At 32.6% G+C, this 72,089-nt stretch overlaps 2 protein-coding genes across 6 annotated transcripts; both read right to left on the bottom strand.

Annotated features, from left to right (window-relative positions):
* Positions 1–29,796: 29,796 nt before the first annotated feature.
* LOC137829381 (protein ZINC INDUCED FACILITATOR-LIKE 1) lies at positions 29,797–40,621 on the bottom strand. Of its 3 annotated transcripts, XM_068636188.1 has the most exons (18): positions 40,533–40,621; positions 40,225–40,411; positions 39,374–39,414; positions 38,849–38,909; positions 38,655–38,757; positions 38,465–38,567; positions 38,258–38,311; positions 38,116–38,178; positions 35,071–35,120; positions 34,893–34,968; positions 34,601–34,786; positions 34,391–34,478; positions 33,456–33,541; positions 33,259–33,366; positions 33,088–33,132; positions 32,900–32,988; positions 30,465–30,508; positions 29,797–30,208 (listed from the first exon to the last, which is right to left on the bottom strand). In XM_068636188.1, exons 2-18 carry the CDS (start codon positions 40,379–40,381, stop codon positions 30,096–30,098), a joined length of 1,467 nt encoding a protein of 488 aa, XP_068492289.1. In that variant the 5' UTR covers positions 40,382–40,411; positions 40,533–40,621; the 3' UTR covers positions 29,797–30,095. The 3 variants fall into 3 exon arrangements, 2 of the variants coding, with proteins under 2 accessions (XP_068492289.1, XP_090153750.1); XM_090297624.1 differs by lacking the exon at positions 40,533–40,621 and having other exon boundaries at positions 40,225–40,419; XR_016517677.1 differs by lacking the exons at positions 33,259–33,366; positions 33,456–33,541 and having other exon boundaries at positions 40,533–40,612.
* Positions 40,622–42,454: 1,833 nt separating this feature from the next.
* On the bottom strand, positions 42,455–45,979 carry LOC137829390 (protein ZINC INDUCED FACILITATOR 1-like). Of its 3 annotated transcripts, none has more exons than XM_090297350.1 (15): positions 45,919–45,979; positions 45,725–45,827; positions 45,536–45,638; positions 45,329–45,382; positions 45,159–45,249; positions 45,001–45,046; positions 44,847–44,922; positions 44,479–44,664; positions 44,274–44,361; positions 43,850–43,953; positions 43,673–43,780; positions 43,508–43,553; positions 43,343–43,406; positions 42,844–42,891; positions 42,455–42,724 (listed from the first exon to the last, which is right to left on the bottom strand). In XM_090297350.1, exons 2-15 carry the CDS (start codon positions 45,814–45,816, stop codon positions 42,616–42,618), a joined length of 1,215 nt encoding a protein of 404 aa, XP_090153476.1. In that variant the 5' UTR covers positions 45,817–45,827; positions 45,919–45,979; the 3' UTR covers positions 42,455–42,615. The 3 variants fall into 3 exon arrangements, with proteins under 3 accessions (XP_090153476.1, XP_090153477.1, XP_090153475.1); XM_090297351.1 differs by having other exon boundaries at positions 44,274–44,363; positions 44,463–44,664; positions 45,001–45,059; positions 45,187–45,249; XM_090297349.1 differs by having other exon boundaries at positions 45,001–45,059; positions 45,187–45,249.
* Positions 45,980–72,089: the final 26,110 nt, after the last annotated feature.

The following is a 72,089-nucleotide window of genomic DNA, read 5'->3' as shown; positions in this document are numbered from 1 at the left end:
CCTATACTCCTTCCATCTACTAGCAACTTTTAATGCACAATATAGGGTTTAAAAGCCAATCAGAGAAAGAATAATTAAAGGACTTCATTCTATACCTCAACCATAACCAAGTCTTAAGTTGAGCCATATGGAATATTTCCTCCGTATCAACACAATCTTGTTTGAAGATAGTTCTGTTCCTTTGATCCCAAATGCTCCATACTATAGCTGTCCATACTCCTTTCCACACAAGATTTTGTTTATAATTCATCTGCATCAAATAGAAGCTCTCAAAGTGGTCTTTGAGGATTTTTTGTTGTACATATATAATTCCAATCCATCTAAAACACCAGTTCCATACCTGTATTGCAAATTCACACTCTAGGAACAGGTGTTGAGCCGATTCAGGCCACTTCTGACACAGAGCACAAGATGTATTTACCCCTACACCTCTCCTGGAAAGGTTTATCCTTATTGGTAACCTATCCAATAAGACCCTCCATGCTGTAATTTGAACATTTGGAAATGCTCTGGACATCCAGAGATGTTCGAAAATTATACTCTTATTACATGAACCACTTTTTGTAACACATTCATATGCAGATTTAACAGAGAAGTCTTCGCCTTTCCATGTCATACAATCCTTCATCCCTCTATCTAGTTTAAGTCCAGCCAAAGTTCTTGATAATTCTTCCTGTAATTCAACTTCCCATTCAAATCCAGGACGTCTCCATCTTAGATTCCAGATCCATACCGATTCCACCCAACTACCAACTTCTTTTACTTTTAACCCCTGATCAGCTGATAAAGTATATAGTCTAGGATAAATTGACTTTAAACTATTGTTATTGACCCAAGAGTCCTCCCAAAATCTTATTTTATCCCCAACACCAATCTTCCACTTGATTTCTTTATGGAACCACCCCATCGAATTCTCCTCTCCACACACCTTAATGAGGTCTCTCCACCACCACGATTGGTATTTAATAGGGATAGGTGACTGATCTACTCCACTTCCATACTTCGACTCAATTATCTCCTTCCATTTCCCTCTTTCTTCTCCTTGAATTCTCCATTTCCACTTGGCCAACAACGCATAGTTAAAACAACGAATATCTTTAATACCAAGCCCACCTTCTTCTCTTGTTTTGCAGATATTTTCCCAGCTAATCCATGGAATTGTTCGCTTGTCCCTTCCCCATCCCCAGAGGAATCTTCTTTGAATACTAATCAATTTTTTATATACCGATTCAGGGGCTTTGAATACAGAGAAATAAAACAAAGGGATAGCGGATAAAACCGACTTTATAAGACATACTCTTCCTGCCAAAGATAACAGTTTCCCTTTCCAGGAACTTAATTTGATCCTTATCTTGTTCACTACATGTTCCCAGAACTGGCCTTTCCTTGGGTTACCACCAATAACCATACCCAAGTATTTAAAAGGTAAAGACATTTGAGAGCAGTTCAAAATCCTTGCATAACAATCAAAAGATGTTTTTTCAATGTTTATAACTGCTAGATTAGATTTGTGAAAATTGATTTTTAATCCAGATGCAAGTTCATAACATCTAAGAATAGCTTTGATTGTAAGCACGTTTTGAACATTATCTTCACACATAAGAAGAGTGTCATCTGCAAACTGCAGAATACCCAGCTCAACCTCAAGTCTACCGACTTTTACACCTTTAAGCATATTCCTCTTCATAGCTTGCTTCACAAGTCCTGTGAGGCCCTCAGCTACAATAATAAACAGGAACGGTGCAAGTGGGTCACCTTGTCTCAGTCCTCTAGTCGGTTTAAATTCCGTTGTGGGACTCCCATTTACCAACACTGACACCGAAGCAGATTCTAAGCACCCTCTTATCCAGTTCACCCATTTGTCATGAAAACCTAGTGCTCTTAGCATATCATATAGGAAGTCCCACCTGACTGAGTCATAAGCCTTTTCATAATCCACTTTCAAGCATACACCTCTCTTTCCCCTTCTCTTAAGGTCTTCTAGTACTTCATTTGCTAAAAGTACACTATCTAACATTCCTCTATCCTTCAAGAAAGCAGACTGACTTTCATCAATCACCGATGGAAGAACCTTCTTTATTCTACACGCTAGCAGCTTCGCAATAATCTTGTATAATACCCCAACTAAGGCTATAGGTCTATACTGTTCAATCTTTAGTGGATCCTTAACTTTAGGTACAAGAGTAATGAAAGATGCATTACAACCTTTAGGTATCCTCCCAGAAACTTGGAATAGTCTAACAGCCTTAAAGATATCATCTTCCATCACTTCCCAATTATGTTGTATAAATTTAAAATTGAATCCATTTGGTCCCGGGCTTTTTGAGCCATCACATTGCCACACTGCTTCTTTTACTTCCTCTTTTGTAAAATCCGAGATTAAGTTTACTTTGTCCTGTGGGGAAATTGAGCGAAATTCCACTCCCCCCAGTTTGACCCCAAAATCCTTTGTAGCCGATAACCTATCCTCGAATAATTTTTTTGCTTCCATTTGTACCACTTTCGGCTCCTCCGTCCATATACCCCCCACTTCTACACCTTTAATTCCATTTCTAAGTCTCCTCCATCTAATAATCGAATGGTAATACTTTGAGTTAGAATCGCTATTCTTCATCCAATTTACTCTAGCCTTTTGGCGATACAGAGATTCTAACTTATTGTCAATCACCCTCAATTGTCTAATAAGATTCAATCTTTCTAATCTAGTCATATCTTCCAGCATATTGTCATCATCTTTATTATCAAGATCCTCTATGTCCTGCAAAATTTTATTCTTTGATGTTTCCAGATGCCCAAATACTTCCTTATTCCAGATTTTAAGATCAGCCTTTAGGAGTTTCAGCTTCTCTTTAAATTTTCTTATATCATCACTTTGCACATTATAGGAGTTCCATTTTTCTTTCACCAGATTCTTAAAATCACCATCCAGTAGCCACGCATCAATAGACCGAAATGGTTTAGGACCCCAATCCTTGACCACAAATTTCACCACAATAGCACAGTGATATGATATTTCCCTTGGTTGGGTGTACTGTTTACTCAATGGCCATTCTTGGAGCCACTCTTCAGATACAAGAACCCTGTTTAATCTGCTCTTAGCTGAACCATTCGCTCTATACCATGTGTACTTCCTTCCAACTGATGGTAATTCCAACAAGAGATTATTTTCAATGAAAAGATTGAAGTTTTTAATTTCATTCTCTTGGGAGTTCCTAATATTAATCCCTTTCCTTTCATTCACATTCCTGACCGCATTGAAATCTCCCAGAATACACTAAGCAGAGTTCTGTTTTGAAATCTTAATGTTACTTATTTCCTCCCAGAGAGACTTCTTTTCATTCAAAATGCAGGGAGAGTATACATTGATCACCGAGACATTCTTTTTAGACTTCAAATGATGACCAAAAAAGGCTATATACCCTTTACCTATTTGATGATTTATATAAGTAAAAGCTTCCTTATGCCACATAGTTAACATACTCCCAGCACCATCATCCCCTTCGTTAAAAATCCAGCCAATATTATTATCTCCCCACAAATCAAAACATTTCGCTTCTGTTAAGGATGTAGATTTTATTTCTTGCATACATACTAATACTGCACCTTCATTAGCAATTAATTTTCTCATGTATCTAAGCTTCGTGCCCCCTCCTAATCCTCTAATATTTAAGCTTATAATAATCATAATCAAATATATTTACGTCCCTTCCCACCCTTTTTCTTACCCTTAAGGTCCTTCTTCTCCATAAGAACCATCTCATTAATTGCTTCTACCTCATTTGCTTCACAGGATATACCTATTTGTTTGCCTAACTCCCATAATTTAACTGGTCTATCAATATCAATAGAGTTCCAAAACCTTTTATTACAATTATTAATACCATCCTCAGAGAAAGAGTTGCTAATAGAGTTAAGCACTAACCTAGATTCACAGATGGTTTCGTTCTGTATATCCCCTTTTTTTGTAAGATACTTCCATCGGGGTTTTCTGCTTGTTTCCCCAATCTCGCATAGTCCTCGTTGCCTCCATCCATATGGCGGGGTTAAGTAATTACCTCCACATTCCAATTCATCCTCTCCCGAGAATCTAGCCAGCAGTATCGTTTTCGGAGCTCCTTTCCCACCTTCCATTCCAACTTCACCATGGTTAATGACACTTGTCTGCGGTCCTTCAATTGCTTCAACTGCATTCTGATTTACCGCACCACACACTTTATTGCTAGACGTTGATGATACCGATCCCCGATTTTTTACCGGAGAAGTATCTTCCTCGCCTACATCCTTCGAGACCTGCTTCTTGGGTGTTTCTTCATTTCCCGATTCGCACTCCCCCAATCCAGTTTTTCCGCTTATCCTAACAAAGTTATTTCCCTTGATGGAGTGAGATTGGGTTGTGTTGATAACTGAGTGGGCCGAGCCCAACATGGGTTGAATACTTTTTACAGCCTCTACAGCTACCAAAAGATTGTTTATTACATCTTGGACTGATTTAGGCTTAGATTGTATAGGGCTAGACATTAGGTCTGGTGCTATCTCACTTTCCCCCTGCCCACACGATGCCTTTCCCATGATTGTATTTTCAACGGTAACCTGCATCTTCCCACCTTCTGTGTCAGACCCCCCAGACGGTGATCCAGGGTGTTCTTGCTCGTTCCGTTCTTGTCCTCCGGTCATCTCCTCCTCCGCAATTATACCATGAAATTCTTCATTGAAATTGTTTTCAGAAAATATGGTTTCCTCCACAAATGATTCCGACGAAGTAATACTATCAGATGAGTAACATTGGTTGTACCTACAATCACATTTCCCTTCCCTACCGTATGGCACCTCTTCTTCAATATTAATGTTATAGATCTGCCCATTGATCTTGAAGGCTTTACTCAATCTTACATTACAGCTCCTAAGAAGTCTAACTTGCAGTCTGGCGTACTCCAGATTTTCCCAATTCATAGTGTCTTCATCAATGGACATCAAAGAGGCCACCTCTCCTACCACTTTTGCAAAGCAATCTCTATTCCATAGAGATAAAGGGAGACCAGTGCATCTTACCCATACTATTTTGTGTCCAGATAGATATTCATCAGACCAAGGATTAATGACTTCAAAAAAACTCTCCATCCAGTCTCTGTTTTCCTTTATCAAATTCTCCATGCATTCACCATCCACAGGCGTTAGCATCACCATATTATCCCCCATATACCTTGTTTTAATCTTACTTATCCCACCCTTCACAAGTTCCTCACACAGTTGAGAGAAGTCTAAATCTGCTATCATATGCCCAACCACACTGTTTCCCATCCATGGCAGAATTTGCTTTTGAGTTTCGATGATAGGCCCCTTCCATATCTCCTGCGAAGATGAACCTCTAACAGCCTCTACATATAGTTTCTTCCCTTTCTTTTCCTTCCATACTTCCTTATATTTTACTTCCTCCTTATCCTTCCTCCCCTGCTTATAACTCATTCCTTTTGTATCATAGATTCTGTGTTTTGGTGCCTCCTTATGTGAATCATATTCATCCTTCCTGTACCTTGGTAGATTGACATGTAATTTCATATGCCCTATATAAATCTGATCCAGTTCTTTCTCAAGGCGGAAAACATCTGTAACCTCAAAAAATCTCACAAATCCAAACCTTCTTCCCCATCTATTTAATCTGCGGGATATAAATACTTCTTTAACTTTAGCCCATCTCTGAAAAGTTTTTAACATTTCGTATTCTCCCCAACCATTCGGGAAATTAGAGAAGAAGAACGTTGTGTGATTGCGGGATTCTTGTTGCGGTTGTCGTGCTCTATGATGAAAGTCTTTAGCCATCTGAAGATTGTGCAGAAAGAATGCGAGGAAGACGAAGAGAAAAAAGAAGAGAGAGAACGGAGAAAACTGTCTATCTTGAATTCGTTTGATAATCAAAAACTCAAATAATATTATATTTTTGACACAGTTTCTCTTTGATATAATAGACATAAGAAGTGTGCACCTACGAAAATCGCACACTCCACAACGTAGAGGAAATGTTGCACTAACTTCTTCTCCTCAATAATATTGCCTCAACCGTCACCTTTTTACACTTCTCTAAACACCACCTTCAAACCATGCATAAAGAGATCTGAAGATTTTATGGTAAAGGGATCTATAAAAAATATTGCGTTGATGTTCATTTATGGTAATTTCAAAGTGATGTTCATTTATGGTTTACTATGGGAAACTGAATATTAGAAGTATAGTACTACCAAACTGAATCTCCAGGTTTAAAATTGAAACACCACCTTCAAACATTTGAATCACAAATGAGAGAAAATATAGAAAGATGGTTTGGGTAGATGTAATAGAAAGAGATTAATTTCAAAAATTTGCATTGGAAATCTGGATTTTTTAAGTTTTAAGATCCTTATAAACAAAATGGAGATCTGCTATGAAAATATAATAAAATTTGGATCAAACTAAAATCTAGATTTAAATAAATGGATTTTTAATTTTTTAGAGCAGTGCAGAAATAGAGCAATTTGACAAAAGAGGATTTTTTGCTCAGCCCTACTCTTAACTCTCATCGTAATTAATTTTTTCTGTATTACTCCCTTCTTCTTTTTTTATTTCTTTTTTACGTCTCTATGATATTTTTTTTTCTTTTATTACGATTAATTGACCTTTCTTTGGTCTTAAGTTCATCTGCGCATCCACACACACTTTACTGCTTTCAAATTGTTTTGAAGTTTCTTAAGGAGACTTTTGTTAGACATATTTAAGGAAATATCTGACTAGGAAAGCCTTGCTATTTAAGTAGTCAAGTGTGACTTACCTCGCTTTCCTGGAGTGTACTTGAAGACTTCACACTTTAGATTCCTTGATTAACTTCACCAAAAATTATCTAAACGCGTTAAAACAATTTTATTCGCCCTAGTTCAAATTTTAAATCTTTTTGAGAAAATTTTCCAATTTCCAAATTTAACTATAGGTGATCATAAGATACTTTCGTCTTTGGACAAAAGCGATAGAAGCCTCCCTGAGATAAAATAAATGCTTATAAAATATGCTTAATCTCAGGAAAGTAAAACACATAGGTCTAAAATTAAACATGAAGAAACCTTACATAGACCTAGGAGCAGATAGGGGGAATCGTATTATCCAAACAACGAACTGTATAAGAAACCTTATACTCCAAGAGAAGAGGTATTCCCAAACGCCCATTTTATGGATCAAAATCCTAGCTCATCCTACCCTAGAAAGGACTTCAAGAGGGAGGGTTACTCATCCAAACCACATTCTAGGAAGAAGCCTTATCACAACATATCTTTTGCTAAACCTATTGTTTCTAAACCTAGTCTTCAAGATCTAAAGAAATTTATTACAATAGGTCAAAAATTTATAAATGGACAAAAAGATAATACCTGTAAAGAGAAAAAGAATTTAGAGAAAAATTAGAATATCTTCAAAAGAAACAAGAACCTCCATCCCTAGAAACTCAACAAGAGGTACCTCACATTTTAGACACACTGACAAGTGTCTAGTACTAGTATTGTTTATATTATTCCCAATGACTTTTTCCTAGATACAAATATTTTGTTTAAGAATGTTAATCAACTTATATTCTCCATTGGAGAAAAATGATTTTCAAAATACTTGTTAAATTTTTAAAAGGTTTTCTCTTATGGCTAGTTATCAATTTATTCCTTTGTTTATTCAAATGTTGAAATACAACATACATGCCCATTTTCAATCTTATAAACCTTTTTTGGCTTCCAAATGATAGGAATTTAGTTGAGTCAACAAGGGAAAGTCCAACCTTCTTCAGGACACTATGCTAAAAATGTTTTAACTCACATTGTGCCTATAGAAACTTGTGGCTAGTTTTGTAATACCTTCACAAGTAGTGGAAAACCAACTACAAACATATTTAATTTTTTACAAATCTTTGTGTAGGACTGAATCAGACAAGAACATAAATTCTTCTAAAAAACCTCGGGAAAGATTGTTTGACATAAAACAATTAAATCAAAATATTAAGCAACTTCATAAGATTGAAAAACAAGAGAGTATTTCTTGGGTATATCTTGCCTGTATTTTTCTTTTTCTCACTTTTCTTGTATCATTCTCAACCTAACCTCTTTTCATGTTACAATCTTATTGTAAGAAATGTATTTTTTTCTTCTACATTGTTTATTTTATTCCCTGCGGTATCTCATTTACATGCCTTAGGAAATAAGAACCACGATAAAGGTACACAAACTAATTTTGCATTTTGTTTACATACCCAAACACTTTTATTCTTTTGCATTCTCCTTATGTTTGCTATCTTTTTAAGGTGGATCCACAAATCGGGTGGATATTGAACCCAATGTTTAAAAATAAGGTATCAATTTAGGCGGATCTGAGGGATATCCTTTTGAAGGGAGTGAGCCTAATGGGGGACCATCCAAGGCAAGCTACCTTCATCTCAAATGAAGACCATGTATTCAAGTTTGCATTAAATGAATGAAGTATTTATAATTGAGCTTGATTCTCTACCCAATCTCTCTTTGCTACTTCTAAGACTAATGAAAACCTTAGAAAGTTGGTCTCACCTCTTTCTACCTTATAGCACCTAAATCACTATCAAACCCCACCAATTCACTCTCAAACTTGGTGCAAAACCTTCAATCATTCTGTTGCGACTCCATGAATTCTCCAATCCATCTTCTTGGATTGCATCAAAATTTGTCTTAAAACACTTAATTTTTCAATATTTTAAATTAAATATTTTATTTTAAATTACATGCAATAATGAATTAAGTGTAAAAGTCTGAAGAGGTGAAGTTCATTTTTGCAACAAAAATTATGTTCTTAAATCAGGTAAGGCAATAACTTTCCACATTTCTTTCTATGGAAGATACATGCTCCTTGGTGAGAATTAAGTAACAGGAAAAAATCCATGCAAACAATACTAATAGCAAGGAACACACACATGACTTTTCACTACAAAAAAAATCAGTATTATCTACGGATTTTTACCCACGGATCTGAGTCCGTAGGTAAATTCAGCATTACCTACGGATATTACCTACGAACAACATTACCTACGGACATTACCTACAGATTCTGAATCCGTAGGTAAATTCAGCATTACCTACGAACTATTACCCACGAATTTTGAATCCGTAGGTAAATTCAACATTACCTACCAACTATTACCTACGGATCTTATTACCTACCAACTTTTACCTACGGATCTCTATTACCTACCAACTATTACTCACAAATCTCTATTACCTACGAACTATCACCCACTGATCTCTATTACCTACCAACTATTATCATAATAATTATATACATAATATTAAAAACATTAATATAATATGAAAAATTATAAAAACATAATTCATATTCATAAATAATAATAACCATAGCTAATTTATACCTATTATTAATATTAATATAATAATTTAAATAATATAAATAGTATTATATTAATAATATAAATAATATTAATATTAATAATATTTTATAATATTTAATAATATTAATAATATTTAATAATATTAATAATATTTAATAATATTAATAATATTAATAATATTTAATAATATTAATAATATTTAATAATATTAATAATATTTAATAATATTAATAATATTTAATAATATTAATAATTATTAATAATATTTAATAATATTAATAATCATTAATAATATTAATAATATTTAATAATATTAATAATTATTAATAATATTAATAATAATTAATAATATTTAATAATATTTAATAATATTAATAATAATTAATAATATTTAATAATAATTAATAATATTAGTAATATTTAATAATATTAATAATATTAATAATATTTAATAATATTATTAATATTATTAATATTAAATATTAATAATATTAATAATATTAGTAATATTTAATAATATTAATAATATTAATAATATTAGTAATATTTAATAATATTAATAATATTAATAATATTAATAATATTTAAAAACAATATTAATAATATTAATAATAATGATGATATTTAATATATGAAGAATTTTATTAATTTTTATTTTATTAATTATATTAATATTGATAATCATACTTATAAATATAATAATAATCACAACATGACAGCAAAACTTGACTGGTGTAGTGGTTAAAACTTCTATGGACATATATCAAGGGACTTGGCTTCGAGTCCCACCTGCTGCAAATGTTTAATTCTAACATTAATTATAATTGGCAAAAAATAATATTTGTAAATAATAATTGAAAATAAAAAAAAGATTCAAATAATAATTAAAATTTTAAAAATAAAGTATATTAACATTACCTACGGACTGCAGTTGGTGGGTAATGCTGTTTTCGTTACCAGATAATGAAATTATTAACTGTATATAAAATAATGATAAACAACCGTAATTGTCGAGCTTGGTAACTTTAGGTTGTAACCCAAGTGGAGATATTAAGATGATGTAAGAAGCAATATTGGACCTAGTACTAGGTGGAGCCTTAATTAGTGTTTGTGAAAATACTGCCCTACTTAGTTGTCCTCTATTAAATGTTGCTTCAACCATAATTTTTTTTATTTATAAATAACTTATTTTATCATATTTTGAAACTCAGGATTAATCTTTTGTTTTTAAGTTAATCCAAAACGTAAGTTTCATTATTTTAAATTGAATTAAATTTAGATGGAGGATTAAATTCATTGTTAAATGGTTTGAAAAAAAACCGGAGGTTTGAAATTGAAAATTGATGGGTTGAAATTTAAATTTTGATGGTTTGAATGTTATTATATGATCACGTGTCCACTCATTTGCTCCAAATTACAATTTTTTTTTCTATAACTTTATATAGCATTGCTTATGTGTGATCTAAACTTAATTTAAAATACTTTTATTTTACATTTTTGTCGGCCAAATACACAATTTTTTTTTAAATAATATTGTTTTCTAGGATGCTATCAATTTTTTTTTTCTTCCTTTAGCGTCGATGAAACTCACGATAAATTTAAAATATTATAATATTTTATTTCTACTTAGAGTGGGATTGATTAAAGGTGAAAATATAGACTGACCTGTCCAGCATAAGTCCGCCCTGCAGAAGGAGTATGAATTTATTTTATTGATTCGTCCAGTATAAAAAATTGTGTGTAGGTCCGCAAGCATAAAGAAAATATATGTATTTTAAAATTATTAATTATAAAAAAACGTATCCGTATTTCAATTTAAGTATGGAAGAAGAAGAATATAATGCATTCGAAGTCGCTTACAATGTGAAATTTAAATAATCCCTGTAGTCAAAAAAACACACATGACTTTGAAAATTAGGCCCACATCTTACAAATAATTGAACTATTAAGTGTATATAAAGCAATGATAAACATAACTATTTGTTGAACTAAGTAAATATGTCTTGTAACCCACCAGGTGACATTAAGGTGATGCAAGAAGCAATTGAGGAAGGTCAAAATTTAGTGGAATCTAAAGTTCCTTTATTTGAAGAAATATTTTTTAAGTTCAATTTCCATGAATTTATTAGTGTAAAATATAGTGGTGAAACAATAGGAACACTAGTTGAAAGAATTTTTAAAATACTTATTATAAAAGTACACCAATGTTTTGTGATGTAATATAATAATACTGTAAAAACTATTTATTATGTGAATGCATACAATTATTACTGTACTTTCTTTTTGTTTCCCTTAAATTACTCCATCCTATGTTTCATTTTATTTTCAATGTTTAAATTTAAGAAAAATATCAATAACCTTTTAATCTTTATTTTTGCAATAGTAAAACGACAACGGTTTAGTAATCTAAGGAAGATCTTAAAATTTATGTTAATTAATTTTTAAGAAATAAATTGAGGGTGTAACTTTTAAAAAATGGGCAAAGATTGAAGGTATCAAGGGGTGTCATGCATCCTTCTAATGAATGTGGACTCCGCAATTTCCACTTCAAAAGATTAGCGGTCCTAGTGCTGCATTTCATCGAACACCTAGAATGCTTCATCATGGAGGCCAAACTAGAGAGAGCGTAATTTTCAAAGTTATTGTCAAAAAGTCTTCGGAAGTGTACCGGTTGATACCGAGCGAGTGGTCTTAGCTATGGTGACCGATCGACCAAGTCCAAGAACACCTCAAGACATGCAATCAATGATGGAAACGACAATTATAGTAGCACTAAATGAGTCGCATTCATATCTCGAAATATGTGGGAAACATCTTCAACAAATAAGCTAAATACTGATTAATTGAAAGAAGGTACAAATATATATTCTTCAGATATTCCAACATAATTCTATACTAATATATCTCCGTACTAATCAAGGACCTCCATACACATCAGTGAATGATTGATATCCGACCCATCACAACAAGGACCCATAACCAATACTATAAATAAACCTTTTGCAGAGGTATAAGGTACGCTTTTATAAATTACAAATATACACTCCATACACAGAGTACTTACTTGATCGTTGGAGTACCTTTTTAAAGTCACCTCTGACCGAGCATCAGCATTTGCGGTGGGAGACTCAAAGGAAAGAATAAGAAGATCACTGACACGTCATCAATTGTACAACAATTCCAGGTACTCACACCAAAAGGACGACAATTGCCTGAACACAGACTCATCAAAGATCTAGGTGAACTGATCTGTTCCATTTGGTCGATGATGATGAGGATTCGAAAGGACATCCTTTTATGGATGAAATAATGGAAGCACAACTCCCCTCCAAATGGAAGAGACTGAGTATCAGGCTTTATGACGATTCCACAGACCCGAACGAGCACATGAACATTTTCAAGACACAGATAAACCTCTACACGATGAACAAGGTCGTATCGTGTAAGGTTTTCCCCACCTCTCTCCAAGAAGGGGCGCTCAACTGGTTCACCCGGCTCCCACCTAATTTGTGGATAGTTTCAAAGCCTTGGCGGCTAAATTTACTATGCAATAGGCAACGAGCCGATCGCATCATATGTCGTTAATGGCCCTTCTTAACATAAAGCAGGGAAAGGGAGAATCCTTGCGGGCATTAATGGAAAGGTTCAATAAATTTTGTATGAGTATCAAATATCTCATGCCAGAAATAACCATGCATCACCTGGTCTCGACAATTCGACCAGGCTGATTCACCAAAATTTTGATAAAGAGACCAACCAAATATCTTGACGAATTGAGGAACTGGGCAACAAAGTTCATGTACATAGAGGAATTAAGCGACTTCGACATAAGTGTTCAATTCGAGAATGGAGGAGATAAAGGAAAGGAGAAAGAAAAGGGAAATCGACCTACATCTGGTCGGTCAGACAGATTTAGAAAAGATCGAGGACCTCGGTTTCTTAATTACACCCCATTGAATGTTGCAAGGGGTAAAATGCTGGACGAGGCACTACAGATCGAACTGATCAGGGCCTTAAAAAAACTACAAACTCCAAGAAACGCAAATATGTCCAAGCATTGTCAGTACCATCGTAACTTCGGCCATATGACGAAAGGGTGTCAAGCGCTAAAGGACATAATAGAAGAACTTATCCAAGCGGGTCATCTACACAAGTTTTTTTAGACAAGCACCAACTCATACTAATATCCGCAAAGGGAGAGGTATCCTCCTACCGGAAAGAGCAGTACACATGGCGTGGACCCACCATTAAAAAAATCGCACCCCCGCACTTTCCATTCCACTCCACACCAGCACACCTCTGTCACTGTTCTCTACAAGATTAAATGCACGACCTTGATTATCTTCTTGAACACTTTGAGACGCTCGTCGCATCTCTACAACGTGCCGAGCAGTTTATGCCTCTTCTCCGCCACCGAATTTTGCGGCGTTGGAACCGATCTGTGGTCGCGACGTGACGGTTCTGTGACATGGTGCGGATCTGGTGCATGGGCGACGATGGCTATTGCGACGCAGAGGGCGTGCAACGTCTCTGCTCGCGAACCCTAACCAGACGACAACGATTCAACGAGTGTCTCTACTCTGGGTGTGCGACACGGCGACGGTGGTGGTGCTTTGGTAGCAGCGGCTCTCTGTCTGGCTCCAGCTGCTGCGCACAGTTCTTCTCCAAGAACTCAGGTGAATTTTGTTCTTGTTAGTTTCTGCTGATCGAATCTCTGGTGTGTAAACAAACCAAGCTCTGATACCAGTTGATGGGAAACAACGCAGCGAAAGCAACACACAATCACGAATCAACCGGAGAAAATAAACAACACAGGATTTAACGTGGTTTGGTCGCCAATCTGCAACCTACGTCCATGGGCAACTAATTAGGTTTTCATTCTGTTTGTTACACTTTTATTACAAGCACAAAGATATCTTAAATAGAGATTATAGAGGGGACACAATAATTAAGCCCACTCACTAAAACATGGTGTCTAGTCAGCCCAACCCTATTGGTCCTGGCTTCACACTCAACAAGGTTATCTTGTACTTTCTCTTGCTTTACTTAGTTTAGGTAAAAACACTCTAACCTAAGATTAATAAGCCATGCTATTTTTAGGGATATTGCTTAAAGAGGAGATTAACATTTTATATTACATGGATCACATTTAATGCATATATATATATATATATATTTTTGTGTGGTTAGATGCAATCTTGAAGATGAAAAATTTAGTTGAATCTTCTCAATGGATAAAAATGATTTGCAGCGACTATTTTCTTCAAACCTTTATATATAAAGAAATCTCTCAAGAAGACTAGTTGGAAAACTAGATTCATTGAAATGTGTTCAATCTTAACACTCAAACCTTAAATTTTTGTGTGTTGTAACCTTTGTAAGAACAATGATTGTGCTCCATAGTTATAGAAGAGTTTATAACCTTTATATATATGATTTTTATCATTCCTCAACCCAATTAAAAGAATTTCAGTGTAGACAATCTAACACAATGCTAGACTATCTAACACCAAAAAGATGATATATAGATAAGATCAATTGACCCCAAGTCATGTCCCTACAAATCCAATGGAGAATGCAGTCAAATAGTGTTTGGAACTTGTCTGCAAGCAATAAAAGCTAACAATAACAATAAAGTAAAGAGGCCTTGAGATTGTTTAGTAGAAAACATAATAAACAATAGAAAAATGATAAAGATAATGGTTGATTCTCAAGATCATTCACCACTGAATTTCTCATTCACCCTTAAATCAAACACAACACACACTTGACACAAGTGTCTTTCTTTGCTATACTTGAAATCTTTTCAGAAATAGCTTCCTCTCAGCCTCCAAAATGGAAGAAAACATAGCCTCAAAAGGCACAACAAGGGTTTGCCACCTGGAGACTTGGTTTTCTGTTGATAATGAACAAATTGAAGCTTTTCTTCATGAGATAAGTAGGAAAATTTATTAAACACTCTCAAATTCGTATCTTTCAACTGGTTGAATTTTTTTTTTTGAAGGAAGTGAGGAAAGCACTGAAGCAACAAAAGTTGCAAATGTTTCTTGAAATGAATGGACATATCAATCCTGATCTTGTCAAACTCCTGTACACCAACATATCCTTTGAAGGAGAAAACATCTCCTCTCATGTGTCAAAGGTGTGGACATGGAAATCACTCTTGTTGTATGGACTACGGTCATTGGATTGAAATATTCAGGAGCAAAAGTGGGAAAGGGCAACAATGGTGCCATAGAAGATTTCAACAAGATGCAGTATTATGTAAGTTGTCTCAGAAATCCAAATACTCCAGTCAAAGTTTTTCACGTGGGTGCACTGAAACTAGAAAAAAGGCTTCTAGCCTTCATCACTATATGGATGCTTACACGTAGGGGGAGTAATCATGTAGTTCTAATCGAAGAAGATCTTGTGTTGGTGGGTAAGCAAAGAAGATGACAACCCTATGGCTAGATCAAGTCACGAAGCTAGACCCATTGGAACAAGTGGATATGCTGAAGATTACACGTTACAAGCGTTGATACCATATGTTCCTCCTGTTGAAAGAGGTGAACCTCTTTCCAATTTCAAAAGAATGATGGTGAACAAGCTTGATTTTATCTCTACAACATAGAAGGACCATTTTTCTATGTTGTTTTTAGTATCTCCACATTTGATCTATTTGTTGAAGACAAATGGGGGAGAAAAATACTATTGTTGTTAAACACTCTTGCTGGATTATGTTTTATATTTTGAATGTTCTGTGTTATCTGCATATACTGTTTGGATTGCCTGGTTATTTCCTTGTTTTGTAGGACTTCATCTTTAGCAAAATCTACAAAACACCAGTGTTTTTTCTTCATCAAATAGGGCGAGATTGTTGACTAAAGTGGATGGATTTGATTTTCTCAAAGCTCAACACTAAAGTCTACAAAGTTGTAGATGCACTACAAGAAAAAATTTAATTAATAGAGATTTTTTTAACCTTCCTTAAGTTCCAAAAGGTTATTCTAAAACCTCCGCAAAATAACAGAGATTTTTTTTAACCTTTATTAAATTTTAAAGGATTATTTTAAAACCTAAGCAAAATAACAAAGGTTTTTTTAACCTTCGCTAAATTACAAAGATTTATTTTAAAACCTTAGCAAAATAACGTAGGTTTGTTTAACCTTCGTTAAATTCCAAAGGTTTATTCTAAAACCTCAGCAAAATAATGGAGGTTTTTTAACCTTTGCTAAATTCCAAAGGTTTATTTTAAAACCTCGACAAAATAATTGAGTTTTTTAACCTTCGTTAAATTCCAAAGGTTTATTCTAAAACATTGCCAAAATAACAGAGGGTTTTTAACCTTTGTTAAATTTCAAAGGTTTATTCTAAAACCTCATGAAAATAACAGATTTTTTTTTTAACTTTCAGTAAGTTCCAAAGGTTTATTCTACAACTGTTCACCCTGGTTGACTCAGCCGCCGTTGACTTCAAAGGCAGATGGTTTCTCCTCCTATCTTCTGGTGGTTTCCGCTCTCTCCTTGGGTAGCTGAGAGTGGCTCCGTTGAAACAGAGGGGCCCTACCTGTTGATTGCACTCCGACGATCAAGTCAGTACTAGGCCAAGAAACAGTAAAGTATGTAAAGCAGTTTTAGTCTTAGAAACGACGTACCTTTTCCAGGGTTCTTACCACCCTTTATATAGGTTGTATCTAGGTCAACTCACTATCCCACGTGGATCTTTCCTTTAGTGGAATTAGGGTTACTGGTGAGACATCCTGTTACGCGTTGCACAAGCTTAGCGCAGCCGCGACACAAGACTTGCCTCTTCTATAGTTCAAAATGTGTAACAGTATGACCGTCAGGGCACCAACTCATGTACCAGCGCTGCGGGACCATATGTTCTATTGGTGCCCTAAGTATTCACGTGCCATGCATGCAGTCTACCCTTGGAAACCCTAACCCTAACGGCCTTAGCACCTCCGAGGGTTGTTTACTTGTGCTAGACCTGAACGTACTATACACACCACATGCATGAACCCTCTCGTGACTTAGGTCCTTCTTTCATATGGATAATAACTCATTATCATTTATGGGGCCCACCTACGTGACCCATTAATGTGACCAGACCACCGAGGTCCGATGTCGACGTCTGATGTCGACCTCTCTGAAGCCGATGTTCGAGGTCTGGTCAGTACAACAACCTCAGCAAATTAACGAAAGTCCTTTTAACTTTTGTTAAGTTTCAAAGATTTATTCTAAAATCTCAAGAAAATAATGGAGGTTATTTTAACATTCGTTAAATTCCAAAGATTTATTGTACAACTTCAATAAAACACTCTAGAATTTTTAAACTTCAACAAATGAATATAATTCAATCTATTTATAAATTAATAACAAAAAACTACATAGTTTTAATATATTTTATAAATAAATTCTCTAAAATTTTGAAAGTATAACTTTAAGGTTTAGAGTTTAGGATTTAAAATATGTAACTTTACATTACAAATTAATTTCCTAAAATTTATTTTAAAAATTTAACAAAATAACCTTGAATAATAAGTATTTCAACAATAACATATTATAGATAATTGAATTATTGAATGTATATAAACTAATGATAAACACAACCAATATTAAGGAAGATTATGGTGGTGACTATTGTTAGTCTTGCCTTGACGAAGGTGCACTACCTGCTTATCCTCATTAATAATATTGCTTCAACCATATTTTTTATCAACAAGTTTTTTTAAAATTTTTAGTAGGATAATTATCTAAAACTATTGGATTGCATATTATATTACTGTTGCATTTTATAATATTTTATTAGTTAATGTTCTCATTAAGAATATTGCTTTAACCATATTTTACATAAATATGGTAATCATTGTCCAATCTTATAAATGGTTAATTGATCTAATAACAGAGAACATTTATTATATTACAAGCGGATTAAAACAACTAATTGAATTACATCATAACATTATAATGATTGTGGGTAAACAATTAATTTCTTTGAATTGTTCCTAGTTTTCACTTTGTGGGAAAACAATTTATTTTTCATATATTATTTTAGAAATATTTAAAAATAGCGAAGGAAATAAAAATAAGAATATTAAATAACATATTCTTAATTCGAATTAACTTTTTTTTCTCTTTTTCAAGGTGTTTAGCCAAATTATATCCTTTTATGGTTCTACATCCATTAACATTATCAGCAAGTATTTTTTACAATTGTTTTTGGATTTAGATTTAGAATTTTTTTGAATTTACATAAAGTTTAAATATAAATTAAAATATTTAAATTATAAGAGAAGTCAAAATAGTAAGTTGATATAATTTAAAAGTATTAATCTATAATTTGACTAGACAGTTAAAGTTAATTAATTCACTGCGGAAGTCTGAAGTTAACTTCTCAACGAAAATTATCTTCTTCTCCTCGCAATAACTTTCACATTTCTGGAATACATTCAAGTTTGTATGCTTTCTTTCTATGGAAGATCCATGCTTCTTAATTATATCCCTGTGACAGCTTTGATCCCTGTGACATTCTTTGAGATGATGTAATGCAGTATCTGATTCCTTGGTAGGTTGGTGAGAATCACAGCACATGAGAAAAGCCATGCAAACAATCCCAAGAACAACCCCAAGAACACACATGGCTAGCTTTGAAGATTAGCCCACACCTTACAAATAATGTAATTATTTAGTATATATAAAGTAATGATAAACACCAGTTGTTGCCGAGCTAGGTAACGATAGCTTGTGACCCGAGTGGGGGCAATAAGGTGAAGGAAGAAGCAATGTTGGAGTAAGAAGAAGATGGGGCCTTATTAATGTTTCTTCTCTTTGATATAATAGACATAAGAAGTGTGCACCTGTAATACGAAAATCGCACATTCCACAACGTAGAGGAAATGTTGCACTAGCTTCTTCTCCTCAATAGTAATACTGCTTCAACCGTCACCTTTTTACACTTCTCTAAACACCACCTTCAAACCATGCATAGTCTACTTCAAGTTAGCAGATGTATAATAAAGTTATAAATTTAATGAATAATAATTAACAGAAATTTATATTACGTTTCTCCAATTCTTGAGTCCTCTCATACTTAATTGTTCAATCATTGTTTTGAAGTTTTGCTTAATTGGTTTTTGCTTCTTTCGGTTTCTGCTCACTTTTCATAATTGTATGATTTTCACCTTGAAAATATTATTTTGATCTCATTAAGCATCCAAAGATTGTGAATATTTTTTTATGTACCTTAACGTGTTCACAAAACTCATTAAAAAAGGCATGTCCTAAACTCAACTAAAAAAAGTTAAAATTCAGAAAGCCATGACATTTTTACTGTATAACTCATAATTTTAGTGCAAGTTTTGCTCTCGGATTTATATTTTCAGCACCTAATTTCCCTGGTGTTTTAGCATGAAATATTTAACATATTATGATTCAAATGTTACCTATCATTGATTAAAATTTCAACTCCCAATTCGCAATAGAAAAATTACCATAAATCTTACGCTCCACTCCGTTAGTTTTGAAACTAGTTTCTTCTTTGTTGTCAAATTATTTATAATTTTACAAGTTCGTTTAATTTGTTTCTTAGCGTATACATATCCAATTTCCTTCAAATTTGTGGCATTTTGTTTCTTATTGAGTTGAGAAAATACCATAAAATTTGATAATAAAAGATATTGTGAAAAAATTTACATAATTTTTGGAACAGTCACTACTAGTCAATTCTAGAATATTTGTTTTTTTCTAACCCATTAATGAGCATTTGATAGGCTCCTTATGTTTGCTATCTTTTTGAGGTGGATCCACAAATCAGGTGGATATTGAATCCAGTGTTTACAAATAAGGTGTCATTTTAACCGGATCTCAGGACAGATTCTTTTGAAGGGAGGAAGCCTAATGGGGGACCATCCAAACCATCATATAAAAGAATAAAGATAGAAGAATTGTCTGTACAAAAAATACAAATAGTATAATAGTGATGCTAAAGACTTGTATTTTAAACTAGTTCCAAAAGTACTTTGTAAATAAAGACACTCTAGAAACCCTTGGCATATAAGCAAGGGTCTCTAGAGCATCTTAAAAGGACTTACACGATGCCTCCTTAAGTCATTAAACCTCACCATAGTTAAGCTTGCTTAACTAGGGTTATAGTAGCTTAAGGAGCAAGCTACCTTCATCTCGAATGAACAACATGTCTTCAAGTTTGCATTAATTGAATGAAGTATTCATAATTGAGGTTGATTCTCTCCCTAATTTCCCTCTACTACTTCTAAGCCTAATGAAAACCCTAGAAACTTGGTCTCACCTCTTTCTACCTCCTAGCACCTAAATCACTATCAAACCTCACCAATTCACTCTCAAACTCGGTGCAAAACCTTCGATCATTTCGTTGCCACTCCAGAATTCTCCGATTCATCTCCTTGGATTGCATCAAAATTTGTCCTAAAACACTTAATTCTAGACAAGGCATTGTAGGCCGAACTGATCCCAACCTTTTAGCAACTACAAATCCAAGAAACGTAGATATGTCCAAGCACTGTTAGTACCATCGTAACTTCGGCCATACGATCGAAGGGTGTCAAACGCTAAAGGACATTATAGAAGAACTTATCCAAGTTGGTCATTTGTGTAAGTTTGTAAAGACAAGCACCAACTCATACCAATTTCCGTAAAGGGAGAGGTATCCTCCTATCGGAAAGAACAATGCACATGGCGTGGACGAGAAGGATCACGTCGTTTTGACGAAGACCAACGTCCGGCCAAACAGAGAAGAAAGAGTGAAAGTCCTGTACGTAGAACTCAGCCCCGGAGCGAGGGTCCTCAGAGGAACGAGCGATCAAGACGCGACGTTCGAGAAGTCATCAATACTATAGCCAGTCCGATTCCACTCTAAAAACATCGGTCGGAGAGAGAGACGAATTTGTAGAAGTCCTTCCCTATAGAACTGAGACCCCAAATACACCACGGGGCAGGTGAATACGATCGCTAGAAGATTCGTTGGAGGTGGATGTCCAAGTTCCGCCCATAAGAAGCACCATCGGGCAATTCAGTCGGTCCATTCGATAACCAACAAGGGTCGACCGAGGATTTCGCTAATCACCTTAACAAATGATGACTTCACTGCCATCGACCGTGCCCAGGACGACCCCATGGTCATAACCGTGGATATAGATAAATTTTCCATCACCAAGGTTTTTGTGGATTAAGGCAGCTTGGTCGATATTCTGAACTGGAAGACTTTTAAGAAAATAAGGATTCCCGAATAAAAAATTCATCCATACGGCTAACAAATTGTTGGATTTTTCGGAGAATGGGTGGAAACATCGCGCATACTAAATACTAAAGTGTACAAAAAGGTTTTTGTAGTTGTGTCTTACAATTATCATAAATTTCATATATACTTATTGATATCAACCTGTGAGATTGAGTTCTGAGTGAAATCATTGTAAATCCTTCACTCATTGTGAAGAATGCCCTGTGAGATTTCATTGTTACTCTTTGTAGAAAGTGTTTTCTCATTGTATTAATATTTTTGATCTTAGGGGAAGATTATGACTGATTGCCTGAAGAGGTAAAGAATAATTGGTGACCTACAGAGGTGTAAGAATAATTGTGTACCTGAAGAGGTGTAAGAATACTTGTGTACCTGAAGAGGTGTAAGAATACTTTTGTACCAAGAGAGGTGTAAGAATACTTGTGTTAGTGAAAACTCTTAAAGGGGTTACTTAAGGGGACTGAACATAGCCCTGATTATAGGATGAACCAGTATAAATTTGTGTCTACTACTCTCTACTCTTACTATATTAAATGCTAACCTTGGTTTGATTATAATTCTATATGAGTTTAGGCTCCATTCAACCTTTCCTTTTGCAACCAACTGCACCTTTAATATATTATATGTTCAGAAGGATGTAGATCCTTCTCAACTCAAAGCTTGGTCAGAGCTTTATAAAGGCTTAAATAAAAAGTTGAAGGACAACATGCCATAGATATGAAATCCTCTAAAAGGCCATTTAGAGGCTCGTGACCTAAAAAAGCTCACTTATTATGAGAAAATAAAAATGTTAGGAGTGCATGAGGTACATCTCCAAGATTGTCACTTGAAGAAAGGCTCTGCCACATGTGAAAAAGGGCATCAAGCAAGGTCTACCTCAAAACAAACCCAACTCAGAGAAAAGGTATATAGAGCTTAGCAAGTTCTAGAAAAAAGATGTGTTTAGTCGATGAAAAAAAAGTGTTTTAAAGTGGGTTTAACTCACACTTAAGTTGATGCTACATAAAATTATAGAAAAAAACATTGAAATTTGAAGCAAATGAGAGTACACATGACGGTGTAAAAACATTCAAACCATCCAAATTTTTCATTTCAAACCATTTAAAAATGAATTTAGTCCTCCATTTAAATGTAATAAAATATAAAATATTAATTATAATACAAAATCCAACAAGAACTTGCAAATCAAAATTCAAATTTAACTATAAAACCAAGTAATTACATTATTGGAATCCATATCATTATAATTGTAACTCGAAAAGCTGTATGAAGCGATCGACATTAAACTAAAATGTACAATTATGTAAACAATTCTGAAAATACAATTATATATAAAATTTAATTAAAAGTAAAAATATAACATGCATGAAAAGTAATAAAAAACCATTAGAAGATACAAAAGAAATCTTATGTACAATAATAAAAAGTGATATCATCCATAAAAATAGTTTATAAAAACAATGCAAACCATTTTAATAAATAGAATATTTATGTGAAGTGTGAAATAATGAAATTTAAGTTTAGAAAAGGATCATCATGGTCATCAACCTATAATATTTTATGTGAAGTTGCATTATAATATTTTATTACTTAATGTTCTCTTAATAATATTGCTTCAACCATCGTTTTTTTTTTCAAGAACATTTTTTTGTCATCTTCTTCTCCTCGCAATAACTTTCCACATTTCTTGAATATTCAACTTTCTATGCTTTCTTTGTATGAAAGATCCATGCTTCTTAACTATATCCCTGTGACAGCTTTGAACTTCTTAAGATTAATACATGTTTTACAAACATTGACCCATAAAAACAATAAGAATCCAATATCATAAAAATATTTTTATATGTTAAGTATTGCATGAAATAATTTATTGAGTGAAAGTCTGAAGTGAAGAAGTTAGTTTCTCAACGAAAATTATGTTCTTCTCCTCGCAGTAACTTTCCACATTTCTGGAATACACACAACTTTGTATGCTTTCTTTTTATGGAAGATCCATGCTTCTTAATTATATTCCTGTGACAGCTTTGATCCCTGTGACATTCTTGAGCTCTTGTAATGCAGTATCTAATTCCTTAGAAGGTTGGTGAGAATTAGAGCAGATGAAAAAAGCCATGCAAACAGCCCTAGTAGTCAAGAACACAAGGCTGGCTTTGAAGATTAGCCCACACCTGAAAGATAATGTAATTATTTAAGATATATAAAACAGTGATAAACAAGAGCTGTTGCCGAGCTAGGTAACGGTAGCTTGTGACCCGAGTGGGGGTAGTAAGGTGATGGAAGAAGCAATATTGGAGGAAGATGAAAATAGAGCCTTATTTAGTGTTTCTTCTCCTTTGGTATAATATACGTAAGAGGTGTGCTGTAATACTAAAAATCGCACACACCACAATGTATTCCACAATGTACTTGTAATACTGAAAATCGCACACTTCACAATGTAGAAGAAATGCTGCACTAGCTTCTTCTCCTCAACAGTAATACTGCTTCAACCGTCACCTTTTTACACTTCTCTAAACACCACCTTCTAACCATGCATAAAGAGATTTGAAGATTTTATGGTAATTTATGGTAAAGGGATTCTATAAAAAAAAATATTGCGTTCATGTTCATTTATTGTAATTTCAAAGTGATGTTCATTTATGGTTTACTATGGGAAACTCAATATTAGGAGTATAGTACTACCAAACTCAATCTCCACATTTAATTTTCTTCTTTCAGTTAATTATTTTTAATTCCAAAATACCAATTTATTTCTTAAAATTCAAAATGATGGCGTCAAACTTCTTCCTTCAGTTAATAAAATCATAAAATCCTAAAATATATAAGTTAGCAGAGGGTATAATAAAGTTATAAATTTAATGAATAATAAGTAACAGAAAATTTATATTTATTATGTACAAAATATTGGAACAAATAAAATTATAAAGAAAATGTATAAAACTTGATTGTATAATAATGTGTGTGAGAGTAACTAAAATTCAAAAAAGTGAATAAGAGGTGGAGGAGAGAGAGAGAAAGAGAGAGAGAAAACCACAAATGAGAGAAAATATAGAAAGATGGTTTGGGTACAGGTATTAGAGAGAGATTAATTTCAAAAATTTGGATTGGAAATCTGGATTTTCTATTATTGAGATCCTTATAAACAAAATGGAGATCTGCTATGAAAATATAATAAAATTTGGATCAAACTAAAAACTGGATTTAAATAAATGGATTTTTAATGGATTAGAGCAATGTAAAAATGGAGCAATTTGACAAAAGTGGATTTTTTGTCCAACCCTACTCTTAACTTTCATCATAATTAATTTTTTCTGTATTACTCTATTCTTCTTTTTTTATTTCTTTTTTAGGTCTCTAGGATATTTTTTTTCTTTTATTACGATTAGTTGACCTTTCTTTGGTCTTAAGTTCATTTGCGCATCCACACACACACTTTACTGCTTTCAAATTGTTTTGAAGTTTCTTAAGGAGACTTTTGTTAAACATATTTGAGGAAATATCTGACTAGGAAAGCCTTGCTATTTAAGTAGTCAATTGTGACTTACCTCGCTTTCCTGGAGTGTACTTGAAGACTTCACACTTTAGATTCCTTGATTAACTTCACTAAAAAATATCTAAACACGCGAAAACAATTTTATTCACCCTAGTTCAAATTTTAAGTCTTTTGAGAAAATCTTCCAATTTCCAAATTTAACTATAGGTAATCATAAGATACTTTCGTCTTTGGACAAAAGTGATAGAAGCCTCTCTGAGATAAAATAAATGCTTATAAAATATGCCTAATCTCAGAAAAGTAAAACACATAGGTCTAAAATTAAACATGAAGAAACCTTACATAGACCTAGGAGTAGATAGGGGGAATCGTATTATCCAAACAACGAACTGTATAAGAAACCCTATTCTCCAAGAGAAGAGGTATTCCCAAATGTCCATTTTATGGATAAAAATCATAGCTCATCCTACCCTAGAAAGGACTTCAAGAGGGAGGGTTACTCATCCAAACCACATTCTAGGAAGAAGCCTTATCACAACATATCTTTTGCTAAACCTATTGTTTCTAAACCTAGTCTTCAATATCTAAATAAATTTATTACAATAGGTAAAAAATTTATAGATGGACACAAATATAATATCTGTAAAGAGAAAAAGAATTTAGAGAAAAATTAGAATATCTTCAAAAGAAACAAGAATCTCCATCCCTAGAAACTCAACAAGAGGTACCTCACATTTTAGACACATTGACAAGTGTCTAGTACTAGTATTGTCTATATATTATTCCCAATGACTTTTTCCTAGATACAAATATTTTGTTGAAGAATGTTAATCAACTTATATTCTCCATGGAGAAAATGATTTTCATAATACTTGTTAAATTTTTAAAAGGTTTTCTCTTATGCTAGTTATCAATTTATTCCTTTGTTTATTCAAATGTTGAAATACAACATACATGCCATTTTCAATCTTATAAACCTTTTTGGATTCCAAATGATAGGAATTTAGTTGTGAGTCAACAAGTGAAAGTCCAAGAAGGAGGCTTGGTAAGGTATCCCGTCGTGATAATGAACCTTAATACAAGCTGTCATAACCTATGCGGTTTGAGAGTTCTGTTGACAAGGAACAAATCAAATCTGAACTAAAGGTCACAATTCTCTCAGCAGTGTGTTCGTGGTGGTAGGATGACTGTAGGTGCTGGTTTTATGATTTTTATGCAGGTGCAGGAACTATGATTAAGCAGGCGCAGGTTTAGGTGCTATGATTCAACTTAGATTGAAAATTCTGTGGGCTGATTTAAACTCCTATGGTTCTCTGGAGATCTGATGCAAAACTGAATCATAAATGTAGTGTATATCATGCCTAAATGAGAATATAATTCAGATGCCTAAATGTGAAGATTGGATGTTCAAAGTATGGGTTGGTATGTTGCTGCCATAATATCAACACATTCTGCTTTTGGAATTTTGGAACTGCCTGTGGTGACCTGCGGTACCTACATCCATTTGTGGTCACTTGTTTAGTTAAATAGCATTGTGCTGGAAAGTGTTCTTTTAGTAGCTCTATAGATTATGGTTATGCATTTTTCAGTAGTTTTTTGGGTGCTCTGAATGTGATGGTTGATACATATATTTTATCTAAATCAGGAGCACCTATTTGATGTATACGGGTTGGGACATCCCTGAAATGTCCCATTTTAATTATTTTTATTCTTTGCTGATAAAAAAAAAGAGTGAAAGTCCAACCTTCTTCAGGACACTATGCTAAAATTGTTTTAACTCACATTGTGCCTATAGAAATTTGTGGCTAGTTTTTTAATACCTTCACAAGTAGTGGAAAACCAACTACAAACACATTTAATATTTTACAAATCTTTGTGTAGGACTGAATCAGAAAAGAACATAAATTCTTCTAAAAATCCTCGGGAAAGATTGTTTGACATAAAACAATGAAATCAAAATATTAAGCAACTTCATAAGATTGAAAAACAAGAGAGTATTTCTTGGGTATATCTTGCCTGTATTTTTCTTTTTCTCACTTTTCCTGTATCATTCTCAACCCAACCTCTTTTCATGTTACAATCTTATTGTAAGAAAGCTATTTTTTTTCTTCTACATTGTTTTCTCTATTCCTTGCGGTATCTCATTTACATGCCTTAGGAAATAAGAACCACAATAAAGGTACACTAACTAATTTTGTTTTTTGTTTACATACCCAAACACTTTTATTCTTTTGCATTCTCCTTATGTTTGTTATCTTTTTGAGGTGGATCCACAAATCGGGTGGATATTGAATCCAATGTTTAAAAATAAGGTATCAATTTAGGCGGATCTGAGGGCATATCCTTTTGAAGGGAGGGAGCCTAATGGGGGACCATCCAAGGCAAGCTACCTTCATCTTAAATGAACACCATGTATTCAAGGTTGCATTAAATGAATGAAGTATTCATAATTGAGGTTGATTCTCTCCCCAATCTCCCTTTGCTATTTCTAAGACTAATGAAAACCTTAGAAAGTTTATCTCATCTCTTTCTACCTTCTAGCACCTAAATCACTATCAAACCTCACCAATTCACTCTCAAACTCGGTGCAAAACCTTCAATCATTTTGTTGCCACTCCATGAATTCTCCAATCCATCTTCTTGGATTGCTTCAAAATTTGTCTAGAACTTGTTTTAAACTAGAGAAAGATATGTCCCTTATGGTAACTAAATTAATAAATAAGAGTCTAGCTTAAAATATTAGTAGCTAAAACTTTGATAGCCAATTTATAAATTTGTATAATAATAGCAATTACTTTAAATGCCAATAATTTTTTAGTTTCTAAAATATTATTTAATTTAATCAATATAGTGACAATAAGTAAGGATGTCTCAATTCCAAACTAACTCTGACAACCCCAAGCTAACCATTGTTGATTCAAGACTGCATTTGCAAAAGCTTTGCTTAAGGGCAAGTAAAGAGCTAAGGTAGGGGGAGTTGATAAGGGTCAAATTGTAGTAAAAATCATAGACCAATAAACATGCAATTTTATGTAGAAATTGTGCAAAAACATGTCAAAAGCTCTCCAACTCCAGCTGCACTTAGAGACAAAGAAGAAAATAGGATACATGCATAAATCTTAAAGGAAAAGGCCAAAAGCCAAGCAAACAAAGATGGAGAAAAAAGATTAAATCTTCCTAATGCATGAAGAATGACTTAGCGGATTAAGTCCAAAGAAAAAATTCATGAAAAACACTCAAAACACTGAGCGCATTTGCATACGCTAAGGGGTTCAAGGGCAAAATAGTCAAAGAGATACAAAGATAAAAAAGTTGAGTGAATTACAAAGGGTAGAGCGAAATAATATCTTTAATAATGAAGAATGCTCAAATTCGCTCAGAAAGAGCTTAAACCAACCTTTACCAAGTTTCAGAACAAAGGAATTTCGCTTGAAGCCTAAGCCAAACCATTTTTGCTTCATGGTTAAGAAAGGTCGGAGTTGGGTTGAGCTTGAAGTGAATCCTTGGCAAATATTTAACTTTGGGAATCCCAAAAAGTCCAAAAAATGGGCTTAAATCCCAAATATTGCTTAATGATGACGCATGTCAATCCATTGAACGGATTAGTCTATGCTGAGCGAATGATGAATAATTTTGAATCTCATTAAAAAATCCTATGAATAGAAATCTTAAGAAAACGTTCAAAAACATCAAAAACTTTGAAAAACAAAAATTAATTAAGTATTATATTGATTAAGTTATATACTATTTTACAAACTAAAAAAATTATTAATATTAAAAGTTAATTTCTATTTAATGATTTTTTTATAATAATAAAATTAAAAAAACGAGATCTTCCTATCCATAAGAAGAGGTTGGTAGAGGTGGGTTCTTCTATCATGCATACGTTTTGGTGTTATCTTTATGCCCTTTTTGTATGCAAGTGGGGCCCACGGTTATTTGCTTGAATTTGGCTCATTAGATTCCATGCAACTGGAATTGGAGTGTCCATGCTTTTTATATTTTATTTTATTCCTTCATCTATCACTTGCATTAAGAGTGTGGGCCACTTTTTATTTTTATACAAAATGTAAAAATATATTTTTATTCTTTTTGTGTCACTTTTATAAAGTAATTTTTTTTATTATGTACTCCGGACGCATTCGAAAAAAGACTTCCAGATTATATCGTCTAAAAACTAAAAAAGACTTATGGATTATGTAATCTCGAAACTAATAATGCATATGAGAAAATGTTTATGGATTATGTAATCCAGAAGTTAATAAGAGACTTCTGGATTACGTAATCTAGAATATTACACAGAGATATTATTGAAAATACAAAATTTATAAAGGTGGGAGAAGAACATATGGAAGTGAGGAAGAAACAGTTTTTTCATGTTATTTTTACTTTTGCACCATGAGTTTGTTCTAAAATTTGGGCCATGGTTTCTAGGCCCCTTTTTGTGTTTTATATTTTTGTTATTCGCACCCCCAATTTTGTAAAAGAATCAATGTGCTCTAAATATCATGATTAAAAACATTGATTTTGTTATGTAAAGATAAAAGATACAAACAAGGATAATGAAATTTACAAAAAGTTGTATATGAAGAACTCAGTTACATAGACAAGTTAGTTATATTGGCCTAAGTAAATTAGTTAGACTAATTGCATAGAAAACAAACTATGGTAATAAGCATACAAACAATTACTTTAAACCAGAAATAATTGTTACAACATAATCAACCAATAACATTGGGTAACATAATATACACTCACAAGTTTGATAAAGCTCATCCTAAAGATTATTCATAATTTTTACACACATATATATATATTTATATATTCCTTTTTCTATTGAATAGGTGTCATCAAATTATATTTGATAATCACTAGTCTCAATTATGACAAACTTGATGCTCTTAGTTACCATCACTTTCTTCAAGAGAGAACAATAGCTAAAAGAAATTCCTTCTACAAATTTGATTGGTATCAGTGTAACTGATCTGTGTTCATTTTCTTTTTTACAACAAGGAATGGTTTGAACATCATGAGTAACCCAAGTGCTTGAACTAAGTTCAGGACAAAGAACACCATATGTGTGCCTGCAATTAAATGTACATCAGTAAGCAGAGCTAAAGCTTAGATTTCACATTTGATTTGGTCAATTAATTGAATTTTGATTTATTCTTCAAAACCATTAAATTAATGGAAATGTAATATCTAACTTGTGAGCACACGGATTAAAATTAACATATTTTATGCTTTTTGAATGTGAAAAGAAAAGCTTTTGACATTTAAAGTTACACAAAGAGTGTTCTCATCTGTCGTATATTAAACAAAAACCAGAATAAACTATACCTGGGAGGAATGAAGCATCCATCCTCTTTTGTGACCAAGTTAATCTGCATTCACCATCATCATATAAGAAAAAAGAGGATAGAAAGTATGTGAATAAAAACCTCTACTAATGAAATAATATTCAACCATCATCATATAAGAAAATTGGAGATAAAAAATATGTGAATAAAAATCATTACTAATGAAATAATATTCGACTATTAAAGTGTCTAAGTGGATTAAGTGGATTGGGGGTATTCTTGGATAAATTTCTCTATAAATTTTTTTGAAAGAGAAACAAGAAGAAAAAATGAAATGAGTTTCTTTTTAAGTTAATCCAGTACGAATGAAAACGTTCTTCTGCCTTTTGACTAAGTTAATCTGCATGAAGTATACACTCATATAAGAAAATTGGAGATAATTTATGGTTGTAGTTGTTAAAGTTAAGTTCAAGAGCACGGATGAATTGAGACTTAAAAGGTTTTTGCAAATTTTAGTTTTTGATTTTTTTTTTTAATTTTAACTTATTGATTACAAAAAACTACAAGCTAAAAAATACAATGAGAAAAGTTGTTTAAACCATAAATAGATTATTTGGGTATGTCTCGATGCAGTTGAGTTTAAAGCGCTTACCCTAGAAGATAACATGAACCTTATATCTGTTTTTAAAGAGGAGGAAGTCAAGGAAGTGGTGTGACAATGCGAAGGATCATAGAGTCCTGGACCCGATGAGTTCAATTTCAACTTTATTAGGAAAAGTTGGGAGTTTATAAAAGACGAGTTTGTAAAGGCCATGGCCTTGTTTCATGAAACAGATTCTATTCCAACGAGGTATGAGGAGTCAACAAATCATTTGTTTTGTGAATGCAGAGTTGCTTGGTTAATTTGGAATCTTTGTTATGATTGGTTAAGAGTAAGATCAGTCGATTTTATGGATCTTAGGTCTCATTTTGAACATTTCAAGATTCTGGATGCACCCACTTCAGTTAATCTTATTATGGGCAACGTGTGGATTGCGTTGATTAGTGAAATTTGGAGGCATAGGAACAACTGTTTATTTAAAGGTGGAGTGGTTGACAACATTGAGGTGTTCTCTCTGGCACATATTAAGGTTTGGTCCTGGATCTCTTCAAAGATACCGTCAGCTAATTTCTCATTCTCTGATTGGTGTCTTGAACCTTTGGTTTGTATGCATTCAATTTAGTTTTGTTATGAGGATTGATCCTTGTTATTCTTTGTTATTTTGATACAAATGAGTTTGACTGTAGGAGGTTTTGTTGGCTGATTTGTAGTTGGAAAGGTAATCTGTGAACATCATTTTACTGTATAAGGGTTGGATCACCCTGAAGTGGTCCCATTTAATTTCATTGCTATTTGCTGATAAAAAAAAAATCCAAAGGGGTGCAATGCATCATTCATAGCATTGGTACCAAAAGTGAAGGACCCCTCTAAGCTGGAGCAATATTGACCCATCTCTCTAGTGGGGGCTATTTACAAAGTCATTACAAAGGTGTTGGTCGAAAGAATAAAGAAAGTGCTAAACTCTATTGTTGATGAAAGCCAATCTGCATTCCTAAAGGGGAGAGAGATGTTGGATAGCGTGCTCATTGCCAATGAGGTGATAGAGGATGTTAGAAGGTGTGGGAGGAGAGGTCTATGCTTGAAGGTGGACTTTGAAAAAGCCTATGACTCGGTTAGGTGGGAGTTTCTGTATAATATGCTCCATAAGATGGGTTTTCATAGCAAGTGGGTTATATGCATGCGAGGATGTATGGAATCGGCCACAATATATGTGTTAGTTAATGAAAGCTCAACGGAGGAATTCAAACCAACAAAAGGTTTGAGGCAAGGTGATTCGCTTGCCCCTTTTCTTTATATTGTGATAGCTGAAGGTCTAGCTGAGTTAGTAAGACAAGCTAATAAGACCAACCTGCTATCAGGAGTTAAGTTTGGTAGAGAGGAGGTGGAGCTTAGTATTCTGCAATTCGCAGATGATATCCTTTTTTTTGTGAAGCGTCCCATAGCAATGTGGTAACTTATGTGGCTAAAAGAGAATACTAATGAATAATTTGTCAACTGCTAACAGGTCAAAGTTAACTAAGTAATTTCTATTAAATATCCTACTATACAATACACTAACACAGGAAATGAGCTACCTATGCATATTGTTAGAAACCAATTGCAAAGTAAATGAGTTTCACAATGGCATACATAGTGAGGGATTTAGAATTCAACAACTATAATCGCCATATCTTAAAGGAACTTATCATGAAGTTTCTGGGACAAATAAATTAAATTAATCTGTTATTATAAATTGTACAAAAAAAAACTCTATATATGCAGGTCTTATGGCAAGTATCATTTAAGATATTAATCCCAAGTAGAGTTCTACAATAATATCTTTTTAACTATGAGGTAAGTCGAACAAAAGTGGAAGAAATAATAGGAAAGCTTACACTGCACCACCTGTAGCAGGGCCAATAGCATTTAATAGAGACATGCCTGTCATAGAAATTCCATTAGCAGCACCCCTTTGGTGTTGTTCCTGTTTTCCAAATCAACATCAGATATGCTACAATTTCATCAACAACTACTCTCCACAATTTTATAGAATCAGAGGACAAAGAATTGTCCAAAAGTTTACCACTGCTCGGTTTTGTAGAAGGAGCAAACCAGTTACAATGGTGATCTAAATCCAATAAAAATAGAAGAATCAGTCAAATTTATAGCATACAGAAACTTTTCTGAATCAAGTAAAGTTATAGCATATCAAGTCCTCAAAATTAGCAATAAATGATTATAGAGGTGCACTTACAGAAAAAATATTCTTTAGAATTGAACAAATACTTAACACTATGTATAGTGCTACGCCTGACAACAATGGTATGAAGGGGTAGCTTTGCAAAATAGGTATGGATAAAATCTGCATATATGGAACAAAAGGGCATATTGCAAATAACAAAAAATGAAATGTTTAAATGAAATAATTGCCAGAATCAGATGAAAACCCACAGATGAGATTCGGCCAAGTGAAATAGGTCCACTAGCTTTTTCCACATATGGATATATGGTAAGTTGGTAAATGATAAGTGCAAAACCTGAACATTTTGAGAAGTCACTGAATAATATTTGTCATGCAAAGAGGTATATGAATATCAACACGTAAGTTTTATCAGCAAGAAAGAATAACTCGTTCAATCTTATACAAATCGGAAAAAAACTTAATTCGTAACTTTTTTTATATAAAAATAATTTTTATCATATATGCACAAAAAGATATGATAATTGAGATCATAGTAGTTAGAATTTTACGATTCACGATACGTATTATACGAAACAATACAGTTTCACCCTTTCACGATACGAATCGTGTGAAGAATCTTTTTCGTCCCTGAATCTTAGCTGTATTGTGTGATTCGCACGAAGGATTGTTGAATCGCGATACGAAACGATTTCGTATTGTGTGAATTAGTGTGGATTTTAAAAAATGAGTAAATAAAAAAAAGATAGACATAATTTGTTTAATAACATGTATGCACCACATTAGTTTTTTAGAGGTTGTTTTGGTGAAATTGTGTGGTATATTATATATATATAATTTATTGTATCTTGTATGTATACATATCTTATATATTTAAATATATATTAAATTTTTTAATGTTTATGAATCTTACGATTCACGATACGAAACAATTTACGATTCATAATATCCGTTCTCCGATACACTACTTGTATCTCGATTCTACTACCATGCTTGAGATGGCTATAACATTTTATATATCAAAATATACTTATATGAAGTTTCTTAAGCCAAGTGAATAAAAATTCAGCAAGACCAATAAAAAGAGAAAAACATTCTCAAGCAACTGTCATGTGGTTTCATAAGTAAAATCATAAAATTTGAGTCTACCAGTAATAAGAATTTATTGTATGTTCCAGAGATGCACCTGATATTGAAAGAACATTACCAACATTATCAGTTGTAAAGTTTAAACCCCCAAACCTTTGAGGAGAAACAGCCCATAAGGAGAAAACCTAAAGAAAGAAGCATTGATGAATGTTGTTCAGTTAAAAATACATGGAAAAAAGTAGGAAATATCCAAACAAGATATATAAGGACATGTAAAGAAAATTTCTAACTCCATTAAGTATCTTACCTCTAGATAAGTAATATCATGAAGTGAGAAAATGCAATATGCAATGATAGATGACATTAAGGGCCAATTAAGGAAGAGGTTTTCATTTTTTTGGATATTTTCATTGTCAGTCCCATTGTTTCCATTTTCTAAAGCTTTTGCATCTTCTATGGATTCATCACTGTAATTGTGGTTGTGAAGTGTTTCCTGCAGGCATTTTAACATATAAGGGTTTTTCATGATAAAAATGTCATCATTGAAATGTTAGAATAAAATCCACAATACTTAGAGAGGATAAAAAAAATTCACATACTGGAATCCAGATGCAGCCAATTGCTACTACAAATGCAAGTGCTGATATAACAAAGTTGGGTAGGAAGTATGGAAACCTGGACAATAATTCATGTTTGGGAAAATGAAAATTAGCACATCATTAAATGATAAAAGGGTAGAAAGACAAAGATGAAAATTGGATCCAGAAGAGAACTTACTTATCCCAAAAGCAATCCTTTGGAAATATATGAGGGTACTTTTCTACTGGCTATAATGAAAATTTTCCAAAAGATTAGAAAATGGCTGAACAATTATTTCAAGCATCTATGTTCCTCAACTAAATACAAAATTTCAGGTGTCAATCTTCTCAAAATACCATAAGTCTTTCAATTCAAAATAATTGTTACTATGAAAAATAAAGAAAAAAAGATAGGATTAATTCTCCTTGTGTAAAATACACACATATGATTGTTTATTTATAGATGAAAATAATAAACATAATAGAATAACATAAATTATGGGTTAAGTCCATTACATTTAACATTCTCCTCAAGTTGGTGCATATATGTACAAAACTTGTTACAAATATAATCAATTATAGGTTCCAATTAAAATTTAGTGAAAATATTTTTTAGCTGATCATTCAAATTAACAAACTTAGTTTTGATGTTTCATGATACAATATTTTCTCAAATGAAATGAAAATCAATCTCAATATGTTTTTTCCTTTCATGAAAGACGATATTTGAGCTAATATGAGGAGTGTCTGATTATCACATATGAGTGACCTCTCGAAATTGCAATTCTTTAAGTATATATTTAAGCCAAATAAACAAACTCACAAGTAGTTGAGGCTATAACTCTATATTATGCTTCAACACTAGATTTTGCCACAACATTTGCTCTTCCAAGAAATCAAATTATAATCACCAATAGAAACACTATCCTAGAGTGGATCTTCTATGAAACAAAGTTCCTACCCAATCATCATCTGAATAACATACAACTCTAGTATGATTATTGTGATCATATAGAAAGCATTTGATGCTTCTGCTAAACTAGGTAGGAATTTGACATTAGGATGCATAGGTGTATTAACAAATTTTGAATTCACTAATCCAGCTTCCACCAAAATATCTAATGCTTACTTCATTTGAGAGATAAAAATATCATTGTTGGATTGTGTTATCTCAATCCCCAAGAAATATCGGAGTTTGAAAGATCTTTGGTCTGAAAGTGGTAAAAAATATGTTGTTTTATTTGAGAGATGTCATGGTGATCACTACTTGTGAGAACATTGTCATCAAAATATACTACTAGATAGATACACCTAACACTTGACTGACGGTAAAAAACTGAATGGTTTGCCTTAATGCAAGTCATATGAAATTGTTGAACAACATTACTAAACTTTCCAAACCAGATCCTAGGAGAATGCTTGAGACCATATAAAGATTTGTGGATATGACATACCAATCTAGAAGAATCCACCTGAGCAAAAAAAAAAAAAAAAAACAGAAGGTTGCTCCATATAAATTTCTTCCTTCAAATCCCTATTATAAAAAACGTTTTTGACATCCATTTGACAAATATGTCATCTTTAAAGAGTTTTCATGGTTACGAATAAATGAACATAAGCCATCTTTTTCACTAGAGAAAACGTATCACCATAGTTCAAACCAAAATTTTATGTATAACCTTTAGCCATAAGACGAGCTTTGAGATGATCAATAGTACCATCAAGACCAACTTTGACGCAAAAACCCATCTACAACAAATAATAGATTTCACATAAGGTAAAGAAACAAGTTTCCAAGTTCCACTGGTCTGAAGATCACTTATTTCATCAAGTATTGCTCGACACCAACCGGGATGAGCTAAGGCATCATCTACAAACTTTGGAATGGACAAAAAAAAAATAGACGAAAGACAGATATAAAAAGGTTGAGATAATCAATGGTAGCTTAAAGTAGTATAATACGGTGAGAGATTACGAGTCTAACGTATACCTTTACAGAGGTAATGAGAAGATCAAGTTTAACCATCGGAGTCGGAAGGTGCAGAGGATCTGGCACTAGAAGAGAGTCATTTGATGGATGATGGGAAGTCTTTCGGGAATATTTAGGTACACTAGACACAACAAGAGGATAAAAAGAAACCGAAAGATGTACTTGATCAAATGGAGACACAGGTGAAGAGCATAAAGACTTAAAATAAAAAGAACACTTAATGAATGTGTCGTCTACAGGTATGAAACAACAATTAAAAGAGGGTGAGAAACATTTATATCCCTTTTTAGATCTAGTGAATCCTTAAAAAACACATTTGTGTGACCTAGAAGATAATTATCAAGATCAGACAAAAATTGTGAAGAAAACATGTAGACCCAAAAACTTTAAGTGGTAAGGGATGAAGAGGTTCATGAGGAAAATAAATAAATTGAAGAATTTTATTCAATAAAACCAAAGATGTCATACAATTAATTAGATAATTCATTAAGAATAACATCACCATGAATTAAAAGAGTGTGAGTGGTGTTAAGAAGATGTTTATTATTCACTCAACCACACCATTTTGTTGAGGGGTATAAGCACATGGGGTTTGGTGAAGAATTCCAAGAGATTTCATAAAAGTGGTAAACGAATGACAAAGATACTCACAAGCAATCTCATAGTGTAAGGTTTGAATCAAAACTCCAATTTGATTATTAATTTCATTATAAAAATATTGAAATATAGAAAATAACTCAGAATGAGTTTTCATTGAAAATACACCAAGTACATAATCATAAATAAAAATAACAAAATACTGAAACACTAAATTAGACTTAACACGACTTGGTCTCGGTCTCCAAATGTCAGAGTGTACTAAAACAAAAAGGGACAATGCACGTTGTGAGACACGACTAAAACAATAATTACAACTTTGTTTACCTAAATAACACAACTTACAAGACAAACTAGACACTTTGGACACACATGGAATAAGGTGAGTCGAAAGATGTTTTTGCCGACTCAATCGGCAATTGCTGCAAAACACCATTGAGCATTCACCGAAAAAAATAAAACTCTAATCTTATGTTATAGATACCATATTAAGAAGAAGAAAATAAATATAAAATTAATTTCCTTTGTAGAAAATACAGTTATTTATTTATAAATAAAAATAATAACAGAATAACATAAACTATAAACTAATCCTCTTACATTCAACCGTTACAAACAAATATATACTATATAGTTCATATGGAAAAGAGATAGTACCTGAGACAAATACCCTCCCAATGCTGGACCAATTATTAAACCTATGCCCCAAGCTGCACTCACCTAAACCCAAATCACAAATTCAATTACTAGTATGGAAATGCAGTTCTAAGAACCAAGTAAAGGAGCTGGTGTTGCTTACGGTTGAGAGTCCAAGAGCTTGGTGTTCTTCTCGAAAAAGTTCAGAGGCATAGGCCTGTTCAATAATGGAGTTAGGAAAATAGATGCAGGAATGAAAACTTGAATGAGATTGAACAAATTAAATGTGCACAAATTCAAAATTGGTATCCAATAGTACTTGTGGATGAAACATGAAATTGCTAACTGTTATGAGTTAAAAATATGATACCCTCACTGGTCCAAGCAAACAGTTGAAAGTTCCCAGAAGAAACCTCACGATAACAGCCATCCAAAAACTTGTGCTGAGGCCAAATAGTGTGTTGAAAATGATGCTGAAATCAAGTAAGCATTGAAAATTATGGGAAACTTGAAAGCAAAACTTAAAAGAAAGCATACAATTCCTTGACATATATACTTACACTGAAATAATTGCTATAATTATAACAGGTTTTCGACCAATGCGATCAGCTATAGTTCCCCAAAATAAAGATGTCAAACATCTGCCAAACATAAATGCAGAACCTGCAACATTTTGTATCATGCACACATCACAAATAAATAGCTTACAACAATTCAAGACTTCAAAAAATGGAAATACTAGAAGTGATCTTACCCACGTAACCAGCATAAGAACTGATATCAGCTTCTGTTTTCGCAATCTTAAAATCCCTTACCTGAATATCAATGTTAAATTATTGAGGATAGGTGCACCAGCATAAAGTTAATCATTAATCAAAGATTTTTCTCTCTCGAGTAATTCATAACAAATAACAAAACATGATGTGATAACATAAGCAATTAAAAATTGACTTGGTCTGTTTAGCACCGAGAAAACATTTCTAATTAATTACTCCGAATGACTTAGATTGAACATCATGCAGTTCTTGAGAGTTGAACTCATTCATATATTTGCAGATTTCTTTCTAAATTATTTTTATCATATATAAACAATGACTTGATACTTAAATTCATTTTTCAGTTGTAATGATGAATAAATAGAAACTTAAAATTGAACTTCTAGTACTAGAAATAGATAACTATGTACTCAGACAACTTCCAACTTCCAACAATGTCGCAAAATCATAGTATACATAAAGTGAAAAGGTTACAGCAAAGCCTTCTTGATGGTTAAACTCACCATGAAATAAAGGAATGGAAAGAGAGATGATATTGGCAATGCTGTACAGAACAGAAGAAAGTGACATCAGATAGGACAAAGCAACTGATTCATGAAGACCAAAAAAACGACAACAGTAAAACACTAAAATTCCATAAAATATTTGAGCATTCAAGAGAAATATGAAGCAACCATCTCGATTCAATCATCCACCAATAGTTTACATTTTTCCTGTTTTTCTTGAAGAAAAGAATTTCCTGTTTTTCTTGAAGAAAAGAAAAAATGAACTGAAGTTTGGATGTGTATGAACTTCGATTTCACAGACTACCAATATGAGATTTTCCAACACAACACCACAAAAGTTCCAACAAGAAAACTGTTGTGTTCGAATATACAGTAACAAGAAAACACAAAACTTTTATTGACTTGAAGATTATACATAGTAAGTTCCTCAAATCCAATGTAACTACCATACTCATAAGTCATCTATATATAACCTTCCATATACATAAACTCCTCAACATGTAGAATCTAAGAAACTGTTGGTGTTAAGAAATAAAACTTCAACAGAGCAAGATATTTTACTATCTTTATTAACCATTACCTTTATAAACTATCTCTTAAATGCTTATAAGTAGTTACTTAGAAATGTTTATTCAATAATTAAAATAGAAAAATAAAGAGTCACATGCAGTTAAGTTACGTGAATTTATCTACAGTTACAAAATCATAATATCTAACACAAATTCATTTTCATTAAATCGAAACTCTAATCTTCTTCACCAAGGCGTATTATTTGAGAACCATGATCACAAAAACCAGAGCCAACTCTTGCAGAAGTTATAATGCTCAAAAGAGTGTTAAATGCTCACCAGTACAAAGCACGAGCATCCACACGATGAAAAGCTTTGTGAAGGGTACACCTTGTCCCTCACTCAACTCGTTGGCTTTATCCACTTTACAACCAGGGCAGTTCTCGAAGTACTTCTTCTTCTCCAACAATGGCTGATTAACAATCTCCTCTTCCATGTTTGTGACAGAACCCCACCACCCTTTTTCCTACACATTTTACATGCATGCATCATTCAAACCCAGAAAGGATTATCGTAACGTCAAAGTCAGTTTGTTTTGAAGCACATAATGAAAACCAGACATAGGTTAGTTGAGGAAACGAACATACACACGACCAGAGCAGAAAACCCTTAGACTTTGTCGTAGGTTTTGGAATGCAAGATGAACATCACCATTCCTTCTTTATCCAATATAAATAACTTGCACCTCTCATATTTATTTGGCTTTAAATGGTTGATATTTATTTATTTATTTTCTTGCTGATAAAAGAAAAAGTAGTAAAAATTGTAACTCAAGTCAAAGAAATGAAACTTAAAATATTTAATATTTTAATTTTAAAATAAATAACAGCATTTAATATCTCAAATTTAGTATTATAAAATATAATAATAATAATAATTTCTTAAGTAAAATACTTATTATTATTAATGTTTAGGGTTTACTGTATTCAACAAAGTCTCACATATGAAATTATTTAGAAAAAATTTGATACTTTATATATGATGGGACGTGACAAATGTTCTTTTATTTCAGACCGTGAACTAGAAACTAACGTGTGCTAACGAGTTCCACCAGTATGAACAATTATCTGTGAGAATGATTAAGTGGTCCATTTGCTTTTTTCTTTGTTTTCACTTTTATAGGATAAATTAATGATTTCGTCTTTAATTATTAAACAAGTGATCATTTAGTCTATAAAAAAGTTAAAGTTTAATTCAGCTCTTGAATATGGAAAAGTCATACAGTTGAAGCTTTATAAAAGTTTTTTTGATTAACTTTAAATTTGTTATAGAGAAAAAGGGGTTGAGAAATCACTAAAAATAATTAATTAGCTTACTTAACAAATAATCAATATTTTTTTGTATTAATAATATAACTCAATTAGCTCTTATTTACGAATAAAATGGTCACTTACTTCACTTGTACGACTAAAATGAAATCTTATTTAAGAGGGAATATTTTTTTTACTTTATCATATAATTACAAATTATTTATTGATTAATTGGTTTATTTTTATAATAAATATAAAAAATCACGTCAATGATGATTTGTAATTAAAAATTAATATATAATTATTTTACATAAGGACCAGAAAATAGATAAAATTATTTTACAAGTGTAAAGATAAAAAAATTATTTGACTTGTACTGGTATAATTAAAATGACACTTAAATATTTTATTACTAAATTGAAAAAGTATATATAAATAGAAAAATCAATAATTCAGTTTCACTATTTCTCTAGATACTCTTTTTTTTTTCTCTTTTGCTCTCTCTCTTAGATTTTGAGCATGTCTTTCATCATATTAACAATCGGAGGTCACCACTAGGCTTATGGTAATGGATACAAACAAAATAACCCGATTCGAATTTTAGTTAAAGTAAGTTTATTTTTTCTCTTTCTCTTTGAGTCAATTTTGAGTTTTATGTTGTGTTTGGATTGAGGACTAGAAATGTGAGGATTTGATGGAGTGGAAGTGTGAAAATTTGAGAAAAAGTGTGAAGAAAATTTGTGTGTTTGGATTAGAGTATGTTAGAATGGATAAGTGAAAAAAATTTATTGAGATATGTGAGTGAGGTGATAGTTGTGAGGATATTTTGAATTATTTTTAATAGTGTAAGATGTAAGATTACAAATTTATCCTTGTGTATAAAAAATTGAAAAATGAAATATGATTTTTTTTATATAGATTTTTTTTAATTAAAATAATGTAAAATCAAAATTAAAAAAAATGTAAAATTAAAATAAATAAATTAATTAAATACAATATTTAAATATTTTTGTGTTATATTAAAATTTATTTTATTAATTCAGATTATTTAATTTTATTAGTAATATAATTAAATATTTTTGTTAGTTAATATTATTTATGATTATTTCATTTGTATTATATTATGTTATATATATATATTATTATTATTATTATGAACTGTGGGAAAGTAGGAAAAATAAATGTTACAAACAATTACCCTAAACCAGAAATAATTGTAACAACATTACCAAGCAATAACATTGAGTAACTCACAAGTTTGATAAAAAATTGTTTTTCTGTATGCCTTTTTCCATTGAATAGGTGCCATCAAATTAGCTAGTCTCAATTATGACAAACTTGATGCTCTTAGTTACTACCATCACTTTCTTCAAGAGAGAACAATAGCTAAAAGAAATTCCTTCTGCAAATTTGATTCGTATCAGTGTAACTGATCTGTGTGCATTTTCTTTTTTTCAACAAGGAATGGTTTGAACATCATGAGTAATCCAAGTGCTTGAACTATGTTCAGGACAAAGAACACCATATGTGTGCATGCAAACAAATGTACATCAGTAAACTCCTTGTAATATAATGCAACTAGTAAAAGAACCAATTAGGCAAAGAGTGTTCCCATCTGTCATATATTAAACAAAAACCAGAATAAAATATACCTGGGAGGAATGAAGCATCCATCCTCTTTTGTGACCAAGTTAATCTGCATTCACCATCATCATATAAGAAAAAGAGGATAGAAAGTATGTGAATAAAAATCTCTACTAATGAAAATATATTCGACCATCATCTTATAAGAAAATTGGAGATAGAAAGTATGTGATTCTAGTAAGGGGTTTAGAATCCATCAACTATAATGGCGAGATTTTGTGGTATGGTTCTCTCAAGGTTCTTATCATACATCTTTCAATCTAGTAAACTAACAGTAAGGTATGAAAGACACATATCTTAAAGGAACTTAGCATGATTTTTCAAGCACTAATGAATTAAATTAATCTGTTATTATAAATTATACAACAAAAACTCTATATATGCAGGTCTTATGGAAACTATATCATTTGAGATGTTAATCCCAAGTAGAGATCTACATTCATATTTTTTGAAATAAGAGAGGTAAGTCCAATAAAAGTGGAAGAAATCATAGGAAAACTTACAATGTACCACATAGAGACATGCATGTCATAGCAACTCCATTAGCTGCACCTCTTTGGTGTTGTTTTTGTTTTCCAAATCAACATCTTAGATATGCTACACTTCCATCAATAACTACTCTCCAGAATTTTATAGAATCAGAGGACAAAGAATTATCAAAAAATTTACCACTGCTCGGTTTTGTAGAAGGAGCAAACCGGTTATAATGGTGACCTAAATCCAATAAAAAGAGTAGAATCAGTCAAATTTGTACCATAAAGAAACTGATAACACGGGGTTTAGCATATTCAGTCCTCAAAATCACCAATAAATTATTACAGAGGTGCACTTACAGACAGAATATTCTTTAGAATTGAAAAAATACTTAACACTATGTATAATGCTAAGCCTGACAACAATGCTATGAAGGGGTAGCTTTGCAAAAGAGGTATGGATAAAATCTGCATATGGGACAACATGGCATATTTCAATTAACAAAAAACGAAATGTTGAAATGAAATAATTGCCACAATCATATGAAAACTCTCAGATGAGATGCGGGCAACCGAAATAGGTCCACTGGCTTTTTCCACAGATGGATATATGGTAAGTTGGTAAATGATAAGTGCAAGACCTGAACATTTGATAAGTCTTTTTCATGCAATACGTATACACAGATCAACACTATGTAAGTTTTTTTACATCTATGTTAAGTATATAGAACAACACATGTATGCACAAAAAGATTGCACAAAAAGATATGATACTTGAGATTGGCCATAACATTTTATATCAAAGTATACTTATGTGAAGTTTGGAAACCCAAGTCAGTAAAATTCAGCAAGACCAGTAAAAAGAGAAACACTTGCAAGCAACTACCATGTGGCCTCATGAGAATTCACAAAATTTGAGTCCAACAGTAATAAGAATCTATTGTTTGTTCCAGAGACACACCTGATATTGAAACAACATTACCAACATCATCAGTTGTAAAGTTTAAACTCCCAAGCCTTTGAGGACTAACAGCCCATAAGGAGAAAACCTAAAGAAAACAGTATGGATCAATGTTGTTCAGTTAAAAACGCATGGAAGAAAGCAGGAAAATATCCACACAAGTTAGACATGCAAATAAATTTTCTAACCTCATTAAGTATCTTACCTCTAGATAAGCAATATCATGAAGTGAGAAAATGCAATATGAAATGATGGATGACATTAAGGGCCAATTAAGGAAGAGGTTTTCGTTTTTCTGAATATTTTCATTGCCAGCCCCACTGTTTCCATTTTCTAAAGCTTTGGCATCTTCTATGTATTCATCACTACAATTGTGGTTGTGAAGTGTTTCCTGCAGGTATTTCAACAATTATATTGCTTCTGTAGAGGAACTAGGCAGCATAAACAGCAAAGAAAAAGTGCAGTTAAGCGGAGAAAAACATACAAGGGTTTTTCATGATAAGATGTAAATGTTACAATAAAATCCATAATACATAAAGAGGATAAAAAAAGTTCAGTCAATGAGATACATACAGGAATCCAGATGCATCCAATTGCTACTACAAATGCAAGTGCTGATATTACAATGTTGGGTAAGAAGTATGGAAACCTGCACAATAATTCATGTTTGGGAAAATGAAAATCAGCACATCATTAAATGATAAAAGGGTAGAAAGACAACTTATACTTATCCCAAAAGCTATCCTTTGGAAATATATGAGGGTACTTTTCTGCTATTTCAAGCATCTATGAACTGAACACAGAATTTCTGGTATAATCTTCTCAAAACACCAGAAGTCTTTCAATTCAAAAACAATTGTTACAAAGAAAATATATATTGTATACTCCAGATGGAAAAGAATAGAGATAGTACCTGAGACAAATAGCCTCCCAATGATGGGCCAATTATTAAACCTATGCTCCAAGCTGCACTTACCTAAACCCAAATCACAAATTCAATTACTAGTGTGGAAATGCAGTTCTAAGAACTACTTAAGGGAGATGGTGATGCTTACGGTTGAGAGTCCAAGAGCTTGGTGTTCTTCTCGAAAAAGTTCAGTTGTATAGGCCTGTTGAATAAAGGAGTTAAGAAAATAGCTATTCTAATGGAAACTTGAATGAGATTTAACAAGTTAAATGTGCACAAATTCAAAATTGGTATCCAATAGTACTTGTGGATGAAACATGGAATTGCTAACTTTTAGGAGTTAAAAATATTATACCTTCACTGGTCCAAACAAACAATTTAAACTTCCCAGAAGAAACCTCACGATAACAGCCATCCAAAAACTTGTGCTAAGGCCAAATAGTGTGTTGAAAATGATGCTGAAATCAAATAAGAATTGAAAATTATGGGAAACTTGAAAGCAAAACTTAAAGAAAGCATGCAGTTCCTTGACATATATACTTACACTGAAATAATTCCTATAATTATAACAGGTTTTCGACCAATACGATCAGCTATAGTTCCCCATAATAAAGATGTCAAACATCTGCCAAGCATAAATGCAGAACCTGCAACATTTTGTATCATGCAGACACCACAAATAAATAGCTTACAACAATTCAAGACTTCAAAAAATGGAAATACTAGAAGTGATCTTACCCACATAACCAGAATAAGAACTAATATCAGCTTCTGTTTTCGCAATTTTAAATTCCCTTACCTGAACATAAATGTTAAATATTGAGGATATGCAGCAGCATAAAGTTAATCATTAATTGAAGATTTTTTTTCTCTGAGTAATTCATAACAAAGAACAAAACAGGAAGAAGAACATAAGCAGTTAAAAATTGACTTTTGTGTGTTTAAGCCTGAAGAAAATTTTCTAATTAATTACTCAGAATGACTTAGATTGAACATTATGCTATTTTCGTTTTTTTCTAAATTATTTTTATTATATATTTATAAATAATATTTTATAGATTACAAAATTATTGGTATTTAAAGTAGTTTATATTATTAATAAAAATTTATAAAATAATTTTTAAATTAACATCTTTATTCGGAGAGAAGTTGCAGCAAAGCCCTCTTGATGGTGAAACTCACCATGAAATAAAGGAATGGAAAGAGAGATGATATTGGCAATGCTGTATAGAACAGAAGAAAGTGACATCAGATAGGACAAAAAGCAACTGATTCAACCAAAAAACTGACAACAGTAAAACACTAATTTTCATTCAAAACACTGAAATCTAAAATCCCATAAAATATTTGAGCATTCAAGAGAAATATGAAGCAATCATCTCGATTCAATCATTCACCAAGAGTTGACCTTTTCCTGTTTCTCTTCAAGAAAAGAAAAAGGGTGAACCAAAGTTATCTTCTTCACCAATGCGTATTATTTGAGACCCATGATCACAAAAACTGTTGCAGAAGTTATAATGCTGAAAAGAGTGTGAAATGCTTAAGATTCTCCACTTTACAACCAGGGTAGTTCTCTTAGTACTTCTTCTTCTTCTCCAACAATGGCTGTTTAAGATTCTCCTCTTCCATGTTTCTGACAGAACCCCACCACCCTTTTTCCTACACATTTTACATGCATGCATCATTCTAAAATTGTTTACAATTTTACAATTCGTTCAATTTGCTTCTTAGCGTATACATATCCAATTTCCTTCAAATTTGTGGCATTTTGTTTCTTATTGAGTTCAGAAAATACCATAAAATTTAATAATAAAAGATATTGTGAAAAAATTTACATAATTTTTAGAACAGTCACTACTAGTCAATTCTAGAATATTTGTTTTTTTCTAACCCATTAATGAGCATTTGATAGGCTCCTTATGTTTGCTATCTTTTTGAGGTGGATCCACAAATCGGGTGGATATTGAATCCAGTGTTTACAAATAAGGTGTCAATTTAACCGGATCTCATGACAGATTCTTTTGAAGGGAGGAAGCCTAATGGAGGAACATCTAAACCATCATATAAAAGAATAAAGGCAGAAGAATTGTCTGTACAAAAAATACAAATAGTATAATAGTGATGCTCAAGACTTGTATTTTAAACTAGTTTCAAAAGTACTTTGTAAATAAAGACACTCTAGAAACCCTTGACATATAAGCAAGTGTCTCTAGAGCATCTTAAGAGGACTTACACGACGTCTCCTTAAGCCACTAAACCTCACCATGTTTAAGCTTGCTTAACTAGGGTTATAGTAGCTTAAGGAGCAAGCTACCTTCATCTCAAATGAACAACATGTCTTCAAGTTTGCATTAATTGAATGAAGTATTCATAATTGAGGTTGATTCTCTCCCTAATTTCCCTCTACTACTTCTAAGCCTAATGAAAACCCTAGAAACTTCGTCTCACCTCTTTCTACCTCCTAGCACTTAAATCACTATCAAACATCATCAATTCACTCTCAAACTCGGTGCAAAACCTTCGATCATTTTGTTTCCACTTCATGAATTCTTCGATCTCCTTGGATTGCATCAAAATTTGTCCTAAAACACTTAATTCTAGACAAGGCACTGTAGGCCGAACTGATCCCAACCTTTAAGCAACTACAAAGTCCAAGAAACGCAGATATGTCCAAGCACTGTTAGTACCATCGTAACTTCGGCCATACGACTGAAGGGTGTCAAACGCTAAAGGACATTATCGAAGAAGTTATTCAAGTTGGTCATCTGTGCAAGTTTGTTCAGACAAGCACCAACACATACCGATCTCCGCAAAGGGAGAGGTATCTTCCTACTAGAAAGAACAGTACACATGGTGTGGACGAGAAGGATCACGTTGTTTTGACGATGACCAACGTCCAGCCAAACAGAGAAGGAGTGAAAGTACTGTACGTAGAACTCAGCCCCGAAGCGAGGGTCCTCAGAGGAACAAATGATCAAGACGCGACGTTCGAGAAGTCATCAATATTATAGCCAGTCCGATTCCACTTTAAAAACATCGGTTGGAGAGAGAGACGAATTTGTAGAAGTCCTTCTTTAGAGAACCGAGACCCCAAATACACCACGGGGCAGGTGAATACGATCGCTGGAAGATTCGCTGGAGGTGGATGTTCAAGTTCCGCCCATAAGAAGCACCTTCAAGCCATTTAGTAGGTCCACTCGATAACCACCAAGGGTCGACCAAGGATTTCGCTAATCACCTTAACAAATGATGACTTCACTGCCATCGATCCTGCCCAGGACTATCCCATGGTCATAGTCGTGGAGATAGATAAATTCGCCATCACCAAGGTTTTGGTGGATCAAGGCAACTTGGTCGATATTCTGTATTGGAAGACCTTTAAGAAAAGACCTTTAAGAAAATAAGGATTCCCGAATCAGAACAAATTGTTGGATTTTTCGGAGAACGGGTGGACACATCGCCCATACTAAATACTAAAGTGTACAAAAAGGCTTTTGTAGTTGTGTCTTACAATTATCATAAATTTCATATATGCTTATTGAGATCAACCTGTCAGATTATGTTTTGAGTGAAACCATTGTAAATCCTTATTCATTGTGAAGAATCCCATGTGAGATTTCATTGTTACTCTTTGTAGAAAGTGTTTTCTCATTCTATTAATATGTTTGATCTTAGGGGAGGATTACGACTGATTGCCTGATGAGGTAGAGAATAATTGGTGACATGTAGAGGTGTAAGAATATTGGGTGACCTAAAGAGGTGTAAGAATAATTGTGTACTTGAAGAGGTGTAAGGATACTTGTGTACCTAAAGAGGTGTAAGAATACTTTTGTACCAGGAGAGATGTAAGAATACTTGTGTTAGTGAAAGCTCTTAAGCGAGTTACTTAAGGGGATTGAACATAGCCTTGATTGTGTGATGAACCAGTAAAAATTTGTGTCTACTACTCTCTACTCTTACCCCATTAAATGCTAACATTGTTTTGATTATAATTCTATATGAGTTTAGACTCCATTGAACCTTCCCTTCTGCAGTCAACTGCACCTTTAATATATTATATTTTCAGAAGGATGTAGATCTTTCTCAGCTCAATTTCTGGTTTGAGCTTTATAAAAATAAAAAGTTGTAGTACAACATGCCATAGATATGGAATCCTAAAAAAGGCCATTTAAAGGCTCGTGACCTGAAGAAGCTCACTTAGTGTGAGCAAATAAAAATGTTAGGAGTGCATGAGGTGAATCTCCAAGATTTTGACTTGAAGAAAGGCTCTACCACATGTGAAAAAGGGCATCAAGCAAGGTCTACCTTAAAGCAAACCCAGCTCAGAGAAAAGGTATCTAATTATTGTAAAATAGTTTCTAAATTAGTATCTAATTAGCAACCAAGATTTTTCTACCAAGTTTAGAATCTAAAATTTGTTTCTATTTGATGATTTTCTTGTAGTAATTTGAAGCAAATGGTGGAGACATTACGGTGTAAAGGTGTGATTTTAGTAGTACTGTCAACAATTAGAATTAAAGACATGCTCATATACTCGAGGACATGAGTGAAACTATATTTATGCAGAAGAGCAAAATTTAGTGGAATCTAAAGTTCCTTTAATTGAAGAAATATTTTTTTAGTTCAATTTCCATGAATTTTTAGGTCACCCCAGACCGAGCATCAACATTTGCGGTTGGAGACTCAAAGGAAGGAATAAGAAGATCACTGACACGTCATCAATTGTACAACAATCTCAAGTACTATATAGGCCATCGTTTCCTACACAGGTACAATTTCCATCCACCGTGGGGTCGAGATAGTAGTCAATTTCATAATCAAATCTAGACTAGCAACATTGGCGTCCACAAGGAACACAATCAACTGCGATTGAATCACGGAGAGCAGGTCACTATAATCCAAACACTTCAGGCGCAAGTGAAGGAGATGCGTCAAAAAGGCATGAAAGATCAACGACAAAAGGAAGAGGAGATGCGCCTTCTCAAGGAACAAAATAAAGAGTAGAGGCAACGACTCAACAAATCCAAACGAGAGAGCACTCTCGATCGAGTGATCACACTCACACCAAAAGGACGAAAACTGCCCGAACACAAACTCATTAAAGATCTAGGCGAACCGAGCGGTCCCATTCGGTCGATGATGACGAGGATTCGAAAGGATATCCTTTTACGGATGAAATAATGGAAGCACAACTCCCCTCCAAATGGAAGAGATTGACTATCAAGATTTATGACGATTCCACAGACCTGAACGAGCACCTGAACATTTTCAAGACACAAATAAACCTCTACACGATGAACAAGGCCGTATGGTGTAAGGTTTTCCCCACCTCTCTCTAAGAAGGGGCGCTCATCTGGTTCACCCGGCTCCCACCTAATTCGTGGATAGTTTCAAAGCCTTGGCGACTATATTTACTATGCAATATGCAACGAGCCGACCACATCATATGTCGTTAATGACCCTTCTTAACATAAAGCAGGGAAAGGGAGAATCCTTGTGAGCATTAATAGAAAGGTTCAGTAAATTCTGTATAAATATCAGATATCTCATGCCATAAATAACCATGCATCACCTGGTCTCGACAATCCGACCAGGCTGATTCACCAAAATTTTGATCAAGAGACCAGCCAAAAATCTTGACGAATTGAGGAATTGGGAAACAAAGTTCATGAACATAGAGGAATTAAGCGACTTTGACAGAAATGTTCAATCCGAGAATGAAGGAGATAAAGGAAAGGAGAAAGACAAGGGACCGATCTATGGTGCGACGCAGTTGTTCTGCGACCTAGTGCGGATCTTGTGCGTGGGCGATAGTGGCTGTTGCGGCACGGAGGGAGTGCGACGTCTCTGCTCGCTAACCCTAACCAGACAACGACGAATCAACAAGTGTCTCTGCTCTGGGTGAGCAACGCGACGGCGACAGTGGTGCTCTGGCAGAAACGACTCTTTGTCTGGCTCTTGCTGTTGAGCACGGTTCTTCTCCAAGAACTCAAGTGACTTTTTTTCTTGCTAGTTTCTGCTAATCGGATCTTTGGTGTATAAACGAACCAAGCTATGATACCAGTTGATGAGAAAAAACGCACGCGTAAGCAACACACACAATCACAAATCAACCGCAGAAAATAAACAACACAGGATTTAACGTGATTGGGTCGCCAATCTACAACCTACGTCCACGAGCAACTAATTAGGTTTTCATTCTGTTTGTTACACTCACTAAAACATGGTGTCTAGTCAACCCAACCGAATTGATTATGGCTTCACACTCAACAAGGTTATCTTGTACTTTTTCTTGCTTTACTTAGGTTAGGTAAAACCACTCTAACCTAAGATTAATAAGCCATGCTGACTTTAGGGATATTGCTTAAAGAGGAGATTAACATTTTATATTACATGGATCACATTTAATATATATATATATATATATATATATATTGTTTTGTGGTTAGATGCAATCTTGAAGATGAAAACTTTAGTTGAATCTTCTCAATGGATAAAAATGATTTGCAACGACTATTTTCTTCAGACCTTTATATATAAAGAAATCTCTCAAGTAGAAGACTAGTTGGAAAGCTAGATTCATGGAAATGTTGTCAATCTTAACACTCAAACCTTAAATTTTTGTGTGTTTAGGGTTTAGGGTTTAGGCTTTGTAAGAACAATGATTGTGTTCCATAGTTATCTAGAAGAGTTTATAACCTTCATATATTTGATTGTTATTGTTCCTCAACCCAATTAAAACATCAGTGTAGACAATTTAACGTAATGCTAGACTATCTAACAACAAAAAGATGATATATAGATAAGATCAATTGACCCCAACTCATGTCCCTACAAATCCAATGGTGAATGCAGTCAAATAGTGTTTGGAACTTGTCTGCAAGCAATAAAAGATAACAATAACAATAATGTAAAGAGTCATTGAGATTGTTTAGTAGAAAATATAATAGACAATAAAAAATGATAAAGATAATGGTTGACTCTCAAGATCATTCACCACTGAATTTTTCATTCACCATTGTAACCTTCGTTAAATTCCAAAGCTTTATTGTATAACCTGAATAAAACACTCTAGAGTTTTTAAACTTCAATAAAAATATATAATTAAATCTATTTATAAATAAATAACCAAAAATTATAAATTTTAATATATTTTATAATTAAATTCTCTCAAATTTTGAAAATGTAACTTTACATTACAAATAAGTTTTATAAAATTTTAAAAATTTATTTTAAAAACTTAACAAAATAATCTTAAATAATAAGTATTTCAAAAAAATTAATTGAACAAATAATTGAATTATTGAGTGTATATAAATTAATGATAAATAGTAGCAATATTGAATTAAGATTATGGTGGTGAGTACTATTATTAGTCTGGACTTGAGGAAGGTGCACTTCCTGCTTATCCTCTTCAACCATATTTTTTATCAACAATTTTTTTTTTTAATTTTCAGTAGGATAAATATCTAAAACTATTGAATTGGATATTATATTACTGTTGCATTTTATAATATTTTATTAGTTAATGTTCTCGTTAAGAATATTGCTTCAACCATATTTTACAGAGAGCATATATTATATTACAAGCGGATTAACAAAACTAATTATATTACATCATAACATTATAACGATTGTGTGTAAACAATTAATTTCTTTGAATTGTTCCTAGTTTTCACTTTGTGGGAAAACAATTTATTTTTCATATATTCTTTTAGAAATATTTGAAAATAACGAAGGAAATAAAAATAAAAATATTAAATAACATATTCTTAAATCAAATTAACTTTTTTTTCTTTTCACGGTGTTTAGCCAAATTACATAAAGTTTAAATATAAATTAAAATATTTAAATTATAAGAGATGTAAAAAATAGTTAAGTTGATATAATTTAAAAGTATTAATCTATTCACTGCGGAAGTCTGAAGTTAAGTTCTCAACGAAAATGATCTTCTTCTCCTCGCAATAACTTTCCAGATTTCTGGAATTCATTCAACTTTGTATGCTTTGTTTCTATGGAAGATCCATTGCTTCTTAATTATATCCCTGTGACAGCTTTGATCCCTGTGACATTCTTGAGCTCTTGTAATGCAGAATCTGATTCATTGGTAGGTTGGTGAGAATTAGGGCAGATGAAAAACGCCATGCAAACAACCCCAAGAACACACATGCCTGGCTAGCTTTGAAGATTAGCCCACACCTTACAGATAATGTAATTATTTAGTGTATATAAAACAATGATAAACACCAGTTGTTGCCGAGCTAGGTAACGATAGCTTGTGACCCGAGTGAGAGCAGTAAGGTGAAGAAAGAAGCAATGCTGGAGTAAGAAGAAGATGGGGCCTTATTAATGTTTCTTCTCTTTGATATAATAGACATAAGAAGTGTGCACCTGTAATACGAAAATCGCACATTCCACAACGTAGAAGAAATGTTGCACTAGCTTCTTCTCCTCAATAGTAATACTGCTTCAACCGTCACCTTTTTACACTTCTCTAAACACCTCCTTCAAACCATGCATAGTATACTTCGAAAGAGATGGGAGTGTGGAACAAATGAATCTGCACCCTTTAGGTTCAGTTAATAAAATGATAAAATCCTAAAATATATAAGTTAGCAGAGGTATAATAAAGTTATAAATTTAATGAATAATAATTAACAGAAAATTTATATTAAGTTTCTCCAATTCTTGAGGCCCTCTACTTTTTATTGTTTCATTACTAAGTTTCTACTTAATTCGTCTTTGCTTCTTTGGTTTCTGCTCGCTTTTCAGAATTCAGAATTGTATGATTTTCATCTAGTTTGAAAATATTATTTTGATCTTGTTAAGCATCAAGATTATGAACATTTTTTTATGTACCTTAACATGTTAAAACCCATTAAAAAAAGGCATGTCCTAAACTCAACTAAAAAAAAGTTAAAAATCACAAAACCATAACATTTTTACTGTATAACTCATTGTTTTAGTGCAAGTTTTGCTCTTGGATTTATATTTTCAGCACCTAATTTCCTTGGTGTTTTAGCCTAAAATATTTAACATATTATGATTCATATGTTACCTATCATTGATTAAAATTTCAACTTCCAATTCGCAATAGAAAAATTATCATCTTACGCTTCACTCTGCTAGTGTTGAAACTAGTTTCTTCTTTGTTGCCAAATTGTTTGACAAGTTCGTTTAATTTGTTTCTTAGTGTATACATATCCAATTTCCTAAATACTTATTGAGTTGAGAAAATACCATAAAATTTAATAATAAAAGACATTGTGAAAAAATTTACATAATTTTTGGAAGAGTCACTATAGTCAACTCTAGAATATTTGTTTTTTTCTAATCCATTATAGAGCATTTGATAGGGTCCTTATGTTTGCTATCTTTTTGAGGTGGATCCACAAATCGGGTGGATACTGAATCCATTATTTACAAATAAGGTATCAATTTAACCGAATCTGATGGCAGATTCTATTGAAGGGAGCGAGCCATCATATGAAAGAATAAAGGCAGAAGAATTGTTTGTACAAAAAATACAAATAGTGTAATAGTGATGCTCAAGACTTGTATTTTAAACTAATTTCAAAAGTACTTTGTAAATAAAGACACTCTAGAAACCCTTGGCATATAAGCAAGGGTCTCTAGAGCATCTTAAGAGGACCTACACGGCACCTCCTTAACCCACTAAACCTCACCATAATTAAGCTTGCTTAACTAGGGAGCAAGCTACCTTCATCTCAAATGAACACCATGTATTCAAGTTTGCATTAATTGAATGAAGTATTCATAATTGAGATTGATTATCTCCCTAATTTCCCTTTGGTACTTCTAAGCCTAATGAAAACCCTAGAAACTTGGTCTCACCTCTTTCTACCTCCTAGCACCTAAATCACTATCAAACCCACCAATTCACTCTCAAACCCAGTGCAAAACCTTTGATCATTCCGTGGCCACTCCATGAATTCTCCGATCCATCTCCTTGGATTGCATTAAAAATTTTCCTACAACACTTAATTCTAGACGAGGCACTTAGGACGAACTGATCCCGACCTTTAAGCAACTACAAAGTTCAAGAAACACAGATATGTCCATGTCCTGTATGTACCATCGTAACTTCAACCATACGACCGAAGGGTGTCAAACACTAAAGGACATTATAGAAGAACTTATCCAAGCTGGTCATCTGTGCAAGTTTGTTTAGACAAGCACCAACTCATACCGATCTTCGCAAAGGGAGAGGTATCCTTCTCCCGGAAAGAACAGTACACATGGCATGGACGAGAAGGATCACGTTGTTTTGACAATGACCAATGTCCGACCAAACAGAGAAGAAGGAGTGAAAGTCCTGTACGTAGAACTCGCCCTCGGAGCGAGGGTGCTCGGAGGAACGAGCGATCAAGACGCGGTGTTTGAGAAGTCATCAATACTATAGACAGTCTGATTCCACTCGAAAATGTCAGTCGGAGTGAGAGGAAAATTTGTAGAAGTCCTTCCCTAGAGAACAGAGACCCCAAATACACCATGGGGCAAGTGAATACGATCGCTGAAAGATTCGCTGGAGGTGGATGTTCAAGTTCCGCCCATAAGAAGCACCTTCAGGCCATTCAGTCGGTCCACTCGATAACCACCAAGGGTCGACCGAGGATTTCAATAATCACCTTCACAAATGATGACTTCACTGCCATCGAATCTGCTCAGGACGACCCCATGGTCATAGTCGTGGAGATAGATAAATTCGCCATCACCATGGTTTTGGTGGAGGAAGGCAGCTTGGTCGATATTCTGTACTGGAAGACCTTTAAGAAAATAAGGATTCTCGAATTAGAAATCTAGCCCTACGACAAACAAATTATTGGATTTTTCAGAGAACGGGTGGACACATCGCGCATACTAAATACTAAAGTGTACAAAAAGGCTTTTGTAGTTGTGTCTTACAATTATCATAAATTTCATATATGCTTATTGAGATCAACCTGTGAGATTAAGTTTTAAGTGAAACCATTGTAAATCCTTACTCATTGTGAAGAATACCCTGTGGGATTTCATTGTTACTCTTTGTAGAAAGTGTTTTCTCATTGTATTAATATGTTTGATCTTAGGGTAGGATTACTACTGATTGCCTGATGAGGTAGAGAATAATTGGTGACCTGCAAAGGTGTAAGAATACTGGGTGACTTAAAAAGGCGTAAGAATAATTGTGTACTTGAAGAGGTGTAAGAATACTTGTGTACCTGAAGAGGTGTAAGAATACTTTTGTACCAGGAGAGGTGTAAGAATACTTGTGTTAGTGAAAACTCTTAAGCGGGTTACTTAAGGGGACTGAACATAGCCCTGATTGTGGGGTGAACCAGTATAAATTTGTGTCTACTACTCTCTACTCTTACTCTTTTAAATGCTAACATTGTTTTGATTATAATTCTATATGAGTTCAGGCTCCATTCAACCTTCCCTTCTGGAGTGAACTGTACCTTTAATATATTATATGTTCAAAAGGATGTAGATCATTCTCAACTCAAAGCTTGGTATGAGCTTTATAAAAATAAAAAGTTGTAGGACAACATGCCATAGATATGGAATCCTGAAAAAGGCCATTTAGAGGCTCGTGACTTGAAGAAGCTCAGTTAGTATGAGCAAATAAAAATGTTAGGAGTATAGCTTTGAGGAAGGTGCACTTCCTGCTAATCCACACTAATAATATTGCTTCAATCATATTTTTTATCAGCAACTTTTTCTTTTTGTAATTTTTAGTAGGATAAATATCTAAAACTATTGGATTGGATTTTATTTTACTGTTGCATTTTATAATATTTTATTAGTTAATGTCCTCATTAAGAATATTGCTTCAACCATATTTTTTCTATCAACAAATTTTTTGGCATCTTTAGTAACTAGCATAAATGTATAATCTATTGGATTTTATTTTACTGTTGCATTATAATATTTTATTACTTAATGTGCTCATTAATAATATTGCTTCAACCATAATTTTTTTTTTCAAGAACATTTTTTGTCATCTTTAGTAACTAGGATAAATATATAATCTCTTGAATTTTATTTTACTGTTGCATTTTATAATATTTTTTACCATTTTTATTAATTGTTGTTTGACAAAATATATCCTTGAATAAGTTAGGTAATTAAGTTTTTCAAATAGATTCGTTTAAGTTGAATTGAAAAATAGTTTAAAAAAAGTTAAGAGAATTTGAATAGTATATAATAATAATATTTTAATGCATAATCTTAAGATTAATACATGTTTTACAAACATTGACCCATAAAAACAATAAGAATCCAATATCATAAAATATTTTATATGTTGAGTATTGCATGAAATAATTAATTGAGTGGAAGTCTGAAGTGAAGAAGTTAATTTCTCTACGAAAATGATCTTCTTCTCCTCGCAGTAACTTTCCACATTCAACTTTGTATGCTTTCATTTTATGGAAGATCCATGCTTCTTAATTATATCTCTGTGACAGCTTTGATCCCTGTGACATTCTTTGAGATGATGTAATACAGTATCTGATTCATTGGTAGGTTGGTGAGAATTAGAGCAGATGAAAAACGCCATGCAAACAGTCCTAGTAGTCAAGATCACATGGCTGACTTTGAAGATTAGTCTACGTCTGAAAGATAATATAATTATTTAAGATATATAAAACAATGATAAACAAGAGTTGTTGTCGAATTAGGTAATAGTAGCTTGTGATTCGAGTGGAGGCAGTAAGGTGATGAAAGAAACAATATTAGAATAAGAAGAAGATGGACCTTATTTCTTCTTATTTGGTATAATAGACCTAAGAAGTTTGCACTCGTACTTGTAATACAAAAAATCGCACACTCCACAACGTATCGAAAATCGTACACTCCGCAACGTAGAGGAAATACTGCACTAGCTTCTTCTCCTCAACAGTAATACTGCTTCAACAGTCATCTTTTTACCTTTTTGTTTTCATTAACTTATTCTGGTTGTTTAAGAACTCTAATCTTGTTTACATTTCTCGCTAGAAGAGTTCTCAGACTGTGAAATAAAGTTCTTGTACTTTTCATTTTTATCTGAAAACTTATGTTTTACGTTCATCATATATGATGAGCCTTCAACGTTGGTATCTGTTCACTGTTGCCCTAGTTGTAAAGCAAAACAATTATTTTGGAAGTATTGTGAGAATTGACTTGTAAAACACATGATTGGTCTTAGCCATAACATATACATTTGGGTTCTGCTCCATATAGCTAAGAATCACTTCGTAGGCACTCAAAACCAAACTTTAAAAGTGTCAAAACTAGAACTCTAAATCAAATTGAGTTTGAATTGTTTTGATAATTAGATATTGATTTACATTACATTATAAAGACTAATTCAATTTATTAATTGCATCGGTTAATTATCTAAAATTGCAAAACTTAAAATATGTCTAGGTTACAATATTATATATAGTTGAAATAATGATTACTTTGGAGCACCTTTTTATTTATAGTTTTCTATGAGCTTTTTTCTAAACATAGTCTTACTTTTAATAATGTCATAGTCTTACTTTTAGATATATATTATCCAAATGAAAAGTACTTGAATGTAGGGACAACTATTCTATACAATGCAATTTCCAATGTGAAGAATCATTATTTACTTTTAATTTAACAAAGTAATTTTCTTATATGCTAATACCCAAAATGCTTACTTAATTAAGACAAGTTCGCATAATTGATAAAACTACCTACGAGACAAGTTCAAATAATTGACAAAATTAGTATGCAACAAGTGCACATAATTGACAAAACTATCTATGAAACAAGTTCCAGATAATTTACAAAATAGTTGAAATAAAAAATTATACTCAATTACATATTATGATTCATATGTTACCTATCGTTGATTAAAATTTCAACTTCCAATTCGCAGTACAATAATTACCATAAATCTTACGCTCCTTAGTGCTGAAACTAGTTTCTTCTTTGTTGCCAAGTTCGTTTGATTTGTTTCTCAGCATATACATATCCAATTTCCTTCAAATTTTTTGGCATTTTGTTCCTTATTGAATTGAGAAAATACTATAAAATTTAATCATAAAAGACATTGTGAAAATATTTACCTAATTTTTGGAACAATCTCTACCGGTCAAATCTAGAATATTTTTTTTTTTTTTCTAAACCCACTAGTACAAAAGTTTAAAACAATGGCCCATTATTTAATGTGGTTTTAGGGTTAGATGGTGTCTTTCAAAATGCGGTGGCATTTTTTAAATTAACTTGATTTAAGAAGGCGACTATTTGTAATAGCCGCATTCTTAAATCAAGCGCTTTGATTTAAGAAGATGGCTATTTGTAATAGCCGCATTCTTAAATCAAGTGCTTCATTTAAGAAGACGACTATTACAAATAGTCGCCTTTTTAAATAATTTTTTACCCTAATTCAAAAACACGCCACTTATGCTTTCATAGTTTCTTTCTTCTTGGCGCTTCGCGTTTTCTCTCTGTTTCTACTCTAGTGTTCCTATTTTCTTATGCGAGCTTCATTGTGTTCTCGTGCCATTGTAAGGTCGTTTCGATCACCTCTCTTTCTTCTTCACCATGGTTTATAAATTTTTTTCGTTTCATTTGTTTGTTTTCTTTCATTGGCGAAGGGTTCTCTGACGCTTCATTTTCTGTTATGTTTTTGCTCTCTTTCTTCGTCTCGTCTTCTGCGACCCTTCATTGTCTTCTTCGTGTCATTGTAAGTACGTTTCGAGCTCTTTTTCTTTCTTACCATTTGTTCATATTTGTTTTGTTTCTCTTATCTGTTTGTTTTCTTGCATTGGCAAAGGTCACCACTACTCTGTCGTAGCTGCCTCCATCATTGCTGCCTTAGGGTTTAGAGTTTTAATTTTTTTTTCAAATTTAAATAAGAATACGGCTATTGACCATAGCCGCATTTATAAAAGGTATTTAAGATGCGGCTAAATAGTCGCCTTCTTATCTCTTGTATTTACGACTACGTGTACAACAAATACAGCTATCAAGTCGTCGTCTTAAATAAAAAATATTCATCGTCTTTTAATATTTTTGCACCAGTGTCCATTCTAGAACATTTGATAGGCTCTTTTGCTTGTACTAGCCCTTTTTCTGTAGCTTTAAATGTTGCTTGTCAGTTGTTGGCTCTCCTTTGTTGTTTGTCACATATTAAATCCTCTTGAGTTTAGCTTTCAAATTACGTTTTTCTTGCTTTATTTCTTTGGCCTCTATGGGTACAAGTTTCGGAGAATTCCTTGTGTTATGACTAGTGCAACAAGGGAGTGCTTTGACTAAATTCTTTTGAGGTTTGAAATTTGGTGTTCAAGACTCTTTTTCAAATGGAGAAAGAAGGATCAAAGAGGAGAAATTATTCATATTCCTTCACTTCAAAGACCGAGCCACACACACCAAGATATTTTGCCAAACACCTTGTATCCCATTTATTTTCAGTTTTGTAATATTTTTTTAGTATCACAAAACTTTTTGTACTTTTCTAATTTGTTTTTAAATTTCAGTTGTTTGGGAAAATGCTCCAAAGGCAATCCATCTAAACTTTATAATATTTTCATGCATTACTGTGTGAGTGAGGTATAAGTGTTCACTGCACTGTCACTATAGAACTCGTTTAGCTTTACTTGTCCACTTGCATTTCTATTCTTGTTTTTACTTTTTTGTCTTATTCCTTTCTTCTTCTTTATTTCTTTTTTACGTCTCTATGATACCCAGGATATTTTTTCTTTTATTACGATTAGTAGACCTTTCTTTGGTCTTAAGTTCATCTGCGCATCCACACACACACACTTTACTGCATTCAAATTGGTTTGAAGTTTCTCCAAGAGTCTTTTGTTAGGCGTATTTGGGGAAATATATGACTAGGAAAGCCTTGGTATTTAAGTAATCAACTGTGACTCACCTCGCTTTCCTGGAGTATACTTGAAGACTTCACACTTTAGATTCCTTGATTAGCTTCACCAAAAATTATCTAAACACGTGAAAACAATTTTATTCACCCTAGTTCAAATTTTAAATCTTTTGAGAAAATCTTCCAATTTCCAAATTTAACTATAGGTGATCATAAGATACTTTTGTCTTTGGACAGAAGTGATAGAAGCCTTTCTAAGATAAAATAAATGCTTTTAAAATATGCCCAATCTCAGGAAAGTAAAACACATAGGTCTAAAAGTAAACATGAAGAAACCTAACATAGACCTAGGAGCATATAGGGAGAATGGTATTATCCAAACAACGAACCTTATAAGAAACCTTATTCTCCAAGAGAAAAGGTCTTCCCAAACGCCCATTTTATGGATAAAAATCCTAGCTCATCCTACCCTAGAAAGGGCTGCAAGAGGGAGGGTTACTCATCCAAACCCCAAGGAGAAGCCTTATCACAATATATCTTTTGCTAACCCTATTGTTTCTAAACCTAGTTTTCAAGATCTAAAGAAATTTATTACAATAGGTTAGAAATTTATAGATGGAGAAAAAGATTATATCCGCAAAAAGAATTTAGAGAATAATTAGAATATCTTTAAAAGAAACAAGAATCTCCATTCGTAGAAACTCAACAGGAGGTATCTCACATTTTAGACACACTAACAATAGAACGTCCTAGAAATATAGGAAATGAAAATAAAGAAATAGAGATATCTTCTGAAGAGATGAATAATAATGAGCGGAAAAGAGAAGAGTCTAGTACTAGAATTGTCTATATTATACCTAATGACTTTTTCCTAGATACAAATATTTTGTTTAAGAATGTTAATCAATTTATATTCTCCGGAGAAAATGATTTTCATCATACTTATCAAATTTTTAAAAGGTTCTCACTTATGGCTAGTTATCAATTTATTCTTTTGTTTATTCAAATGTTGAAATACAACATAGAAGCCCATTTTCCATCTTATAAACCTTTTTGACTTTTAAATGATAGGAATTTAGTTGTGAGTCAACAAGTGAAAGTTCAACCTTCTTCAGGACACTGCTATAAATGTTTTATTCTTTTAGTGATTAAAAAAATAAATGAAAACAGAAACATATACTTATATAAATATATGTTAAATATATTTTAAGAGGTGTGTCAAATCCTTGAATTGAGACATATGTAAGACAAACAAATAACTTTGGATATTGAAGTTGGTTTGCATATTTCTTATATTTAATGATTCAAAAATGTCAAATATTACAGAACATAAAAAAAAGCTACGAATAACAAGGAACACACATGACTTTTAATATTAGTCCCACATTAAACAAATAATGAAATTATTAACTGTATATGATAAACAACCATAATTGTTGAGCTTGGTAATTTTAGCTTGTAACCCAAATGGGAATATTAAGGTGATGTAAGAAACAATATTGGACCTAGTACTAGGTGTGCCTTAATTAGTGTTTGAGAAAATACTGTTTTACCTTTTACCTGGTTGTCCTCTATTAAATGTTGCTTCAACCATCATTTTTTTCCATAAACAACTTATTTTATCATATTTTGAGGACCATGATTACTGTCTTTTGTTTTTAAGTTAATCCAAAACGTAAGTTTCACTATTTTAAATTCAATTAAATTTATATGGATTTTAAATTCAATTAAATTTAGATGGAGGATTAAATTCATTGTTAAATGGTTTGAAACAAAAATTCGATGGTTTGAAATTAAAAATTGGTGGGTTGAAATTTAAATTTGGATGGTTTAAATGTTTTTATACGGTATGTGTCCACTCATTTGCTCCAAATTATAATGTTTTTCTTTCAATAACGTTATATAGCATCTGCGTCGGTGAAACTCAGATAAATTTAAAATATATATTATAATATTTTATGTCTCCTTAGAGTGGGATTATTAGAGATGACAATGCGGATTTAACTTTTCAGTATAGGTCCTTCTGCATAAGAAGTATTAATTTATTTTACTGATTTGTTTTGTATAAGAGGTAGTCCGTAAGTCTACACACATAAAAAAAAAATATATTTTCTAAAATTATTAATTATAAAAAAATATATTTTTACTATTGAAAAATTAAAATCTTATTCCTATTTCAACTCATTTAAGTATGTAAGAAGAAAAAGAATATAATGCATTCGAACTCGTATTGAACTTGCACTAATGTGAAACTAGCAAAAATATTACTGCAACTACCATTTTGTATATATACACTGTTCTAAACAAATTTACATATAAGAACAGGAGTGCAAAATATAAGAACAAAATACTTAGAGACTACAAAGCATATAATTTCAATAATTTGGTATCTCTTATTCATAAGATTCAGGGTACTAACTCTATTAAAGATTACAGGTCAATTGTTGTTGCTAATTTCAAATTTAAGACTCTTTCCAAGATAACGGCGGATAGGCTTGCACTTATGACTGCTAGAATCATATTTCCTAATCAATGAGTTTGTGCAGGTATCTTGGAAAGGTAAATCAACCCCCGTTGCCAAAGAACACAAATGACTTCGAACATTAGACCCACATCTGACAGATAATTGAACTATTAAGTGTACATAAAGCAATGATAAACATAACCACTTGCTGAGTTAAGTAAATATGGCTTGTAACCCAACAATAGGTATTAAAGTTTTTATATTTTTTATTTTTTTTATGGTGCCTATTGTTATCATGACTATTAATATTGCTTCAACCATCATCTTTTTATATCAACAATTTTTTGAAATTTATTATAATTATAATAATAATTATTACTATTAATCGTTAACATTTTTATTAAACATTACACTAACTTGAAAAGTATATTTGGAAAAGTTAGGGAAAGAACTTTCTTTATTAAGTATTAGCGTTTTTTTAACAATATTCTAAATTAAAAATGACAAGTATATAAGAAAAGTAACTAACATCAAATGAAAAAGAAAAGACATAAAGTTGAGTATATTAATACTAGAGAAATATTTATTGATTTACTGAGTTAATTTATAAAATTGGACGAGAAATATAAAATGCTGTAAAATATTAAAAGGTTGTGATAAATTATGTCTCAATAAATATTTTTAAGGAATTAATTATATTGTTATACTTCTTGGTGAGAGTTATAGCACATGAAAAAAAGGCATGCTAACAACTCCCGTAGCCAAAGAACACATATGGCTTTGAAAATTAGGCCCACATCCGATAGATAATTGAACTATTAAGTGTATATAAAGCAATGATAAACATAACTACATATTGAGCTAAGTAAATATGGCTTGTAACCCAGTAGGGGCATTAAGGTGATGCAAAGGCCGTTAAAATTTTTATTGTAAGTATTGGCGTTTTTCTGAAAAATATTCTAAATTTAAAATGATAAGTATATAAGAAAAGTAACTAACATCAAATGAAAAAGAAAAAAACATACATTGGACGAGAAATATAAAATGCTTTAAAATATTAAAAAGTTGTGATAAATTATGTCTCAAAAATATTTTTAAGCAATTAATTATATTGTTATACTTCTTGGTGAGAATTATAGCACATGAAAAAAAGGCATGCTAACAACCCCCTAGCCAATGAACAGGCTTTGAAAATTAGCCCAACAAATAATTTGTAACCCATCATGGGGCATTAAGGTGATGCAAGAAGCAATGTTGGATTAAGATTATGGTGGCACCTATTGTTACTCCTCTCTTGAGGAAGGTCTGCATCGTTTTGACGATGACGAGAGGGACGAATTTGTAGAAGTCCTTCCCCTAGAGAACCGAGACCCCAAATGCTCCATAGGTGCAGGTGAATATGATCGTTGGAGGATTCACTCGAGGTGGATGTTCTAGTTCCGCTCATAAGAAGCACCTTCGGGCCATTCAGTCGGTCCACTCGATAACCACGAAGGGTCGACTTAGGATTTTGCTAATCACCTTCACAAATGATGACTTAACTGCCATCGACCCTGCCCAGGACAAACCCATGGTCATAATCGTGGATAGATAAATTCGCCATCACTAAGGTTTTGGTGGATCAAGGCAGCTTGGTCAATATTTTGTACTGGAAGACTTTTAAGAAAATGAGGATTCCTGAATAAGAAATCCAGCCCTACGAAAAACAGATTATTGGATTTTCCAGAGAATGGGTGGACACATTGCACCTCTTTGTAGAAAGTGTTTTCTCATTGTATTAATATGTTTGATCTTAGGAGAAGATTATGACTGATTTCCTGAAGAGGTAGAGAATAATTGGTGACCTGCAGAGGTGTAATAATACTTGTGTACCTAAAGAGGTGTAATAATACTTTTGTACCACGAGAGGTATAAGAATACTTGTGTTAGTGAATGCTATTAGGACAACATGCCAAAGATATGGAAGTCTAAAATAAGGCATTTAGAGGCTCGTGACCTGAAGAAGCTCCCTTAAAAAAAACTAATTACACTACAAGAAAAATTGGAATTACATACAGCCAAAATCCGTATGTAAAACTGTCATAGGTAAGCGTTACATACGGATTCTGAATCCGTGTGTAAATTACATACGGATAAATCCGTATGTAATATAAAAAAAATTATTTTTAATTTTTTCATTATTACCAATTATTATTTATACCTATTTATATTTTTTATTAATTCGTATGTAATTACATACGAAAAAAATCCGTATGTAAACAGATTTACATACGAATTTTAATTCCCGCTCCATGGCGCCAAAAATTACATACGGATGTAATACTTATTTACATACGAAATTTAATCCGTATGTAATGTTGATTTTACATACGGATTTTGATCTGTATGTAATAATCCGTATATAATTCACGTTTTCTTGTAATATTATATTACATCATAACATTATAATAATTGTGTGTAAACAATTCATTTCTTTGGCTATTAGTTTTTTCACTTTGTAGAAAAAAATTTATTTTTCATATATTTGTTTAGAAATATTTTAAAATCTCAAGTTAAATGGTTGATGGTAATTTATGGTAAAAATATTTAAAGTGATGTTCATTTATGGTTTACTATGGGAAACTGAATACTAGGAGTATAGTACTAAGAAACTTTCTTTCAGTTAATTAATTTTAATTCAAAATTACCAATTTATTTCTTAAAATTGAAAATGATGATGTTAAACTTGTTCCTTCAGTTCATAAAATCCTAAAATATATAAGTTAGCAGGGGTATAATAAAGTTATATATTCAATAAATAATAATTAACACAAAATTTATATTAATTATAATATTTATTATAATTATAAGATCATATTTTATATAAAAAAATATCAATTGTGAGATATTTTTTAAATATTTTTATTTTTTTTTTATATAAAAAGAAGTTAAAATTAGTTTTAGTCTCTTAACTTTCACGTGTTGACATGGAAACTGAATCTTGGTGGTGGAGAGATGATGAGGACCAAGGAGAGAGGGCGCCTACCCATGATGATGACCAAGCCCAAGCCATGACATCAACACGCACCATACCTCGGAGGATTACTAGGAGTAGAGCACAGACTTTGGATGTTGAGCATCAGTTGGTTTCCCTTTTTGTAATTTCTGTAGAGTAGGTTTATATAAGAATGGGCATAGGAGAAGTCCATTAGGGTAGGAAGGAAACCCTAGCTTCTAGAATGATGCATAAGGTGCGGGCTTGGACTAAAGTCCACCTTAGAAACTGCACCACTTTTCCCTTTCCCCTTCTACCCTCATTTCTTGTTTTCCAAGGCTCCTCATCTTATAAATAGGAGACCTCCCTCATTATATTCACAAGTTGAAATATAGTAAAGAAATTATGCACAATTTTTGTGTAAGTAGTGAGTGAGTGAGTCTCCTCCAAATTGGTCTTATCTTGGGGTCATGATGCTCTCAAGTGGCGGCCTCATCCCACTTATAAGTTCTCCTTTCATCATCTCTTCCATTTATCCATTCCTTTTCATGTTTGTATCTTCCTTGTCCTTTAATTGTTTCGGTTTTGTATCATTTCTTCAAGTTTCGGTTTGCATTCATCCTCACCTTGTTCATGTCTTTTTCTCTTTGCCTTATGAAAATGAACCTTCACATCTATTTAACCACTTGGTTAAGTTAATGTCCAGTGGGAATTTTCCTTAGGTTATCACCTCTAATTGTCTAAAATTCAAATCTAAGTAAAGTGTCACCATAAAAATGATCAATCATAAAATCAACTCACGCCAAGAGATATCAAGAAGGTTTGTAGAGGAAACTCTTGGTTTGATTATTAGAGAAGATGGAAGGTAGGTGCAGGGAGTAATATTCTGTTTTGGACAAATTGTTGGGTAGGGAATGATACCCTTAAAAATAGATATCCCATACTCTTTTCAGATTCAGTACTTAAAGAGGGATCTATAGATAAATATGGGTTATGGCATGCTTACTAGTGGGTATGGCAAATAGAATGGAGAAGAGAGTGGTTTTCACGGGAAAAGGAAATTATAAATGCCTTTATGGATGACTTGAAGGTTGTTTGAAAGATGCTTGTAGAAATGATGAGTGGATGTGGCTACGTAATATCTCAAACTCTTTCACTGTTAATTCTTCTTATAAAGTCCTTTTGCATCAAAATATTTTGCAGCCACATCTTTCTTTTTCATTTAACTTTGATTCTTTCTAGAGTTTAAAAGCTCTTCCATCTGCACATTATTTTGCTTGGCGTGTTCTGACTAGGAAAATTGCAACCTATGGTAATTTAATACATAGAGAATTCAGACTAAAGGGGGCATGTGTGTTATGTGTTGGGCTTAACTAGAAACAGTAAATAATATTTTCTTTACATGTAAAGTGGCTTCTAAAGTGTGGTGTATGTCTGATGTGCGGATTGGTAGAGTTTTTGTACATTGTCATAATACTACTCAACATTTTGATCAAATAGGCTTTATGGATTTGAACTACTTGGGTAATAATAATGTAAGGAAATGTATGTGGATAGCCATTATTTGGGGAATTTGGAATCATAGAAATAGGATTATCTTTAATAATGTTATGGTAGATCTTGTTGAAATTTTTGCTATAGCTAAAGTAAAGGCATGCATGGGCATGAGTGACTTATAAATTTCCAAAGTCAAATTTCTTTTATATTATGATTGGTGCATTAATGTATATGAATGCTTAAAATCGATGCATTGACAGTTAATGATCTTCTTTCTCTTTTTGTTAGTTTCATATTTGGATGAGAGGACATTTTGTTGGGTATAACCAACCACAAATGATGTGTGGGAAGCTACAATAGGTACCAAGGATGCAACATACCTTTTTGGAAATGCCATGCTTTATATCTTAGACATTGATTATGTTGTTGAACTTTTTTGGTAAATATAGTATGTTGTATATGTGCATATTTTTATTTGAGGTTTAGGATTTTGAACTTTATATATGCAGAATATGGTTATGTTTGGCCATTTTTTCTAACAGCCTCACCTCTGTTGAATTGGCTTTCTGTATATGGGTTGAAGTACCTTCAATACTCCAATTTATATTATTTTTAAATGTTGATTAAAAAAAAACTTAACATTGTGTTATCAATGAATACTAAAATGAAAGTGTGTCATTTTTTCATTTTGATAAATAGTAAAACATAAATTTACACACAAATTAGTTCATTTAAAACAATAATAATAAAAATTTAAATGAAAATCATACCTTTAAAATACAGCTAAACCATCCACCAAAACTTTCAATTGATATTTTCTTTTGTAACGATTTCACTTTGATTACCTTTAATCTTGAAAAAACTAATAGAATTTGTTAAAATATTCTATTAATAATTTTTTAATAAAAAAATATCAATTTAATTACTTTAATAATTTCATAGTCTTACTTTTAGATATATATTATCCAAATGAAAAGTACTTGAATGTAGGGACAACTATTCTACACAATGCAATTTCTGATAACCTTTACTCAGGTCTCTCTCTCTTTCTATTTCTAATAACTCACACATAAACTCCTACATATGAATATGAAAAACCAATGGGAAGAATCAATATTAAAACAAAGTAATTTTCTTCTATGCTAATACCCAAAATCCTTACATAATTAAGACAAGTCCGCATAATTTATAGAACTAACTATGAGACAAGTTTAAATAATTAACAAAATTAGTATGTAACAAGTTCACATAATTGAAAAAACTACCTATGAAACAAGTTCAGATAATTTACAAAATAGTTTAAAATGGGTCCATATTTGTCACCCAAAGCACCCAAAGTTCTATGGGGTGTCTTTGAACCACTCAGCAGTGGAAGGTGACCAAGTATTGGCCATGCTCCTGCAACAGTGGGAGCCCCTTTGGTTTGAAAAAAATTGAAGGGATTGTAGAAGAATAAACATTGTATATTGAAGATAAAAGATATTAACCTTAATAGCTTGATATTTATTTGTTGTCTTCTCCAACTGATAGTAATAATTGAATTATAAATGTGGGTAGGTTAAACGGTCTTGTGTTGAATCTTCTAGGGTTAGCCTTCACTCAAGTAATTAGGTTTCTATTATATGAAAACAACTATTAGAAGACTATATGACTTCACGCTCTCTTGTAATCTTAATTTTGATTATAGTGGAATTTGATTAACTGGTTTGTGCATGTGGTTTTTACTACTCACATTGAGAAGGTTTTTCACATTAAAATTTTGGTGTCTTCCTTCAATGTGTTTTTTGTTGCTATCATTATTTGTTATTGATCCTCACAGATTCTTGCAAGTTGAAGAAATTATTATTTGCTGCTTGTTACTCCGGTTGAGTAATTATTCAAATCCCACATGAGTTACGCCTTGTTAACAATAACTCATTTGACTTCACATATGAGATCCTCCTACTCCAAAATACAAGAACACCAAGATTCATTCCAAACTTCAACTCAACAGGATAATAAACACTCATAATTCTACATATATTATCAAATCACTGTTGGGAATAATAAAACTTGGGCTTAAAACTTGGGAACCAATTCGAGTCTTAACACTACGTGGACTTAATTATCCATAATTTAAAAACTTGGCATAAATATTGTTTAATCACTTTAAAAATATTATTTAAAATATTAGTTAATATTTAAAAATCAAGTTTTAAATATTTACTAACTCTTTCATGGATGATATAGGCATCATTGGCAGTTACTTGTCTTATCAATGGTTGATAACACTGCTGTGTGGTTATGTTCCCTACACAAGAAGATTCCCACAAAATTTAAGGATATCATTGATACGTAAGTACATTATAAACTTAACTTTGTATATGTTACTAATTAACCATCTACTAACGAGGTTTTTTGTATTAACCAGTTCATGGTGTGGATATAACATCCTAAAAGGTCGATCCAGTTCAAATAATTTGAACTACATAAGAATAAAGGTTTGTAATTTTTTTCTTTCTCTATTATCATTGTTTATCAATATACTAACATAATACTTTTTATTGAATTATAGTGTAATAAACAACCAGAAAACTATGAGTGTGGCTATTACATTATGCAATGGATGATTACCATTATAAGACTAGGTGTTAAAACTGGTTGGAAAGAGGTAATAACATGATATGTTAAATCATTTTTATAATTCTTGAACATATATATATATATATATATATATATATATCTAAAAACTAATTTATGTCAACTATATTTTGCAATGCAGTTATTCACGGACGAAACACCAATGAATTCGGAAGGCATTTCATATGTCAGAGATTCTTGGTCCACATATTTCATAAATTTTTATAACTCTACCATAGTTAAGCAATAGTGTAGGTTTTATTATGTTTGATTACTATTGTAAATGTACATTTTGATTCTCTCAATTTATCTCTATATTTCTGTATTTGTCTGGCTGGGTTTGATCATTATGCAGGTTAATTTATATGGTTTAGGGACAATACAAATTGCACTTTAAAAAAAAAACACTATTTACAAATGCGGTTATTTACCAAAGCCGCATTTGTAAATCAAAAAACAAGATTTACAAATGTGGATTTGTAAATGTGATTTACGAATGCGGCTATTACCAGAGCCGCATTCATAAATCTTAAACCCCTAAAACCCTCAGTTCATTCAGAAGAATATACAAATGCGGCTATTTTGAAATAACCGCATTCGTAAATCACATTTACAAATGCGGCTCTATAGCTGCATTTGTATCTCTCTGATTTACGAATGCGTGTTGATCAAATGCGGCTCTATAGCCGCATTTGTAAATGTAAAATAGTCGCATTTGATTAGCATTTCTGCACTAGTGAACATACGAAAAATTTACATGTTTTAATCTAATATGTTACACATAATAAGAGTCACTGGTGACTATTTTACAGCAAGTGTACCATCTTAGATGTAATAATTTTTCCATAAGAACGAATTTTAAACCCACAAGGAACAATTGAATTATCAAGTATAAGATTCACTAAATAGAAAACAATAAGTAAAAGTTTGGAGGATGTTTGTTGTACATGATTGCAAGAATGTAAATAAAGCAAAGTAAAAAAGTCTTTGATTCAATTGAGAAAATTGGGATTGAGATCCATCTTTCTCACTCTTTTGTATTTTGAAAAGCATAATAATATTTTATCCTTTGATTGTTATTGATGCCCATACAAAATTCATTTATATCGATTTCTCACATAAAATTATTAAGATAGTCTCCTAAATATCGATTCCTCGCATATTTGTAAAAACTCATTATCCTTAGGATTAGATGTTGATATCAATTAATATTTCAAATATATTCCTAACATTCAAATATGTTAAGCATTATCATGTAGGTCAGAAACTTAGAGGTACTTTCAATCAAATCTAAGGATCAAAATCACGGTAAACAAGCCTTACAAATAAAATGACAATACCAATTATCAATTTAGAACAAAATATTATATTTAAATATCACCTCAATACATAAGAGTTTAAACAAATTATTCTCAATACCAAAGGATAGAATAAGTCACTCATGTTGGCCATTACAAGCTTGGAAAGGGGAGAAAAGAAGATCCAGAATGTTTCTCCTTGATGTCTGCCTCCTT

Source organism: Phaseolus vulgaris, chromosome 11 (genome assembly GCF_051622355.1).
Source record: "Phaseolus vulgaris cultivar YP4 chromosome 11, ASM5162235v1, whole genome shotgun sequence".
Classification (NCBI taxonomy): Eukaryota; Viridiplantae; Streptophyta; class Magnoliopsida; order Fabales; family Fabaceae; genus Phaseolus; species Phaseolus vulgaris.
Note: the sequence above shows the minus strand (reverse complement) of the source record. Positions and strands in the feature narration are given on the sequence as shown.

Bases quoted from the DNA above. Each gene is read 5' to 3' on its own strand.
- LOC137829381 (XM_068636188.1), bottom strand. From the start codon at position 40,381: ATGGAAGAGGAGATTGTTAATCAGCCATTGTTGGAGAAGAAGAAGTAC. The intron at 38,312-38,464 runs GTATCATATTTT...ATTATTGAACAG, and splicing joins GTTTGCTTGGACCAGTGAGG to GCCTATGCCTCTGAACTTTT. The intron at 34,787-34,892 runs GTATGTGAATTT...AAATGCCTGCAG, and splicing joins TTGGCTGCATCTGGATTCCA to GAAACACTTCACAACCACAA.
- LOC137829390 (XM_090297351.1), bottom strand. From the start codon at position 45,816: ATGCTTGGCAGATGTTTGACATCTTTATTATGGGGAACTATAGCTGAT. The intron at 45,060-45,186 runs GTACTATCTCTA...TTCAGTTCATAG, and splicing joins TGGGAGGCTATTTGTCTCAG to ATGCTTGAAATAGCAGAAAA. The intron at 43,781-43,849 runs GTGGCAATTATT...TCCCATATGCAG, and splicing joins CTGAGAGTTTTCATATGATT to ATTTTATCCATACCTCTTTT.